This window comes from Etheostoma spectabile, chromosome 11 (genome assembly GCF_008692095.1).
Source record: "Etheostoma spectabile isolate EspeVRDwgs_2016 chromosome 11, UIUC_Espe_1.0, whole genome shotgun sequence".
In the NCBI taxonomy this organism is placed as follows: Eukaryota; Metazoa; Chordata; class Actinopteri; order Perciformes; family Percidae; genus Etheostoma; species Etheostoma spectabile.
Window position 1 is genome coordinate 10,291,456 of NC_045743.1, and position 72,089 is coordinate 10,363,544.

The 72,089-nt window shown below is 39.4% G+C and overlaps 1 protein-coding gene and 2 long non-coding RNA genes across 3 annotated transcripts in view; 1 reads left to right on the top strand and 2 right to left on the bottom strand.

The window, feature by feature from the left end:
• LOC116698189 (uncharacterized) overlaps positions 1 to 2,403 on the bottom strand; it is a 19,223-nt gene extending 16,820 nt beyond the window's left edge. The window contains exon 1 of the long non-coding RNA XR_004334148.1: positions 2,263 to 2,403. This is a non-coding gene — a long non-coding RNA (uncharacterized LOC116698189). The remainder of the gene's footprint in view (positions 1 to 2,262) is intronic.
• A 15,128-nt stretch (positions 2,404 to 17,531) lies between these two features.
• LOC116698188 (uncharacterized) lies at positions 17,532 to 38,117 on the bottom strand. Its single transcript, XR_004334147.1, has 3 exons — positions 38,106 to 38,117; positions 19,926 to 19,929; positions 17,532 to 17,671 (listed from the first exon to the last, which is right to left on the bottom strand). It is a non-coding gene; the product is annotated as an uncharacterized LOC116698188 (long non-coding RNA).
• LOC116698187 (nuclear receptor subfamily 4 group A member 2) lies at positions 20,584 to 25,596 on the top strand. Its single transcript, XM_032529985.1, has 8 exons — positions 20,584 to 20,748; positions 21,212 to 21,313; positions 21,529 to 22,394; positions 22,923 to 23,052; positions 23,234 to 23,397; positions 23,769 to 23,971; positions 24,138 to 24,316; positions 24,436 to 25,596. The coding sequence occupies exons 3-8, from the start codon at positions 21,531 to 21,533 to the stop codon at positions 24,690 to 24,692; spliced, it is 1,797 nt and encodes a 598-aa protein (XP_032385876.1). The 5' UTR covers positions 20,584 to 20,748; positions 21,212 to 21,313; positions 21,529 to 21,530; the 3' UTR covers positions 24,693 to 25,596.
• Positions 38,118 to 72,089: the final 33,972 nt, after the last annotated feature.

The window sequence follows — 72,089 nt, forward strand, 5'->3', positions numbered from 1 at the left end:
TTGGTGTTGATACCACGTATTTTGGCCGAGATATTGCAAAGTACGTTCATGAAAAACACCCTTTTTTGTATTTGTAGCGCCCCCTAGCGGCCAATGTTCGTCAGATTTGGTACAGAGCCTCAGGGGGTCATAGCAAGTAATATTGTAAAGTTTGGCTTTGATAGCATTTATCTTGGCCGAGATATGGCAACGGCAATGTTTTCATAGCTAGCGACAAAACTTTGTTTGCGCGTAACACACGCAATTTTTATCCTATAAAAAATCTTTATGCAAACTTTTGTCAGGTGGGTCTGGAGATGCTATGTGCCAAGTTTCGTGCAGATCCATTGCACGGTCTCGGAGGAGATAGAAAAAGTAGGTTTTTGATAAATCGCGATTTTTCACGCATAAAAGTGTAGGCGGAAATGGGCGTGGCCTATATCACGAGATTCATTAGGATCCAGGGAACGCGTGGATGTAAGGTTTTTTAATATCCGATGTACGGTTTGCGAGTTATAGGGCCAAACGCGTTTTGTCCTGGTATAGCGCCACCTAGTGGTGGAAGTGGGTCAATTTTTTTGCCTGAGGTCTTTGCGGACTTTCGGACCAGTCCTGAAAATGGCGCGTCGCCACCATGTACGGTTTAGGCTGCAGCACCACTTTTATGCGGAGAAGAATAATAAGAAGAAGAAGAAGGAAGAAGGAAACCTAGCGAAAACAATAGGGTTCCACAGCCCTGCTGTGTGAACCGCGTATCGCCTTGCGATACCGCGGTGCACGCATCCTCGGGCTTGGACCCCTAATAACGATGGAAATCAAAGGGGTTCATAAAGTTGCTCTGAGAAATAGGTAGTAGAGGTGTCTCCTGTTTCCAGCACAGCTCCCATACATAATTAAAGCAGGAATTTGTATCTGTCTGCACTCTGTGGCCTCCTGATGAATTAATATCTGGTGGAAGTCCTACACAGCCATCAGATTAGCTCATTTATTTCTGTCAGCTGCTTGCTCTATCAGCTATTTGTAAATCAGACAGGGTGGGTGGATAGGGAGGGTGTTGAGATTGTTGGACGTATATTTATTATCATAAATGGCTGTTATGAATTAGGTCTCATTCAAACATCCAGGCTATAGTGCCGCAAGTGTAAGTGCACAGTGATGACTCTTTTTTTTTTTCCTGGGAGAAATGTTATGTTGACATTGTTGTGCTAGTTATACCTTAGCGTCACAGCTGTTTTCTGCATATACAAACACTGCACTGGAAGTTTGACTGCAGACATGTAAGTCATAGGGCAACTGAGCGATTTCCAATTCAGTTCAAGTTTGAGATTCCATGAAGATTTGCCAAAAAATAAATAAAAAATTAAAATAAAACGTGTTGGACATATCGGTCATGATCAAGTACGTTTACGAAAAAATCAGTGTGATAATCACATGCTATATCCTGGCTGAAGTAGTTGAGTGGATGTCCTCCCCCAAGGGGATGACTTGCTGGCTGTAGGTGTGTTTGAGCATCCTTTCCCAGTAAGAAGATGACGTGACGGATGTTGTCAGGACTGGAGGTGTGTGTGTGTGTGTTATGTGCACGGAAGGGAGCAGGGGTAGGGAGGGGAACAACCAAGAAGACTGCATTAACCTTTGGTCTGCTGGGGAGGGGAGGGCACAAGCGGGCCGGGCTGGTTGAAGGGACACCCCATAATCAGGCTCTTGTCAGCGCTGTTTCCAGGAGATTAATTCAGCTGGTTTCAATTCCAGCCGCTGCTCCCGAAGCCTCAACCCAGGGTGCACATATCGTCCTGTTTAAAACACATGCACGTGGCACTGACTCAATTTAACACAGGCATAGCTGAGGGGGAAGGCTGGGTCACAAGAGTAGCCTTCCTTTTTTGCGAACACAAATAACATGCATCAACAAGAAAGCAGAAATCCCTTCTTTGGCCAAGGCAGAGGAATCCAATCAGAATGGAGTTGCAATCTCCACAAGAGGAAATTGTTTGATCAGACTGGTCCACTAAATTCCACACACAAGATGTAAATCTTCTCTTACAGTTAACAAAATGAGTACATGACACCATGACACTCTCCTCAGTAGTGGTGCTCATTTCTGCTCAGCACCTGCTCTGCGCCATCCATACCAACAGAGCTGCTAGACAGTGCCTGGTTGTTGTGGCCAGAAGCTGCGGAGACTCTACTGGCGCAAGCTAATGAACTGTTGAGATGGCAGCGCTAAGGAGCAGGTGATACAGGGGGACAGTGACAGAGATGTAGGGGCCCACCGTTACTTACCTGTAATAGCCTGGGATGACGATGTGCACCCCAGCACTGGGCTGACAGATGTCGGGGTTCTTCTGATCATCCATTTTCCGCAACGCGTCTGTAAAAGGTCCCGTGGCATTGATAACACATTTGGCTCTGACATCAAATTCCTGCCCTATGAAAGAAAACAGCATCAATCACCAGGGGCTATTCATCTGTGGCTGGTGACAAGCTGGATTATTAATTTATCAGCGAACGCCCCCCTCTCTCCGTAATAGAGTGGCTCGAGTGTGTCCATGGGAGACTTCCCAGGATTGTAATTAATAGGAAACAGACATACCTAATTTCCCTCTTGCCTCTTTGTGTCACAGAGTAGCTCAGTGGCAGTGACTGAGGGAGCCTTTTGAAATTGGGGAAGGGAAATGTTTGTTAATGTGATGCTTGATGTTGACGAGCTACAGTATATAATGGAACGCATATCAAAAGATACCATGAGGATAGCAAATGATCTGTTTTGACAACAAGATGAATGACGGACTACCCTTTCTAATTTGACATGTGATGCTGCCACTGCTAAGAGAGAGGAAGAGGAGAATGGAATGAAGGGGTTCATAAGCCTGAAATTCATTTTTGCAAGGAAGAAGACAAAAGGTTTAGAAAAAAAAGATGACAAAACTGTTTCTATTATCCTTTCAGTCTAAGCCTTCCCTATGTGAGGCCCCCTTATCACATTATTAAAGTGAGACATCTCCTCCAAGAGCACACTTCCATCTTTTAAAACATCAGGGGGTGGTCATGTGTTGAGATCCTCAAATCTTGGTTATTCATGAAATGTTTCAGAATACCATCTTTTACCCTTAACTGCTTTATTCTTCCAAAGCCAGCCCTATGCATGACATTTAAAAGGTAAGTAAGGCCATTTGGAGTACGCTAATTCTATCTTATGTTCCTTCCTACAAGATCTGAAGCAGCCCTCTGTGCCATAAACGCTTTTAAAATATTAAAGACCCTGCATTAGATGTGCAATGACTATGTACAAACTAGCACTGGGTAAGAAGTGATGGGAGGGCCCCTGTTGTGAGGGCTAGAGAGAGTGGGAATAGAGTGAGGCAGGAAGGAAGGATCCGGCTTTTGTTGGATTTACCTGTGATCCCATCCCTGCAGTGCGCTTCACAGACCCTCTCTTTCCCCATCTGAGGGTCTGCCCTCTTCAGTAGGTGCACCACTTCAGTGTAATTGGCTATGGCAGCCCCATACCTGGCAGCAGTGAGGGCAATGGCGAGGTTCATTCGAGCATCGTTGTGTTGTCCTGCAGCGGGGGGACAGGACCAGAGCAGGGGGATGTGAGTCACCCCGAGCCTGTGACTGGTGGTATGGAAGTGTGTCGGAACCGATATGTCACATCTGTCCCTGTCACTTTGCATCAGCGCAATGGCTGCTCTGGCCACACAAGGAGCACACTTAAAGCCACAGTGGCCCTTTGGCCTGAGTGTGGGCCCCCCGACCACCCCTCCCCTCTCCTGCACCGGGAAGGGGAACTGCTCCTTGGGAAAAGGTAGGGAATGCAGGGAGAAGGAATAGACACATCAAAGCCTTAAATACACCAAGAGTGGAGAGGTAGGAGTTGATGACAAAAACTGATGTTTGACAGTGTGTTTTTACCCTACCATAAAATATGGATGGAGGATGCTCAGTTACTATTAATATTTTAATCACAAATTTTTTTCTGTGGGCTTCCACCTACGTGGGCACATAATACTATTTTTTACAAATTCTACAAAGTTAAATAGGGTTAAAAACAATATAGACATTATACATTTTAAAAAGAAAACCACATCAAATGATCACTGCAAACAATCACTTCCGTTTCCTGATCACATTTTTCAATGTGTCAATATGACAATAAACAGCTCTTGACAGTGGCTGATCTTCTTTTCCAGCTGAGGATCCCTTGGCAGAATCCTTTTAATGAACAGAGAAATCTAATATCAAGATTTATGGATTAATCCCTCTTCAGCTCTAAAATACCAGAGATCTATATTCAGAGTCACAAGGTCACAAGTTTTGTAATTTAAATGAAAGGGTCTAAAAGGTGACAAATGAACAAAGCCCGGTTTCATTAGGAAGTGATTCTTATGTACATCTTTAAAGATTTATTGCTGGACAATCCCTTGGTTCAAAAGTAAAGAGAGAACAGAGATGATTAATCACTTTTAATGTTGGTGTCTCGGGTGACTTTCTTTCTATTTGTTATTGCCAGGGAAGTTCAAGTCCTCATTGTTGGCCAGGGAAAATGTTGCTACTTTGCAGGAATGAGCAGGGTCCTTTGTGCCCTGATTTATTTCACGTTTGAGCGACTTGAGGCTAGCTAGCTGGTGGGCTCTGCTTAATGCTACAGCATGCTGGAAGCCATTCTCCCACTACGGGAATTAAATAAATAAATTGAGAGCAAAAAGTACAAAAACAAGAAAACAACAGATTTAAAGGCCACATTTAAAATGAATTACATACAAGAGTATGCACCCTGCCATGATGTATTAGGAAGACCATGGAATCCACTTCTTCATCTCTGTAGGGTGAATGTGACCACTATAGTAGGTGGTTAGCAAACGTATGCCACCGGTGGTGTGTGTGCACAGATTTTAGAGGTGCTCGGCGGCACCAAAAGGCAGTGTCTGATCCTTTGTGATTGCTGAGCCTCCTAATGACCTTTGACCCAGTGATTCACAGCTCTCTGTTGTGAGCCTGTCACAGATTGGCACTGGGCAAAGAACAGGAGCATTAATACTACATTAAATGTCAGGAATTCAAGGATTAGTCAGATCGCGGTGCCTGGATTTATGAATGAACAGCATACAACGGCTATAATAACCTGACACGTTGATGAAGATAACAATAATGATGATGATAATTATCGTCAGCAATTAAAAGCCAAAATGGCCAAATGACAGAGCAGCGCTAAATGAGCATCAAAGCTCCCTGGAAGAACAGAGGCCCCCTCCTCCTCCTAGTCCTCCTCCTCCTCCTCCTCCTCCCATCCCACCCCTACCTCCGCTCAGCTCACACCACCACTCGTTCTACCCTCCTGGAGGTACAAAACTCAGTGGAGTGAGAGGAACTCTGCGGCTGGACAAAAAGCTGCAAAATGACAGAGACAATAATGACAGTGAATGTCATGTCTCCCAGTCATAGAGCCAGAGATGCTTGGCTGGGCTGACTTGTCCAATTAAATTGTTACAGGTACAGTGGGAGATGAAGTTATTATCCCAGATGCTTTTGTCAATTACTCCTCTAGCACAATGAACAAGGGCGCAGTTGAAAGGTATATAAACACACAACAAGAGGCTGTATTTCTTTAAAAGTATAACAGTTTAAATACAGCCCACAAGTGTGGCTTTAAAACATATCTAACACTACAGAATATTTAGACGTTTTTTGCTGTGTGTAAATATTTTGAGTTGATCAGGTCCTTTGTCTGTGTGATTTATGTGTATGGAGTCGGACAGTCTGTTTTCTTACTGCATTTTATGTTTGCAAAGACTACGTTTTCTAAGGCTAACGGATGTCTACACGTTGAAACTATCTGACGATTATGGCTTGAAAAATCCTGAGGAGATGAACCCAAGCAGTCAAAGACTGATCCCCAGTAAAGAAGGTCAGGACAGAAAATGTCACTGCTATAATGTACCCAGTTGCATATGGGAAAAGGGGTGGAAGAGACAGCTTGAGGAAAAATTAAATACACGTAAGCGGTCTTATGATTTGAATTTTTCCTTTGTCCCTTCGGTACTATTATGATTTTAAATTTGCGTTAATATTAAAAAAAAGGACTCAGTTTTTTTATATTTCCTTTTTGAGATTTTACTGCTTTTTTAGAAGTACAAAAGAAAACTGCTCTTATAAAGCAAATATAAATAGCCCATGTAAAATACCCCCCTCTCCTATTTACTTCTGCTAAATGAATAAGGTTGACAGATCACTGCTCAGATAGTGGCCATATTTCCTCAGTAGTATGTTGCCTTTTTGCAGTACATGGGAATCCACATATCCTCAAATGCTAAATGAAGTCTGACAGATAGCCTAGAGAAACAAAGTTGGGAGTTTGCAGCTACAAGGGAGACCTTGAGTGAACAGGACATGCTATGTACACCCTGGCTAACAATCAACATATGCTTTGTTTTTCTGATGCCAACACAAGGCACACATAGCCTGGAGAAAGATGGATCCTGAGACTGGTTGGAACGCAATGCCTACTGGCTATTTTCTATTTAAAAAAATGCTGTTTCTAATTTATTTACGCTTACATAGACAGCAATTACATGGCTGTGTGAAACACAAGATAGTTTACTTAGAAGGAATGATCTTGAATTTAAGATTACTGACAAATTCTAATTAAAAACCTGTTTATTTACATTTTTTCTTCCTGATACATAACAGACTTTGAGCTAGACATGTTGTCTGTGCTGCTCTCATTTTAATAATATAAGGGTTTATGTTCGGGTTATAATTGTAAATGACAACAAAAGAGGCCTTCAAATGGCCATTCAGCTCCATACATGAGTAACATTTGGTGAGACATTCTGAGAAATCTTTTATCACTGCATACCAAATATCTGTTAAGTCAAATCACTAAACTTTTATTACTCACACTTGTTCACGTAAGAGAAGAAAAAAAAACACATTTTGCAATCACACAAAACATATTACAGGACAGATTTAGATTAATACAATTTGCAGTCAGATTGCTGCTACCGGCGTTTCCATAAGTGCAATAATTTTTAACATAGCAGTGAATCATCCACTTCCTGATGTGCATGGCACACTACAGCTACTTCCAGGAATGATGCCATGATTTGAGGCTCTGAGCGTCATAATAATAAACAATGGCTCCTACCAACTTGTCTTTCATGACAATTGAAAAGAGTGAGAATCCGCACCTTGCAATGCCAGGAAAAAGAAGACTTTGCAGGGTTGGTAATATGTGCTGTGGATCACGTTACCACAGAGTCATACTCTTTTATTCCCTATGATACTATCTGCAGCTTCCTTCTCTATGACAGCGTTAGCAGCACTAAGAAGGACTTCATTTTATGATAGGCTTGAACTCTGGTTTGACTGATGATAGTTGGGTCAGATATGGCTTTGTGAGAATGAAGGAGTGTTCTGGAATGGTGACAGGCAGCATGATAAGTTAAGACGCTGCCACGGCCCTGCAACGAGAGAGAAATCAGAAAACCTTATATCCCCATCTCAGTAATGAGCCACACCTGTACACTGCTTTAAATACCAGAGAGAAGCTTTAAATGTCAGGTGCAATTAAAGCTTATGATTCAAGGCTGCACAAATCAAATCAAGGCCCCTGAGTTCACCCAAGTTGGAGAGAGCAAAGGCGAGATGGTGCAGAGATGCCATGGACCACTCTTCCTTTACCTTGCACTTCAATAGGGCTCTCAGCCCAAAGGTGATTGTAAAGTTTACTACCATTCAGGTGAACTTCTCAATCTTCACAACTCCATGCCTTTATCACAGGAAATGTTTGCTGCTCTTTCTAGTATATGAGGTGAAAAATGATCAGAGAATCGTTGAGATGAGACTTCACTTGTACACCTGAAGCGTTATGGATAGGGGTGCTGAGAGACAGGTGTGATAGTCAACCAACTGGGCTAGACATGGACTGAACATTGAGGGAAGAGTCATTTGTCAGGCATAAAACATATTTTAATTAGGGCTGAAGTAATCACTATGCTATTAATTGAATAATTGTTTTCTTGATCAATCTATTAATTGTTTCATGACTGTGAAAAATGTTCATGACAGTTTCCCAGAGTCCAAGGTGACATTTACAAATGCCTTTTTTGTCCAACCAATAGTTCAAAACCTAAACAATTTTACTTAATAAATAATCATAGGAGGTAAAGTAAACCATCAATAATGAACATCTGAGAAGCTTTTTGTACATTTTGCTTTAGAAAATGAATAAATCAACTAATTGTTTCAGCTCAAGTTTTAATTCCAACTTTAATTCAGCCTTTAGATTCCAAAAGCAATAAAATAAACATAATCTATTTGAATGACAGCAATGCCCTGTTACGGTTTACCTTGTCCTGCTGCTATCAGCACATCATATTCCTCTAATAAAGAACCAGAATTTAATTTTTTTGATAGTTATCAGTTGATTTAAAGATCTGAATCAGATTTGAGGGTAATATTATTGTGACTAAGTCCCCGGTCCCAAAAAACTGTTGCTTTAATTTGCCCTCTGTTTCATCCGACACAGCCTACATTTTACTGTCAAGCTGCTGACTAGGCAGTTGCGGTTCCCTGCAATCATACTAATTGGTCTCCTCTGCTGCTCACCTCCAGGACCCTCGTATGTTCCTACAGATAGCAAAATAAGGCTCCTAAAGAAAACACAACCTGAGAATAATGAGATTTTATATATATATATATTATATATATAAAAAAACAGAAAATGGTGACATTTCAGTTTGAACCTGGGTGACTTGTCTTTAACAATTCACAGACAAAGGAGGACACGTAGGCTTTATTCAACCTATTACTGAGAGATAATTTCATGAATTAAGTCACAATATGATAACAACAGAGACTTGCTAAGTTGTAAGAATTCTTTAAAACAACTTCAGAAAATTCCAGGCAGGCAGTCATTCAAGGAAAACATGTCACTGCTTCCGTGAATGAAAAATGAACATGGGAGGTTAAATAAAGCAATATGACCAGAGGGACCAGGAATTCTGCAGATAAGTGTCAGCTGCGGAGAAAAAATGAAGCATTTACCTGTTTGTAATCCAATTTCATGATGGCTTTCTGTAGATATCGGACTCCTCCGTGAATAAGCTTGGTGCTCCGGCTGCTGGTGCCTGATGAGAAATTGTCTCTCTGCACAAGGGCAGTTTTGAGATCTGACAATGGGAGCCAAGGAAACACATCAACATGTGGATACTTATTGTCCCAAATCTTTAGAATGGATCAAGATGCGATTCACATATGCACAACTTTCCACTGTAATATTCATGATGAGAACAATATTGTGAGGCCATACATATTCCATTGGTTAAAAATAACAATCATTTCCACTAGTATGACAGCATGGATCTCAAAAGGGGGCTGCATGTTTTGAAAAAGAAACCATACATAGAAAAGAAATCTAGAAAGTATTGGTTTTCCTTAAAATAATTTTTCTAAATGTATTTACAGGAAATCTTATGACTTTCAAAACCTTTTTAACAATGAAATCACTCTTTACTTTGCCTATTAGAAGCTTCTTTGCTGTTCCGGATTGTCTGTAAATCCCAGTTTTGAAAGGAAGAATAACTGAGGATTAGGAGCATGGGGTTTGAAAACCCCTTCTACATTGACCATTAGAAAACCAGAGTAAATAAAGGGGCAAAAACACATTTAAGAAGCCTCCTACTAGCGGCATAGATAATTGATTTGGTATGTAATGCTCCCCTCATTGGAAGAAAAAAAAAAAATCTTTCCAGTATAACGATGCTGCTGCTTTAGACTTCATACAGACTTGTGAAGCGCCCCATAGAGACGGTTTGGAACAACTCCATCACAATGGCAAGGAGGTTATGCAACATCAGGATGAAGAATGCCCATTTGTGGTTGCATGCCGGGGTTGAACAAGAGTCTGTCTTGAAAAATCATCTAAAAAAACGATGGCACTGGTACTGTAAGAAAAACTGGGATTCATCAGTTTGTTTGCTCATGAAAGCCCAATTTTCAGCGTTTATTTTTGACAGGCCAGATGAAGACATGAAAGGGGAGAGAGAGGGAGAATGACATGCAGCAAAGAGCTGCATGTCAGAGTTTAACCTGGGCCCACTGCATCAAGGGGTAAACCTCTAAATATGGGCGCCGCTCTACCAACTGAGCTATCTAGGCGCCCATGCTAGGATATTTCCCTAAAGTGCCCAAATTATGAAGAAAAACAAATCACTAAATCTGTGATTTAGGGTGTTATTTTGTGTCTCTGGTGCTTCCACACGCATTCAAACTTAGGGAAAAAAAATAGCCACTGTTTTGAGTGAGATACAAGTTTCTCAATGTGTCCTGTCTTCAGTCTCTGGGTGAGCTGGTCAGAATCTGCACGGCTTTCCATGTCACTAGCCGAGATGAGGTGGCTAACCATAGAACATACTAGAACTAGCATGCTAACTCATTGTAAATATGTTGCAGCGGTTCAAGTGGAACCCCAATGATTTTAGATGCAGTTTTGACCACCTTTGTCAGAAAATTAAGGTCATGTGAAGTAGCCCTACCAAACCACACTACAATGTTACCTGTCAATATATTCTCATTTGTACAATGGTAAAAGTTCTATAGAATATTAAGAGACATACCATATTTCTTACATCACCTCAGAAAAAAAAGCCTCTGATTGCCTACTTAATGGCATACATGATATGAAACAACCATGTGAGGGAGTCTGAAATATGGAAGCCTAAGAATTTAAACGTGTTAACAATTTCAACTGGAGAGTTTTTAATATAGACAGATGTATGTGTGAGTTTGTTCTTCCTGAAATCTATGATGACCTTCTTAGTTTTCCCCACATTAAGGGACAGATTATTTCTGTGGCACCATATGATCAAGTTACTCACCTCATCCCTGTAGGCAGTTTCATTCTTGCTGTCAATAAGTCTTATCACAGTAGTATCGTCTGCAAATTTTACGATACTGTTAGTGGGATGTTTTGCCATACAGTCATGGGTGTACAGACTATATAAGAGAGGACTGAGACAGCAGCCTTGAGGTGCTCCGGTGTTTAGCGCTATGGAGGCTGAGCATGTAGTGCCAACTCTAACTGTCTGGGGACGGCCTGTTGGAAAATTCTGTATCCACCTGCAGATGGAATTGCAGAGGCCCAGGTCTAACAGCTTAGGTGTTAAAATAGAAGGTCTGATTGTATGAAAAGGCACTGCTATAATCAACGAAAAGCATCCTGACATACTTATCCTTGCCCTCTTGGTGCTGACACACAGTATGTCAAGCCAAGGATACAGCATCATCCACAGCTCTATTTGATCAGGAATGCAGGAACAACAGGAATGCTGTTGTTGATACATGCCTTCACAAGCCGTTCAAAACACTTCATAATCACAGAAGTCAATGCTACAGGTCTAAAATCATTCACACAGGTGGCAGTCGTTTTCTTAAGCACAGGAACTATACTTGAATTTTTTTAAACAATTTGGAAGCACACAAAGAGAGACTGACAAGTTAAAAATGTAAGTAAAAACAGAGGCAAGTTGGCTATACTGTGTCTTTAAGACTCATGGAGTAATGCCATCAGGCCCAGCAGCCTTCCCTCTTTTCACAGATTTAAAAACTTTACGTGTGTCAATGACTGAGACCTGGTGTGCTGGTCTGCTGAACGGATTCCTAAATGGAGATAATGTGTCAGTGTTTGTGGTCCCAATCGGAGGTACTTTGACATGCACATCCCCAGTTGGAGATAGTCCCTGCGCCAGTGTCTCATCAGCGCCTTCAAAACGAGCATAGAAAATGTTCAAATCATCTGGGAAAGAAACAGAGGTTCTTGTGACGCCACTTATGGCACCATGTAGGCCTCGCCAAACACGCCTAGAGTCCCCTTCAGAACAATATCGCTCTATCTTGTCCCGGACTTGATTGCATTCCTAAGCTTGTATCTCACGTTTTTGTAACAAGCATCGTCCCCAGATTTGACAGCCACTGTCCTCTCATGCAATTTCACCCGTACATCACTGTCGACAAATCACCGTAATGCCAGGAGAAGCTCGCAGACAGTTTTGACTTACATCAGCTGTTTAGATTTAATTACTAACGTTAACTAGCATGTTAGTTAGCAATAATTAGCCTGTATCTATGTTATCAATATCTAACATATTGCTACGCTCTCCGTCGCTGCTGATTGGGAATGATTGAGATTTCTCTTTGCACAACTACCAGAAGACGTACAACTATCAGACACATTGCCAACGTCACAACTACGTCATCAAGCTCAGTTGGAGGCTGGAAAGTAACACTCAGCCATCACCGGAAAAGTGCTTCTATTTTCTTTCACTGTTCTCCGTCCAGAACAACGGGATCTGTTGGGCCACTTCTTTAACTGTCTATGGCTACTGCGCATGTGCGACTCCCAAAAAAAGATAGTAAAGAAGTGAGATGTCTCACTTTGTAGCTAAAACAAGTGAGATGTCTCACTCTGTAGCTAAAACAGAGACCTAAACACACAGAGTGATTGTTGTGTTGCTGATTTGTTGACAATAAGGAAAATACAGAATATCACCAGGGTTGGAGAAACATGTTTGCGTCTATATAGATTAACAATCTCCATACAAGCCGGGAAAATCAATTTACAATCAGTGTTAATCAAAAAAGCCTCAACAGTTAAGGTCCCAGAAACAACTGGTGGACTCAGACTAAATAACCTGCTCCTTGGATGACTAGTACACAACTCCAGCTCTTTATTTACAAACCAGAGGACAAAAGCAACTTACTACCATTGAGTGCATCTAACCTGAGTCAGTGATTCCACCTCCACCAATAGAACCATCAAACTCCTGTGAGACCTTTGTCTCAAGAAAAACTCTGAACTCATCAATGTAGATGTTTTTTTTTTTTTACCTGTTTAGTCGCCTCTACATGTGATACAGGCATACAACATCTATGCAAAAGAAAACCAGTCATTAATTTCATTGTCATGTGACTCCAGGGGACAGTACACATTAATAAATGTGTTTCATTATTATGCATATGTCTTTATATTCCTTATGATGGATTTAGGAAAAAAGAAGCCATGTATTTTCTGTGACAAAGCTGTCAGACACCGTCAAGCAATAAAAGACAATACATCACATGCTTATTTATATTCCACTCCCAATAACATTTCTAAATATTGTCTTTCTAGATTAATCACAAAATCTGCATGTGGCACGCAGACGGATGGCACTGAGACATGTTAATAAGCAAACTGGACTGATTGCATGACGTTTTCTTAGTAAATAAGATGATGGCACAGGGTTATCTAAAATAAGCAAAAGGAAAAAGACAAATGATTCTCATGTTGTTCCTCATATACACATTACAGAGGCACCACACAATCTATCATCTGTTAAAAAGAATAGTGAACAGGATGCAAAGAAACTAAAACGAGTCCCTGTGAATCTCCTTATTACTTATCCCATTTATGATCTGTGATACATAAAATGAGATTGTGTGGCAAGCATCATCTAATATGAGCGCAATTTTCTTTTCTAATTATATTTTTAAGACTTTGTTAACAACAGAGCACACTCAGCATTGCTATGCAACAATTGTGGGAATCTTAGCTGTTTTCTATTGTATTCTACCAGCCGAGTAAGGCTATAAAATGCAAACTAGCCACCTCTAGCACTGAAGCAGTTCCCATTACTGCCTTGTGGAATGCCATGCATCCTCCTGCAAGGCACAGATACAGCTCAGTTGGTGATCAATAGGAAAAAAAAGATGCCAAAGAACAGCAGGGATTGCAGTGTAGGTAATCCATTGCTGAAACAAACTGCATATAGTATAGTAGGCATAGTTAGGCTGCATTCAGAATATGTACAACTTATCTTTTCTTAGTTTGTGGGCCTGTATGAAGGTTACATACAGTACTGTACTTAAGTAGAAATTGATGGCATGTTATGTTACTTTATACTTATACTCTGCTACAACTCAGAGGGAAAGGATGTATTTTTTCACTTCATATTTATTTTGGCGCAATAGTCACTAGTTATTTTTTAGGTTAAGATTTAACAAAACAAGCTGCAACGTATCATCACACACTGGTTCATATCAAACTGTTTTGTTCCTTATGCTACAATTGTTCAGCAACCTGTGGTATCAGTATGTCTGCAAAAGCCTCTGCAGTGCAGAACCGGTTTAGGCAACAAAACTACTTGGTTAGGTTTAGGAAAAGATCGTGGTTTGGGTTAAACAAGTATGTTTGTTATGTAACTTAGATAAGTGGAGTTAGTTAAACACGCAAGTTAAGTAACAAATGTAATTTTGATTTGTGCCTTTATACAGGACAAAGCAGTGGTCTTGAAGCAGTGGGTGAAAGTCCTCGTTAGTTTGACCCATTCCTCTATAGAAGCAGCCCTGCACATCCTGGCTCACGATTACGTGGGTCAAATACAAATTATAGTGACATGAAGTATGAACAGTGTATGGAAACAGCCTGCAACAACATATGATGAGATAATGAAATGTAATGCATTGTTAAAAATTAAACTAGTGGTTCCGAACCTTTTTGACTTGTGACCTGCTTAACAAAAATCTGTGTTGTTCTACCAAAGAGATATTCTCCCTCTTAACTTCTCAATGATTTCATTTAAATAACAGTTTGAGGCACATAAAAGGTCAAACCAATGTCCAGTGTTTCTCCAAAAAAGCAAAGATGAGATAAAATTCCAAAAAAACAAAGAGAAGATTCATTTATGATTTCTTCATTCCCTTTCCATTAATCCCCTCACAACCCCTCAAATGTATCTTGTGACCCTAGGTCGGAAACCACTGGTCTAAACTACTTAAGACTTATAAGTAGTTAAAACTAGCTATTGCCAGCTACAAAAGTATAATGCATCATACATACTGATCTAATAATGTCAATTTAACAGCAGAATGAGAAACTAAATTTCGATTATATTTTTGTATTTTTTTTTAAGTAGGATTTTGAATGCAGGATTTTGAATTGCAATGGAATGTTCATACATTTTTGCATTGGTGCTTTAACTTGAGTAAAGGATATGAATAATTCATCCACCACTGAAATATGACAAGTGCTGTGCACTAGAATGTCTCATTGGTGGAACAACACAAATGTTTTTGTAAGCCGTCACAAGTCAAAAAGGTTGGGAACCACTGGTTCAATCCTTAACAAGACATTACATTTCATTATCTCATCATATGTTGTTGCAGGCTGTTTTTATTCACTGTTCATACTTCATGTCACTATAATTCATATTTAACCCACGTAATCGTGAGCCAAGATGTGCAAAGGCTGCTTCTATGATGTTTCCTTTATTGTGAACAATGTTACTACCTTAATACTGATCCTTCTACTGGTCTAGAACCAGGTCTGCCTCCTAACACCAGTTTGAATAGTGCACTGCACTAAACTGAAGACACGAGGAGAAAAATCCTCCCATCCAGCTACTTAGAAGAGAAAGCCTTGCAGCTTAGGCAAAGCTTTATCCAATTCCCTCATCATCCATTCTAGCACACTTTATTGGGGCCGAAATGCAGTTGCCGCAAATTCCAGTACAAAAAGAGATCTGCCACAGCGAGCCGACTATCAGCGTGTAACCTGGATGAGGAGGCTCTTGTCTGTGCAAGCTGCTAATTCTACTCACACCTCAAACAACTTGGATAAAAAAGCAGAATCTCATTCCTCATGTTACCAAAATAATTTAATAATTTTGGTGTGTTATTTTTGAGGAAAGAATCATTAATGCATTTTACCAGTGATCTTTCTAATGCCCAGTGACAATGACATGGTATATAGGAGTCCTGAAGGCCTGCATTCATAACTATTACAAAGAGATTCACTTTGCACTATTCTCAGAGCCCTTTCAACCTTTTCAGATATAATACATATATCAAACATATATATAATTCAGATATATTATTAATCAAAGAGATTGACAAAGAAACTAATGGTTTGTCTGATTTTTACTGGGGCACAATCCAGCCAGCAATTGATTGTGGCACCAGGAACACCTGCAGATTCAGAATACATTTTCACTTTCAGGAGGAGAGAAAAAAACAGCACCACGAGGAAATATTGCCCCTCCACATGAATATGCAGGGACTTGATACCAGCAGTGTCATTACTAATGTTGCTGCCAATTACAGAGCATGTCATGACACTGTGATTCATGAATATTCATCGTTGACTGATATAGACAGCAGCAGTATGCAGAGGCCTCTATTCCCATTTTACTGTCTCATTGTGAATGGTGAACAGGTACCTCCATCATGCCATGGAGGCGCCTTCCAGCTGCAAGACAAGCTGTTCCATAAGGCATTGCTAGTTAACAGTGTGTTATATAAAGGTGTATAAAAGTGATGAAGTGCTCCCAGGCTCTAAAGAGCAGGCATTAAAGCATATTAAGTAGACATTTAAGCTTGTAAAGTGGGAATCTAGAAATGGAAAGAAGACACTGAGCAAAGGGATGCCTTTAGGGTTGGACTGTTCAATTCTAAGAAAGTTTGATACCTGCTGGTGCTTAGAAATAAAATGAGGTTTGTGTGAGAGAACCGCAGATTTTGCAAACTACCTGGGCTTCAATTTAAGTGTGTGTGTGACTAATTTCCACCGGTTGCAAAACATCTGCGGATCTGCTCCTGATCGGCGGTGGAGTCATTAGGTTTCCATTAACGTCAATATGTGCATTTCCACTGACTGTGGAACTGCTGCGTCCCGAGTCCTTCCCAGCTCCGGCAGTCCACAGCCCTCTGGAGCAGATACGCAGAGCTTCTATTTTAGCCGGACACCAGAGAGCTCCGCAGCAATTCAGCATATGGCAGATAGTGTGGGACAGGAAGTCGAGCACAAAAACAGAATAAAACAATTGGTTTATTTAGTTTTCAAAATAAAAATAGACCATGCTCACGGCCTATCACATTTCCCTGCACTACACCTTGAAAACACAGCACAGGGTTGCTTCCCCTCTACTCTTCTGGATAGAAACAAACTGTTGTTGGTTTTGTGGTTCTATTCTACATAAATGCACGAGATCTCGTGGGTCCTCGTGACTTCAGCTGTCAATCATCGCTGCAGCCGTTCTGCAACAAATCCAGACCTGGTGGGTATTGGCGGACGGCGGAGCCATCGCAGAGCGGAGCGGCAGACGTTCTGCAACCGGTGGAAAATGGGGGTTAGAGGAACAACTCCCTCCTAGTTGTTATCCAGTTTCAGGGATAACTAATCTGAAGTAGTAAGTGGATCAATCAGTGGTTATGAAATTAAAAGAAGTGTAAAGACCATTAGTCAAACACATTTTCTTAATAATTTCCATACTTTTGTTAAGTAATGTGCTTAAATACAATTTTTGAGGAAGTGCTGCTTGTATATAAAATACTGTTCTTACTCTTCAAGTTACTTCACAGGTAAGATATAGCATGTACAACATGTGATGAGCTGCAATACTGCATGTGAATAATTAGATTAAACCAGCAGTATAGAAGCAGTGTGTCTTATTGCACTACCTGGACTAGCAACAACATTAAAGTGCTGCTTATACATTAACAGTGGTGGTGGGGCGGCCTCTAGTTCACCCAGTAAGAGCGTGCGCCCCTTGTAGGCTGAGGCCTTTGCAGTAACACGGGTATGAATCCAACCTGTGGCCCTTTGCTGCATGTCATCCCCCATCTGTCTCCCATCTTTCCTGTCTATCCTCTGTCACTCATAAATAAAAGGGAGAAAAAAAAAATCAAAAGAAAATCTTTCAAAAAACTTACAGTGGTGGAAGATGAGTTAAATCAAAGTAGCAATGTATTAATACCCCATTACTTCTTAAGTAAAAGTACATTATATTTGCAAACAAAATGTATTAAAAAAAGTATGTATTTTGCAGCAGGATGGTTTCTGTTAGAATTATACTATTCTAAACTATGGATAATCATAACTGATGCACAGAAATGATTTGTCTGTAAAATCTAAATCTGAAAAGTAACTAGTACCCATTGAATGTAAAGAAGTAAAAAGGGCATCTAAACTGTAGTGGAGTGAACTTTTAAGGAGCAACATAGAGGAAAAGTACTAAAAAACGTTTAAGTGACTACAGTACTTGAGTAAATATACATTCCATTCCACCGCTTCACGTAAATACTGATACAGATCATTCTGCATGCTAACACCCCATCACCCCAACCGCAAGATCCTGCAGGTAATTGGTTCCAACTAGCTACTGCTCCCAATAAGTGACAACATAACTCCAACATGTTCCTATTTACATGTTGTGATTTCTGAGAATATAGTTCCCAGTTTGTATACAGTTAGAAGATGGCTGGGTCTCGTGTGACCTTTTTATTTGTACACCCTATGACTTTACAAATCTCAACATGTACGGAGATGAGAAGGGTGTGTATGGATTTATCTAACTCTGGGGGATACGGTGAATAGCTAAAGTCCCAATAAGTCGGCGTGTTCCTTTAAGATGATGACAGCTTCTTATCCATCTAATAAGTGCATTTCCTGCAGATTTTCGGATTGTAGGCTACCTGCAGAGAAATTAATAACAGAACTTCTCTCTCTCTCTCTCTCTCTCTCATGCCCACACACTAAAATTATTAATGTCAGTATACATTTCTTCAAACAAAGTTAAAAATATAATCTCAGGAAATAACTTCTGTGTGATTAAAACTAAGTCCTTATTCTAAAATGGCTGTCAATTACTTGTGCATATGAATGAGAAGCTACTTATTCGTCAGTAAAATGGCCAATTAAACTGCTAATTGTGTTTTCATTCCAAATTCTATTTGGAAAATGGATAACAGAAAAACAGTGTGACCATGCAGCGTCCCGTCATGTTTTCAGACTAAATTTGGTCTTAATTTGTTGCGTGCATGGGCCACTTGACATAAATGCATGTGTGGTAAGTAGATTTCAGCTCACAATGAAAGATTTTTGTTTTAACAAACTAGAACCCTCCTGTAAAAAAAACACAAGTGAAAGGTGGCCTAATTAGAAGCTACCATGAAGGCGAGGAGGAGGGAAAAACACCCGCACTTTTACTCTATTAGTTTTCTGAATATTCACAATGCAGTGTGGAGAATTTATAATATACAAACCTGCCATCTAGCCCACCTGAAAACGACTGGGCGTGACCACACAGTCCTAATGGGGTTAGGTTAATTAAAAGGTTAATTGTAAGAAACAGGAGCCACTTGATGTATGGCTGGTGAACAATAGTGTCCTCTAGAGGTGAATGGAACCATGATATACAGTTTCCTTTGCCCCCCTCCTTGCACATTCTGTTCTTGTGTGCACTGAGCACAGGGCACACAAAACAACCGCTCTGAGACTGATGGTTGTTCTGTGGCTCATATAGTAAAGCATCAATCCACTAGAAATAGACATGATGCTGCGTGCTAAGTGATGCTGGCTGCTGTTATGAGCACGTGGAAATACATTTTTACACTCCTTATTGCACCCTATATGTATGCGCCCTCGTCACCATGGCTTACTGTCCAGGCCAATACAAGTGTAAAAAAAGGTAGGCCAACTTGACGGGCTACAAGGTGTTGGTGTAAGATTGCACTGGCATCAGTTATTCCATCACTGCAGAACAATAAAGCCAAAAGATTATTTTGTCGACTGCGTCAACTTGAGCGTTTTTCTGCGTCACTCTCCATTCTGCCGCTCCTATCACATTTCCCTCTCTGGGGACTAAATTGGGTCCCCCATGACAACTGGCTACAGGCCCACTAATTATTCCCCCCCCCCCCCGCCTCCCCTTTTTCCTCCAGCAGCTCACCATACCAGCTATGAATAGGCAGCCCACCCCGCAAACCCCACCCTATCTGGTCTAAATTTGGAACACAATTGAAATGCAGAAATCCTGTCAGAAGATAACGAAGAATAATATTGACCCTTGCTTCATTAAGATCTATTCCATACAAGTGTAGTGAGTCTGGGGTATCAGCCACATTGTGACATAACTGTGCCAATGTAAACTCATCTCAATTTAACACTAAAATAACAACTATCAGGCAGTGAATCCACTCAGTACCAGTCAGTACGTGTGAGCTGTGTGTTTTAATACTGATTTTAAAAAATGCATTTTCACATGTTGGCTTGCTGGAACCTGAAAATTTACCTTTAATGTATCTGCGTTATAATAAATTAAGTGTCTCCATTTTCAAACAATAATAGTCCTGTGTGTTGCTGTGGTGGATAAAACAACAGTGATTACACCATGGCTTGAAGAAAAAACATCAGTACTAAACAAAAGCTAATCAGAAACTGCCAGCTCATTATGACCTGTCTCCTTTGCAGACCTGTGATAATAACAAATATATCACGGATTAATGTGAGCTCAAAACAAGCGTGACTTAAATCCACTGCAAACACAAAAGTGTCTGAACTGAGCACAGAAGGGTTTACCCTCCACTACATCTCTGCTAATGTCCATGAGGGAAGCAACATAGAACACATACCACAAGACAAACACATACTCGCCAGAAAAATTGGGGCTTGAGAAAGTTCCCAAGCGGATTGGTTCATGTCAGTGTCGACGCTGATGACGTCGCGCTGTGAAACACGTGGGCCACGGTACCCAGGGCTCACATAAACAAAGCCACATTGGCCAGACTGGGTAGTCGAAGCTGGTATCGCTGTCAGTGCGCGGAGTCACACGGTCTGTCTGCCTAGCAGTGTTGGGTACCGCCGCTCATGATTTGGAGCTTTTACTGAAATTGATGAATACCCCCTGCATGCTTATCGCATGGATTGAAAGCCACGATCCTGATGTGAAAGAGGTAAGATTCACTCATCTTTTTCTTTGCAACATCATCTGCGCTTAAGTTGCACCGCCGTCTCTCTAACCCTTTTAAAGCTTTTTTTCTTCTTCTTTTAGTCTGTTTTCACTGTTAAACTGAAATGAGTCAAATCTTAGTGGGACTCAGACTGTGATGTTGATATTTCACGTGATTTTATTTGCTGCTTTCTAGAAAAGTTGTCACTAATGTCAAGTGCGCGAAGTTGGTCTGGTCATCACGAACAACCGCACACTTTATAGTAAGAAAAGAAAAAAAAGACGACTCATGCTGTTTCATTTCTATATGCACGTTTATGACACTTTTCAAAACGCTGTGCGTAAGTAGAAAGTGGTTGCAGTTTCTGCGCATATGTTAAACCGGTCTTTATCTGGGATCTCGTGGTCATTTTAGATATTGTTTTATTTTATAATCTAGTAATTATCAAAATGATGTGTTTTATCAGGGGAAGATCCAGAACAGAGCCGCTTTCTTGCATCCTGTCAGCCATACAACTCCTGACAATATCCATTTCAAGTGTCACCGAAAAACGGTCAGAAGACTTGAGGTAGGATATGGAAACTTATTTACAAATAAAAAACACAGATATAATGTTTAAGTATAAAGTTATTTTATTATGAAATTACTCATTAATGTAAAGCACTGTTACTATGGTTTTCTGTTTAGAGATAAATTAAATTAAACATTAAACTGTCAAACTTTCTTCACGGTTCGAACATTTTTCTCAGAAATTCTCTGTGTTTGTACCGGTTTGGTTTACAGCCATGCCCTGCGTTCAGGCTCAGTATGGATCATCACCTCAAGGAGCTAGTCCTGCTTCCCAGAGCTACAGCTACCACACCGCAGGAGAATACAGCTGCGACTTCTTAACACCTGAGTTTGTTAAGTTTAGCATGGACTTGACCAACACTGAAATCACAGCTACTACTTCTCTCCCAAGTTTCAGTACATTCATGGACAACTATAACACTAGTTACGACGTTAAACCGCCCTGTCTGTATCAGATGCCCCACTCTGGAGACCAGTCCTCTATCAAGGTAGAGGACGTCCAGATGCACAACTACCATCAGCAGAGCCACCTGCCACCTCAGTCGGAGGAAATGATGGCTCATTCTGGGCCTATGTACTTCAAACCCTCCTCACCCCATGCCCCGAGTACACCAAACTTCCAGGTTCAGCCTAATCACATGTGGGAGGACCCTGGCTCCCTCCACAGTTTCCACCAGAACTATGTTGCGGCCACGTCTCATATGATGGACCAGCGCAAGAATCCGGTGTCAAGGCTGTCGCTCTTCTCTTTCAAGCAGTCCCCGCCCGGTACTCCTGTTTCCAGCTGTCAGATGCGGTTTGACGGGCCGCTGCACGTCTCCATGAACCACGACAACCCGGGCGTGCACCGCGGCCTGGACGGCCAGAGCTTTGCGGTGCCCATACGGAAACAGGCGGGTCTGGCCTTTCCTCACTCCCTGCAGCTCGGCCACGGGCACCAGCTGGTGGACAGCCAAGTGCCATCGCCCCCGTCCCGAGGATCTCCGTCAAACGAGGGTCTGTGTGCAGTATGTGGGGACAACGCAGCCTGCCAGCATTATGGAGTGAGAACCTGCGAGGGCTGCAAAGGATTTTTCAAGGTGGGCTGACATGACAGCAACCATGAATCAGTGTTACTGTTATTACAGGAAATATATACTGTGTACTCCTTATTATTAACGGCGCCTGTGAGTTGTAATCTGCCCAATTTATTAAAATGATAATAATAATAATAATAATAATAATAATACAACCTAAACATAGGTTACAGCTAATAAAATTACATTTTCAAAGCGGGCTGTACTAAATATTACACGCCTATTTTAACGTGCGTCAAATAACTTTATATGACAAGCATATCTGTACCACACATAGTCAATCTCAAAGGAATGAGTAAAATATGAAAGACCACGAATGTGTATTTGCTGACGGTCTATTCCCTCTTGTTGGTTTATACAGCGCAGTCCCGAACAGGAGATGAAACAGATATTATATCGTTTTCATCTTTTCATTTTTTTTAATGTTATTTCACTTGTGCAGCAATCCACAGTCCGTGTTATACATGTTATATAGCCTTGGAAATAGGCCTGCAGGGTGACATTGTTTTTTTTTTCTTCCTTTCTTTCCAGCGCACCGTTCAGAAAAATGCAAAGTACGTGTGTTTAGCAAATAAAAACTGCCCTGTCGACAAACGCCGAAGAAATCGTTGCCAGTTCTGCCGTTTCCAAAAGTGCATTGTCGTCGGAATGGTGAGAGAAGGTATGTTTAGGCCTTGCATTTAATTATTTTAAACCGGTAGTTTTAATTTCCCCACTGATATACTTGGGGGAACCTGTGCGTAATAGAGTCTTGGAATATTATTTAAGCCATATTTAAGTATTTATGCAACAACATGACTGCGTATTGATGACTTATATGTCATATATTTCTTCCAATGCAGTTGTCCGAACGGATAATCTAAAAGGTCGGAGAGGACGCCTACCATCCAAACCCAAAAGTCCACAGGAGCCCTCCCCACCTTCACCGCCGGTTAGCCTCATAAGCGCACTTGTTCGGACCCATGTGGACTCCAACCCCTCCATGTCTGCTTTGGATTACTCCAGAGTAAGTAAAGTACCACTATCACAGGAATAAAACACAGCACTTAAAAAGAAAAAAAGTTGACAACTCCGGGTGAAAACAAAAGGAACAAGATTGACGGACTTTTTAAATGTAGTCCTGCTTTTGGGTACAATTTACTGTCCTTCAAAGTTTTCTGTAATACATCGCTGAATTCCTAACTTTGTCAGGCTTTTAATGTGGCATGTTTTTTTTCCCCCTAAGTAAATTGCGTTGAAATAGAGAACTTAATAAAAAGAAGACATGGATTTAATAGTGAAAAAGCACCCTCTCCCTCTTGGAAATGGGCATTTGCAATTTCACGGATTATATATTTTAAAGGACCTCATTAAGGCGCTCTTTAAATTAAATTCCAGTTCCAGGCCAACCCTGACTACCAAATGACTGGAGACAACACTCAGCACATCCAGCAGTTCTATGATCTCCTGACGGGCTCCATGGAGATCATCCGGGGCTGGGCGGAGAAGATCCCCGGCTTTTCTGACCTACCGAAGCAAGATCAAGATCTCCTCTTTGAATCCGCCTTCCTTGAACTTTTTGTCTTGCGGCTGGCGTACAGGTAAGCCTCCTAACTAATAAACAAAACAATCCAGGCTTTAGATAATCATCAGCTGCTCCTTCAAGCTTCACTGCTTTGGATTTTATTAGCTGCCCAATAATAAGAAGGCTCTTAAATCTCCATTTATTGCTAAGCGTAATTAATGGCATTTCCCTATTAATTGCAGGTCCAACCCAGTGGAAGGCAAACTTATTTTTTGTAACGGAGTGGTGTTACACAGGCTACAGTGCGTCCGTGGATTTGGAGAGTGGGTGGACGCTATCGTGGACTTTTCTTCCAACTTGCAGAGCATGAACATAGACATCTCAGCGTTCTCCTGTATCGCAGCTCTGGCGATGGTAACAGGTGCGTAAAAAGCGACTCCTCCTTTGGAAACTCTGCATGCGTTACAATTTATGCATAACAGAGAAAGTTAATGCATAGGAAATACTTTATCGGTGTCCTTTTTTTCTTCTGTATTTCAGAGCGACACGGGCTTAAGGAACCCAAGAGAGTCGAGGATCTCCAAAACAAGATCGTGAACTGCCTCAAAGATCAAGTGACATTCAATGGCGGTGGATTGCATCGTCCCAACTACTTGTCAAAACTCTTAGGAAAGCTCCCTGAACTGCGCACACTATGTACCCAAGGTCTGCAGCGTATCTTTTACCTAAAACTAGAAGATCTAGTCCCTCCGCCAGCAATAATTGACAAACTTTTCCTCGACACCTTACCTTTCTGAGTCTGACTCGATGGCGAGACCTCAAAGAACTTCCAAAAGACTGGTTACGAGTCAGACTTGACAGACTTTTAACGTTATTATTTCTGAATATTTGCAAGCTCCGTAGGCTAATAGAACAGTACCCTATTATGAGTAAGGATTCATGAAAAAAAAAAAGAATAACAAGAGGAAGAGACAGAGTGTGATTGCTGTGTAGGCCTTTTAATACTTTGATTGCCAAACGAGTGAATCACGGGGAATTTCTCTCCGGTGGACAAATTGTCAACAAAGTTAATCCAGTTTTACAATCACTTACTGTTTATTTAACATCGGCTCTACTGATTCGGCATACTCATATGTAATATATTCCATTTATACATATGAACACACACAAACACACACAGAGACACACAAACACACACAAACACACTGTATATTATGATAGATTATGTGATGCCTCCAACGCATCGGTTTATAACACGTGTACAAAGTTTGTTATAATGAAAAGATTTAATTTTCTTTTCTGACTCGTGCCTATGTGTTTCTGACAGGATCCCAAAAAGTATCCAGAAAAGACAACGCATGTTCTAGTTTTCTTTTCTTGTTTCCCCCTTTTTCTTTTCTTTTATAGGCACTTGCTGAGGTGATGTCTATATATAATATATACCGGACACTATGTAGTCTGCTAGATTTGATACAGATTCGTAGTTATGGCACTCCTTTTATGTATGACGCATATGTGGAAAAATATCTCATCTGTATAGAAAATGAGGGACCCATGGTGTTTGTAAAACTGTCAGACATTCCTTGTTTGTATGTGCTGTAAGTATTGTTGCTGTTGAATATAAACGTTTCTATATATTTATTTCTATTGCCAAGAGCTACACTAAGCATGGTGCAATTTAAACGATTTCAAACCATCCAAGTTCATGCTGAGCACGTTGTCTATGTTTTATGTCTTATAAACGTCTAAGTAGTTATAATTTAACACGTTTTGGAAATGGAAAAACTCCCATCTTATGTCAAGAGGTTCATGAGTGTGTGATATAGGCCCACATCTTTGACATCATGATGTACTTACAACTTCTGTAACGCATTTGGTGCCGAATTCAACAAAAAAACTTTAGAGAGAAAGAAATATTTAATGTTTACAAATAAAACTTTTAAATCAATTCTTTGCTAAATAATTTCTGAAATTAATCTATTCTTTAAATTAGGACACCTCTGACCAGAAGGAGCTACTTTCCCACAAGAGAGACATATTTTTGGGTTCAAACTTATTATTCTAATTTCCTGAAGTTTTGTGAGCAGCGCTTACAGGCCTATTTGAGCAAAATATATCATTAAATAATATCTAACTTTAACTTAATGTGAAAATGTGTGTACCTGTAGTAAGTTATTGAATTTAAAGACTAAGTCGCAGGCCTTTTAAAATTAAGTTTACATTCTCTATTTTGTTTAGAAACAAATATATGTGCATATATTTATTATTTGACCCTTCTAATTGTTTCATTTAAGCTTAGAGCGAACATTTCAGTCATCCAACTTGCATTTTAAAACACTTCTAATTTAGGGAAAACTAAAGTTTTCTCCTGCATGCGTCTCGATTTAGATGGTAAAAACAAACTAAAACATTAACACAGCCGGCTGTTAAAACCTCTTTTCATTCTCTTATGTCTATTTGTATTTAACAAAGCGAAAAAAGATACAACGGATTAAATATAGGATTATTCATTTTTCGCTTGAATTCCAACTAAAATCCAATTTTCGAGCGAACAATTTCAAAGAGAACATCGGATTTTATAATTCAGTCTGTTTCTCTGGATGCCCTTGCTGGTGCAAAAGTTGATGTAAATAAAAATTTAAGGTTGTCTTTCTGGACTCCTTGTTGCCTATTAGTCAAGGATTAAAAATGTGACCTTTATATTATTTGAATGTTTATACGAGATAATTGTTGCGCTTCATTTGCCTTCACTTTTATCATGTAACGCAGGCTGTTAACCGGTTTTACCTGCCAACGAGTCAGACCAGAACCAGAACTTAGACTAAAGGGTTTGTCACAATAAAAAGCAGACTACCTACAACCAACTTTAACAAAGTATGCACACTCAGTGTGCAGCTGAAAATAACACATTTATTGTGAAATCCTGTTGCGCACAGGGAGCGCTGCTTTATATTGTGCGTCACAGCGCTGCACTTTGCGGTGTCATTTTGGATTCTAAGTGAACAAGAAAGATCCAATGATGATGCCACACACAGGCACATACTTTTCCCTAAGTTAGGTTTTAAAGTTTTTTTTTTTTTACCGGAGCCGGCAAAGTAACCTAGCGTTTTTAATGTAGTTTAATAGTGAACCTGTTACCCTCAACCTCCCACAAACCCCCTGGGAGTCCGGCTATACGCGCCTCTGAATCCAGTCAGGTAAAAAGTCCAACTGTAGGCTATATCCTTTAATACTAAACGCCCTCATACTACCACAATTTAAGCCACTTTGGAGAATTGCGCATTAAATCTGCGACTAAGTGTGTAACTGCAGATATGAAAGTCATTTAGAAATATATATAAAACGCCAGTGATTGGCCTGCACGAGTTGATGCGGTGCCGCTGTCACAAACCCTCTGCTTCAGTCTATCAGAAGAGAGAAGTGACGCCAGGCTCTGAGGCATGTCTGGGACTTATCCTCACTGATTCCACATTTAAGACATGATCAAGATGAAGGGAACATCTTATTTTGAAAGATATTAGCAGCAGGCAATAAATTGTCTAAATAATTAGATTGTCTCTGTAAAGTGCTAATTCCAAGGCAAATTGGGATTACATTCAGAACCAGTTTGCTGACATTTAGCAGATCTGTTGAAAGGGTGTATTACAATGTCACAAGGTCTCTCTATTGACTCAAAGTACAGTTAGCTTTTAAACATGTCTATCTCGACACAATAACACATGACACAAGTAGCTTATACTTCTGTCAGTGTCTGTGCATAATTATATGTGCTGGAGGACTTTGAGTCTAAATTCATTAAGAGGCTAATTTTCTCCCCGCACTTGACATCAGTGGAAGGCTAGACATGATTGTGTCAGCATTAGCCGAGAAAAAAGAAGTAATTCTCCAGTTGTTCTGCTTCGTCTTAAGCTGCCGCAGACAGACCAAAACCAGCAAGTGAAGGTGGAGAAGAGAGGCTGTGTATCCGCTGCCAACCCAAAGTGAAAATCAAATTATAAGACTGAGTCCTAGCTTCTGAAAACGCTGCTTCACATTTACCGTACCACTAATAGATGCTACCACACATGCACAGTGCACACTTATCGTGGATTGTATGGGGCACGCACAGCTGCACATTGCTGCACTTTTGTCTAATTGTGTGATGCAATTTGACAGGTTCATGTATGTGGTGCTGAAAGTGCTGTAGTTCTGCTGTATGTGTGTTTGGTTACATCAGAAACAATTTCCCAACAACAAAACTAAACAAGGATTTCATTTCTTTTGACTAATATGCAATTTGGTCAGTTTTTGCAAAAAAAAAAAAAAAAAAGGTTTGCATTTTGACTGTGATTTGGATTTAGTCCGGAGGTCTAATGTGTAAATTGCCAAGATAAGCCAGACCTTCGCCTCATCTGATCCCTGTGGTAGGAGAGGACTTGACCTTTCCCCGTTGCACTACATGAGAACTTGTTAGACAGACATCCAATGAGGATAACTCACTGTTGCTCAGACTGCTACTAGACTGTGTGCAACTGTTTGTCATGATAAGGAGAATATAGAGAATTATAAAAGATGCACAATCACGCATGCTACACACATCTGTGTGAAACTACATGATTAAATGCAGCCCGCTAATCTTCTCTCAATACAGCATATGAGTTTCAGACACAACATGTAATTTTCTCTGACTTAAATTAGAATTAAACCCAGAGCAAATGAGAATTAAGTGTTATCTTTCTTTACATTTTGTGTAAGTGGCATTAAAAGTTATTTTGAGGTTCAGAGTCAGAATCTTATTAGAACGCTTGCTAATAAGACCTGAAATAGATCTAGATTGCTTTTTGACTAAAACACCATAACATGCTCTTTATTACTCGACTTTCTTTCAAGTGATTAAAGTCGTCTGACTTTTTCAGTATGTCAGCGCACTCTGGTTTTCATGTTGCTATTTCCCAAAGAGGTTATATTCCACCTGTCTCGTCAGCTGTCCTTTTTAATGTGCCACTTTTCAATAATTCTGCTACTCTTTACTTATTCAGCGCCTGCAGTCTACACTCAGAATCACTTCCTTCCATGTTACCTTATCCTCTGTTCAAGCAGGCTGCTGTGCGAGCCTGCAGTAAAACATGTTGATTACACAACTTATGAATCTTATGAGTCCTTCTGACTATAGCTCTAAACAAAATGAATGAATAATGAGTTGAATGATGGCCCTTTGGATACTATCTGCCTATAGTTATATTACTGTGACTGTTTGATTTACCATATTGAAATGCTGATGATTGTCCAATAAATAATGCAAAAAGCTGATTTCCAAGTGGCGAGGCAGGAAAAGAAATCCACCTTGCATATAGATGGAAGTGAGCCGTGTCTGTCCCTCTCAGCCTGTGGCCCAGAGCAGCTTTATCATTCATAGGACTAAACAGACAATCAATTCAGCAGCCATGTATGAAGGATGAAGGGACGCGACAAGCTGTGAATGATGAGGAGCCAAAAATCAAAGGCCTCACTCCTTCTTAGCTCTAATGGCCATTACCAGCCCAGACAGCACCAGTAAAATGAGGTTAATCATTTGCACCGATCCTTTCAAAGAAGATTGACTGGACTTGATGCCTAGTCAGATCGCTCATAAATATTTACTTCATATTAAACAGCTGTGTATGCTCTGTTATTGCACATTGATTTCTGACGGATGCCATCAAATTATTGTTTCAAGTGTGGTCAAGTTAAAACCATTAATGCAATGCTTGTACCAAGACTCAATTATGCCAACCACAAGAAATTAATAATGCAGTGAAATTGGCAGGACATTGTGTTGGAGAGGGGATTCATCAGGTTTCTGCTTCAGATTTGGAGAAGAAAGTAGGGGGATTTATTTATTTATTTTCCACAAATGATAATATAATCACCAGAAACTACAAGATTTTGGATTGTACATTGATAGTTTGATAGCTGATAGACAGTACAACGCAAGTTAAATAACCCTACAGTTTAAGTTTATGGGCATTGCATGTATCAGTATTGAACACACAACCTCAGTCCTTTGACCTTATTGACAAAATGAAATCGGAAATTTCCTTTACAGAAAGAGTTAATGTTTCCTCGGGCAGACATGTTTCCAATTCAATTAGTTTTAATGAAGCCTGTGCTCAGTGGTTACTGAGGTAGAAAAAACAGGCATAAATGCCTGATGGTAATAGAGGACATATTAAGGAGGAAGGGATCAGAAACACGTGTGTGTTTCGCTTCTAAGTAGCGAAAAATGCCTCTATCAGGCTGGTAAGAGCCAGTGGCTTGGGAAGCAGTGAATTGTATGAGCCTCAAATGATGCATTAGGGTCTCTGGGGCGAGGCTGGAGGAGACTGAGGAGAAAACTAAAAACACAGGGGAGAAGAATCTGGTTTTGATGACGCATGTGGGGGTCACCATCACCAAGCAAGATGGAATAATTCATGTTTTTCACAAAAACCACATATCATATCAATTTTATTACAAATCAATTCATCCTTAGATTGAGGTTATTGTAATTTCTAAAGTGTAACAAATTCTGCTCATTAAATTCTTTTTATATTCTCCCCCATTTACAATCCCCACCCCCCTGTCTGATTGTGTAAAATGTCAACATGGTCAGATGCACTGGCTCAGTTCCTGCAAGAATATGCCCTCATCCTGTGTTATGGTTTGTGCCGCTGCTCCATGTGAAGTGAAACATATTAAAGACACACATCATGCACATGTAATCTGTTTATGTCTTAGAGTCAAATCTGTGTGTGAGTGAGTGAGTGAGCGTTCGTTCGTGCGTGCGTGTGGTCTTCTATCATCTGCTAAGTGTTAGGAGTGCTTTTCAGTCTTTTGCATTTAGTCTTATTGAATTAAAGCCATCCAGATTACAGTAAAAAAAAAAAAAAAAAAGTACATGGTTGATCTGGTAGAAAAGGGGTCTAAGGTGCTAACTGTGTAATTGTGACAATCCCTGGTTTGTTGCATGTCATTTATCCAATTCTCTCTCCACAATTTCCTGTTTATCTCTACGCTCTTTCCTCTAATAAAAGTATAACATGTTTCCAAAATACATGGTTTGAAGGTTCAACCAGAAAATTAGTTCTTATGAGCACCACACCTAAGACCCTAGCTGTGTCGCCCCTTGATTAAACAAGCAGACTTGGACAAAGGTTGCTAAGGTTTTGCAGCTACAAAGTCCTCCCCTCTCACTGTATTTTTGTTTCCAAGCTGAATCCCAGTCGAGATCAAATCAAGATGACATAAAAGAAAAAAAACTTCAAATTATTTTACATTGATCTTCCTTGCACTGACTAACAGGAAGTAAACAAGCCTGACATCCACTTACACAGCATCTATCGCAAGGGCATCTTAGGCCTCTGCTGGTTTGCTGCTAGCGTATGCATGGATTTTTGTGTGCTTGAATATATACACTATAGGTGTGTACCCGCAGAGTGACAAATACTGTAGATGCACGTAGTGATGGTTTTACAAAGCTCTTGGAGCACAGATTCCAATAGACAGTAGAGTGGTGGATTCTTGCGGGGTCAAGAGGGGAATATGATGTGCGTGTGTGTTGGACAAAAGGGAAGGGGAGAGGGGGTTGTGGTGTGTGTGTGTGTGTGTGCGCGTGTGTGTGACAACGGACAGAGGAGACCCAGGCCAGGCTCCCACACAGCTTTGTCATATCACTAGGAGATTAGGAACACACACATGTCAAGCTAGGCAGAGCCTGCTGCAATAATGCACCTGCCAGCTCTCAATATCCACTCAACCCATTCAAACCCTTGTTCCTACATGCTGACACAAAGGCACACGCACACGCATCACATTTTTAAATATTGATCCCTTTCCTTATTGCACACATGAAAACTGAAGGATATAACACAAGATCAGTGGAAAACAAATCAATTCATAAATAGCATGACGCACATTACCTTGTCACACAGAAAAGGAGTACTACATCAAATGCAATGTAGCAAATGTAGCTTAACACACAGCCTACAGTGAAAAACCGAAAATATTGAAGACATGAAAAGGTTGGGATCTTAGGAAAGTGGATATTTTTACATGAAAAACCTCAAAGGTGAAGGTCGTTGTCTTTCTTTATGACAGAGTTCCCCAATAAAATGAGAGAGGAGAGGTTGAAAGGGATTCATCTCCAACAAGAGTCAAGGTCATCCAACCTAGTCTTACTAGAAGCACTTGAAAAATATGGAGTGAAGCCTAGAGATATTCTTCCTCCCAAAAAGGAGTGTGTAGGGAAGACTGACTGAAGAGAATCACTGACCTTCAAACAAGCTCTCTATCCATATAGAGTAGGGGAAGACATGCACAATCCATCAAAAATGCACATGAACTTTCCCTCTTCAAATAGTTCCCGCTTGAATAGCAGTCAATGGATCAACTATGAATATTGCATGTACCGAATTGCAAGGGGTTCAGATTGAATTCACTGTGAAAAAAACAAAAACAAATCTGGGATTTTAGAACATCATTTTTTGAGATTAAGTCTCAAAAATTACGTTTTGAGTAAAAACATTTTTCAATGGCAAACAGTGAGTGAACGATGGATTTAAACCCAGTTTTTGTTCAAATTAATTTGTACAATAAAATGAGTGTGTTAACATTTAAATATTCTAAAATGTAAAGAGAAGAAAAGACGTGCCCCATACTATTATAAGTGTAAAAAGAATTCAGAATCCACACTATGGTCATGAAATTGCCTTTTGCCAGAGTCCCTTTTCAAGAATGGAAAGATCAGTGTTAATTTTCAGCCGTTCTTTGATTGGATGAACCTGCCTCCCTCTTGCGCGACATGGCTACCACAGGTCAGTGGCTGGTGCAGTGTAGCATGAAACAAACAAATAGAAAAAGGCACCTTGTGGCACTTGACTCTCGCCAGAATGCAACTGACGGCAAGCCTACCAACGTCCTGTAATAACGACCGGTGCCTCCTAACCAAAGAGGAGAGGAGAGGAGAGAGCTGGAAAAAGGGGAAAACATGGATTTAGAGCTGGAGATATGGATGAAAATGATTGAGAAAGAAGGTAACATGTTAGTGTTCTAAAAGCCAGAAAGAGGCAACACCTGAGCAGAACCAGCTGCAGTGAAAAATAGATTTAAACCAAACACAAAGCAAAATTTGACTTAGAGTTACTCGCACAAGTTTGACCCCAGGATCACTTGTTTTTATTCGCCTTACTCACATAAGTTGAGCTGGACAGGAGGAGTGGCTACATGTAGATACCAATGTTCCTTTATCCTTTATTAAACATGGCTGAAATAACCACCAGTACTGTGCAAGAACGCGCTAAAAGAGCAATTTTGGTAAACTGAACATATAAGTTTGCAACTAATAAATATAAACGTGAGGGTTATTAACGCCTACGTTCTACTGAAAAAGAACAGCTCGGACCAGCTCGTTTAAAAAAAAAAAAAAAGAAACAGAAGAAATTAAACGTGAACTACCTCCTTTTTTGGGACCGTAAACTTGGTTCAATATTCCAAATTGTGAACTATAATGGTAAAATAGTTCATTTTAGGTACATTTTTAGTGTAGTAGTAGAAATACAAAAATAAATAAAAAGAAACATACTGCTAATCAAAGAGAATTCCACAGATTTTACATATTTGTTTACAGGTCTTGAGGAGTGCTACTGCATTCATGAAAAATTTGTATAAAGCTTTTTGTAGCTGCAAAGAGAGCTGCACGATGTCCCTTAAGACAGCACTGGGGCTGAAGACTACAAGTTGAAAAATTAAAAAACAATCTGTGGGTGTGGGTTAGGATTGGCGAGCTTACCAGACCTTTATAGCCAGCTCCCCATCTCTGCTTGAGGCCGGAGGCTCGAGGCTACATTAGCCAGTACTAGCATGATATAACTGAATCGCTGATGGAATTGTTGGCTGTCAAGTTGCATTGTGAGCAATGTAGGCACCAAGTTTTGACAAGCAAGAAGAATGCAGAGAATAAAAAGGACTATAACTCTTGTTTTGCTTTGTTGATTTTGATCCTATAAAAAAAGAAAAGAAAGCTTCTGTCTATTATGAGTCCGATGATGCTATAAAGTGCTATGCTAAACCAGCAGAATACTTATTTAAGGACTTTTTTTTAATCAAATACACCAGTCATGCATAAAATAGAAGGTACTTTACTCTTTTACCATATCTAAACAGAATGTAAACCCAATGTGTTTTAAGACAGCCTTCTTAAACAGTCCATGCTAAATTAAAAAATATAGGTTGGACAGGACAAGGAAAAGTGTGTAGGAGAAGAAGACAGTGGAAATGGGAATGGAGAACAGGAGAGCCAGGCTGATCATACTGTGATAAGACAAGGAAAATAAGTCTGATTATCACAGAGGCGGGAGCATTAGACAGACAGTTGGAAGTCATCTCAAAACTCAGGAGGGAAGAGACAAGACAAGAGGTCACAATTACACCCCGCTAGCTGCACTCCCCTCCTCCTCATGAAGTCTTCTAATATATTCGGTTAGTTCCTGTATGAAGCGGAGGGGAAATTCTAATTAAAGGGTGGGGGGAATTTTGACACATGTGAGGCAGAGATCAATATTTAGCACCATAATCAGCCATTCCTGATGGCTCGAAGGTGTCACTGCGAGCAGACTGCAGCTCTCCATTAGAGTGCTTGGGAAGGAGCAGACGGGCTGGCGAGCAGGCAGGCTGCAGAGAACTGCCAAACTCCCAGTCATCATGAATCAAAGCATGTGATGCCTCTTGTGCTCCATTTCGCTTAGCTTTTTATCTTCACTCATCCTTTTAAAAGGAGAAAAGTGAACTCTGTCAGACTGGTTTGTGATAGGGGTGCAGGGTAAGTGGAAAAGAAAGAAAGAAAAATGCCATACGGTAGATCAGGAGGAAGAGCACCTGTCAGGACTTTGGATTGTGAGATTGTAACATACACAAATGGTCTGTCTATTGAGCAATTTCTCTCTTTTGTTTGACAAATGTTTCATTTTAATATCCAAGTGGTGGAGGAAGTATTTGAATCTTTTACTTAAGTACCAGTAGCAATGCCACACTGTGAACATGCAAAAGTTCCAAAAGTCTACTAGCAAAATGTACCTTTGTACCTAAAGTACTTTTGTACCTAAAGTTTAAAGTAAAAGTATTCATAAAGCAGAAATATGGCCCATATGAGTGTTACATCATTATATTATTATTACTGATGCATTTTACTGTTGGTGGAGGTGGAGCTCATTTAACTTTAAACTATAACATGGTATCATTTTTTTATGAGCTGATTCTATGTTTTGTGTGTAAAGTCTGCAAAGTGACTAGTAACTAAAGGAGAACTATTCCCACCTAACTGTAGTGGAGTATAGGTATGTAAAACAGCATGCAATGGAAACACTCAAGTGAAGCACAAGAACCTCAGTTTTGTATTCAAGTGCAGTGCGTGAGTAAATGTAAGTTACAATCCAATACTGACATTGACTAAAAGTTTTTAAAAAAACGAGACATTTACAAAAGGGCAACTTATTTCATCTCCGTAACCACAATTACTATAATAATTTTCCAAACAGATAGGCATACATGCACACACTCACAACATTTGTGGCACGTGAACAAGGCTGTTCAGCTGACATGGACAGCGACCACTGACTCAGTATCAGGAACATGGTGTTGTTTCCTGAAGGCAAGGAGAGAGGGCGAGGGGCAAAGGAGGGGGCACTTGAAGGTGTGTGTATGTATGTGTGTGTGTGTCTGTTGTGTGTGTGGTGTGTGTGTGTGTGGGTGTGTGGGGGGGGGGGGGGGGGGGGGCAGTCCGCCTAGGGTGTCCCCTGTCTCCATGTGTCAGCCCATCTCCTTGTTCTTGCATGTCACTGACACACACATGGGTACTTACCAACCCAAGTTGCTCCAATTAATGGCTGTCCCACTGCGCTGTCCGTTGTACGGTGTGCTACCCTGGGTGACAAGATGTGGTCTGGGATCTGTCTCTCCAGTGACATAAGCGAGGAATTTTAAGAGGGAAAAGTGATGCAAAAACACACCGCCTCATGCTGCGCCTAGATAGGTAGATAACAAAGACTCTTGTAAATGAGTGGCAGCGAGGAAGGCATAGAGGATTCTCTAATTACTTGCTGCAATCTATCTAAGTCACTGGCCTTCTAATTTGATTTATCAGAATGCATGAAATCCCTTGGAATAATGCCCTTATTAGAAGGACAGAATTGACGGGGGGACAAGAGGTCTGCCGAGAGGAGGTGGAGAGCGGAGATTTAAGCATCAATTACAGTCAAAAGGAGAATTAATAGTTATTAATCCACAAACATAGCCATCGTTCTCTCTGCTGCTGCTTCTCTGCCACTTGGAGACAATCCTCTTCACACTTGCCCTGCCACACACACAGTCATTCACACTTACATGCATGCACAGGCATACACATACCAGCATAAAGAATAAACAGAGGCATGTAAACAAGCACATGCACGCATACAAACACACAGATACAAACTAACATGCAAAAAGACACACACTCATATATTCATGAGTCAAATACTGAAACAGTCATGCGTACTGCCGAACTAGCATGATATAACTGAATAACGTGTATAAGCACAACAAAAACAAAATATCTTTTACTGTGGATGGTTCGTATCATTTTGCCCACCGGTAGATCAAAGGTCTTTAACTCTTTAACTAAATTCTTGGCTGACAAATTCAATTGCTGTCAGTCTTCCAGGACCCTCAATGTAATATGTGCATTTTGATTCAATTTGCCTGGCAAATACATACATATACATATTGTTTATCTGGTTATGGGCACAACAAAATCAATACTTAAATCTGTGCTTTGTCATTCTTAAATGCATCATGAAATAGCAAGATATCCCTCTAATTGAATCCAACAAAACCACATAGATTGTTAATTTTGTGCCATTAAGCTTTGGCAACATTTACAATGTCTTCTTTTTGCCTGTTGATGATTCTTGTTTGTCCCCTTGAATAGGACAAGAATATTTTATATATCTAACAATTGAATTTAGAAAGGTCAATCTCTAACCAAATAACAATATATTAAAGATGAAGCTAACTTGTATCATTTCTGAGAGGGATTCAAAGCACACAGAAACAGTTTCAATAAGATGAAATCATTAGAAACAGAAATAATACTGTATAACTATCTGAAGGGTAAGTATTTTGTAATTGCACATTATCCTGATTATTCAAATCATCCTAATAAATTCATGTTACAACAACATTTTTTTTTTTTTTTTTAAACCCACAAGGTCATATCCCATACACAAGAATAACAACAAAAGGACAGCTTGTCATGTTAAATAATTTAAAAAGCAGTGATGGCAGCAGTGCTGCATTACACTCTGGTCCGATTTTTATGTTAAATCCTGTGCTTTTTTGTTAAAGGGTTGCTGAGTGGCTGAAAGGAGAATGCCAGCGTGCTGTTGCTTTGCTGTCAGTCATACAGAGGCAGTATTTAGACAGGGAGCTGAGAGGTCTGCTCCGCTGCCAGCTCCTGCCTTTTAAACAGCCCTTTCCTCAGAGAGACAGCTTAGCACTGAGTGCCAGTCAACCTTTCCTGCCCCCCCCCCAATACACATACAAATGCACACTTTGATAGCCTCTTTGCTAAAGAACAATTTTGCAGAATGGAAGAAATGATCATGTATGGTTCGACCTAAAGGTACATTGTAATGGGTCTATCTCCCTGTTTCAACAAAGTGGAGCAAAAGGCATCTGGACAGCAGATTCATCAGCATTACTTGAATGGAGGAACAAGCTCATACAGCATTACGTGGCTGACAAGGAAGATGAATCTAGGCAACTTGGCGCATCGGGGATCCTCATAGACCTTCAGTCATTGCCTGTGGTAAAGACTGAAGGATGGGAGAGAGGTTGTGGAGATAACACATCACGCCCTGTCTACATCCCATATTATGATGCTGTCCTGTAGAGTGTCTGGGACAATACTGTGTTAGCTGCCAGAGTGCTGTTGACATCATTGACAAACCTCTATGGTGTCAGGCAGTCAGTCACACTTCTACTGGGTGTCTGTCATCATGCTCAAACGGTCAGGCACTGACACCTTTTCACGTGAATGAAGATTCTCCAGTGACTGACAAAAAATAGTGGATGGCCTTTAAGGAGGGGAAAAAACACAGCAAGAATAGCACCTCTCCTCAAAAGGAGAGACTTATAATTTGCAATAATGGCACACCAGTAGCTCTCAGAGAGAAAATTACAGGAAAAAGCCGACGTGAAATATCCTTTTAACTGGCAGAAACACATCCATTGTAGACAGAAGTCTTGTTTACTTGGTAAAATGGCATCAATTAGGAGCGGATGGCAAAATTAGCATATTCTCTTAATGGACTGGCCTTTCTTGTGCGGCGCTCTCACACTGATTGTATGGAAGGGACATGTTAAGGGAGACTGAGAAAAGGTCAGGTGTCTGCACCATTCAGGTGATCATATTTTTCACCAAACAGTTGTGCATTCTCCATGGCTATTGTCATGTTACACTGCAGCTGAGAGCAACATTCCAGTATGCGGGGAAATTGGCTTTTAAATCGTTGCGGAAAACAAGTCACTCATTCTGACACTTTCAGGATTCTGGACATGTAGCCCTTGAACATTTCTGTTGTGTTTCAAATATTTCATACGGTTGTGTTTTGTTATAGAATTATTTGAATAAACATCTTATTATCAAAGCACCAATACATTTAGGTCCTTCAGAAAAATCATTAATGCAAGTCAAAATGCTACTAAAAAAAAGTTGTAAAATTAACTTACAAAAAAATACATCTCCACAATACATATATGGAAGGCACGTAGTCAAAGACTTGCAGATCAAAAGTTAGTAACAATCAGATGTACTGTGTGTGTTTTCTTTCTTGATTGATCAACAGCAGCACACTATTGGGATTTAAGTGAAAATCTGAGAATAAATATAGCCGGAAATTACCAGACAATTTAGCGTTCAATATGCTATTACTAGTACTGAGCTAATCAATTTGAATGATCTGCCAGTTTATTTCCATTATTAACAGCCCTGCAACACTTTGGAGGCTAATTAATTTTAAAAATGATATTTCACCATCAATGCTGCGGTATGTATCTCAAGAAGCACTCAGCTCCTCCCAGCCAGACCAAAGCTGCAGACTGCAAATTCTGGTCCTCCACCCCCTCCTCCCTTGTGCCTCTGCTCCCACCACCCCAAATTGACTGGTCTTGCACAGTTGCAGCCGAACAAGAAAGGAATTGCTAGTGTCAAGACACAGTTTACAAATATGACATCTCCTCTGCCATGCTGGAAATATGAAATATTGATTTATGTGCAGTAAAAGGTCTTATAAAAATGATCACATACACATGAGGGATTAATGTGCAGAAGATCAATAGAAATTTCATTCTTGACACTAGACTGTCACCTATGGTGAAATGCTAAAATAAAGAAATCAATATTATCTATGAAATGTCAAATTTATTATAATTATGTGGATGAAAGCTGGCCAAGTGGCTCCCAGGGGGCTGAGAGCGATAGGGTACTGCTCTCAAGCATCCCTCATGTCCCTCCTTCTCATGCTGCCAATTTTGAGAGCAATATTGGTGTAAAGGGTTTTCACCCGTTATGTATGGCCTTGTTGTAACAAATTCCTCCTGGAATATTTAACTGTGGAAAGACTGACAATGGACAGAGATGCAGTTCATAGCCTGCAGGTTGTGTAGTTAACAGCTGTTAGCTTTGGCACATATTGCATGACTCTGCCCTCTCAATTGAAACCTATTTGGCAGCTGCTGCTGACATGGACAAGACACAGGCCACTAAAGTACAACACCTCAGCATGCATCCTGGTTCAAAGAAGACAGATTCAATCTGGTTATGTATTGGTCTTAAGCCATGAATGTAGTGAGTATTCATGCCTATTTGTTTTGCTTTGGACATGAACTGTTTAATAAGAAAATTATTTACACAAAGCCATTAAACAATCATATTAATTGAGAAAAATGATTTGAACTGCTTTTTTAATCCACACAGGGAAGGTTTCCCCATTTTCAAATGATATCAAGAGACTTCAACTCTGTGTGTTTGTCATTGGGCTTTCTCAAATCCCCCTCAATGTTTTATTTGCATTTAAACTAAGAGCTATTTGTGTTCATTCACTTGTTTTCCATGTCTAATTAATATCCTTTGAATGTGTGGGGATCAATTTATTTAATCAATGTTGGGTAGTGCCTCTGGCCTTCTAAAGGTCACTTAGATATGGAATGGGAAATCATCAGAGTCGGATCACAAAGGGGCGAGCAGGTAATTTGAATGTGACAGGCAAACTTTGCATGTATGATCACACATTTCTGAAAAACTACAGAAAATTATTTTCCTTTCTGTCTTCCCATTTCAGGCAATAGTCTTTTTTCCACCGGAGGCCCACTGTACACACTAGAGTGTGGCAGCTGTGTAATCCCTTTAACAACCGACGGGGCTATTAAATGAGCTGGTGGTGCAGCTGCAAATAGCCAATAAAGCCAGCACAATATCATCCCTATTAAACAGTAATCTCGGCAGGTTTAAGAAGTTCTCTGAAAAATGGGAGGAAAACCATAACAAAATGTAATCAAGCAAAACATGGGGATTTTCCTCAACAAAATAAGCCAAGCAATTTTCACAGTGGCTTACATGAAAGGTGTTGAGCAAAAGCACTCGAGCCTCAGAGAACTTCTCAGCCCCTTCAGGTGACCACGGTTTGCTGCCTTATCGCAAATACAGAAGCACACAACAAAAAAATGAGCCTGTCAATCGAAGCAATTTATCGCCACAGATATTAACAGAGAAAGGGAAACAGGGGGAAATAACAAATTGTGCAGTTACATTTTAAAAGTGACCCAATCGAATTCATAAGATCACAATTTGAGAGATAGAACCCAGTTTATTTTTCCTCCCTTTCACCGGCTTATGTGCTCTGTCAGATGAAAGCTGAGCAGAGAGCCACTGTTGATGGAGCCTTTGAGCCTGGGAGAGGAGGCAATGCAGCCTCTTGAAGGGGTGCCGGGGACAGCGATAACCAGGGAGGCCGCGGGAGCTCCCTCCGCTGCCGGGGGAAGGTGTTCCAACTTATCAGAGTCTGCACGCGGGGAATGATTACCCCTCTGCCGGGCCGATTACTGCTAGCACTCCGGGTCAAAAGCAGGCCAGGATGAAAGAGAGAACTGAAGCCTCCTATCCTGCCTCCAATCATCCATTAGCACTCAGAGCGAGGGGTTTGTCTACCCCTCCACCCCCTTAACACCCCCTCTCCGACAAGGGCTTGTCAGTCTAGTGCATAAGAAGAAGAGCGACGTAATCACAGGCGTGACTCTCACTCACACCAATATCATGGAGGAAAGTGTAGGGGCCTGCAGAGGTAATTTATGGATCTGAGTATAAGCACTTCCTCGACATATTATTTATTCATTTGAGTTTGTTTAAGAACTATCCTCGTCATCTGTAGTCTGAGGCAAAGTGTGTTTACACTATTGACAGATGGTATGTATGCTGATCAACCTACATGAATAACAATGTAAAATACGCCAGAAAGCACAAAACAACAGACACATCAAACAACAATAACTGATTGGTACACACACACACACCATTTAAGTGTTTTTGCTTTTTGTTTGCAGTATAATAATATTGTAAGAAATGCACTCTAACTGGTCTTTCAGCATGCTTGCTGCCTGTGCAATATCTCCTCTGTATTTGTTTTACACCATTTTCAAGCATGTTCATTGAAAACAAATGGGACATTGTATTCTCTGTGAAATATCACTAAGTACTTGAACCAACCACATCAGCCTGAAACTGTTCTCCCAAGTGAGACACCACACTTAGAGTATCTACATTTAATGCTTCACTTTGTATGCATTCCTCAGCCGCCGTCATACTATGGATGGACAATGACCTGGTGTAGCACAGCTGACCGGACTCACCTCTGCGTATAACAGCACAATCCTTCAGATTAAGGTCAGTGCTTCAGTCAGCTACCTATGTTCTCTTTAATACCAGAAAGGAACAGAAAAAAATTCCAAGCCAATGGCTTGTAGCATCGTTGATGAACAGTGTAAAAATCTGTCCTCCTATGCTTCCATGCACAGGTCAGTGTAGGGGTCTTTACAACACAACAGAGTGATGCCTTGCTTGGAAACCTCAATTGTGCAATTCCAGTGACCAATCTATTCGGTGGTACGGAGAGCTGGTTCCTAGGGGAGTGGGTTCTGCTGTGTGAATTTGGGACAGATGTGTGTGAAAGCTGTGCTGTCTGTCCCACAGGTAAGCAAAAGAAAGACTGCAGTCTGTCCTGTCCTGAGAAAGGAAGAGTGTACGCTGCCATTTACAGGCTGCAGTCACACCGACATGGTGCCACCACACACAACACCTGGGCTACCGCTCAGTTTCAAGTTTTAGGACAATGTAGACTAGAACTCCATAATGTGCACAAAAAAAGGAAACAGGAACATTTCCATTTCCACGACAACTGGGCAAACTCAACCTGCTGAGGAAGATACAAGTGAAAGCTCCAGAAAAGCTACAACTGGACATTATAGTGAGATTATTTTTCAGCCATGCCAGCATCATGTAGAGGTCTGTGGGTGTGGGACCCCTTTGGCCTAGACTAAAATCTCTCAACTATTACAAGGATTGACATGGAATTTATAATTTAATTAATTAAATTAATTCATTCATTTAAATATAGACATTTGTGTTCCCCAGAGGATGAATCCTACTGACTTTGGTGTTGCCCTGACTTTTCCTCTAGCACCACCATGAGGTTGGCATTTGTGGATTTAAGTGAGAGGTCTACTCCAACTATTGAATAGATGTGATATTTGGAACAAACATTCATTTTAATTTGTTTGATATATATTTTATGAAATACCTGCAAAACTAATGTTATTCCGATAAGTCTCACCTGTACTTTGTGCTAAGTAGCAAAAAAAAATAATTAAAAAAAATTGCACATTTAAAAAAATACAACCTCACATTGAAATCTCGGTTTTACAAGGACTCTGAAACTCTGTCCGTTATTAAAGTTTTCAAAACGGGTCTGATTTTCCGTTTTTTGCCTCTGCAAAATTAAAACCCTATGACCACTCAGAGCCACCGTAAGTGCAAAACGTCATCATCCAAAATGGCATCTGATAAGCTGATTCAAGTCTCCAAGCACAACGCACTTTACAACAAACAAGTACAGAATGCAGAGATGCGGAATTAGATTGTGGCAGGTGATTGGAAAACAGCTTGATATCAAGGATGATATTGATCACAAAAAAAGATTGTACGAAAGATTTGACGGTGATTGCAGCTCACCAATTGCTTCTTGCTAATGTCAGGCGTTAATTAGCCTTGTTTGGGACTAGCGCTATCCATTGCACCCACGTTATTAATTCAGTTGCTAGCAGGCTTTGACTTTTAGAAGAACAAAACCACAAAATCATCCTCACTGTTTGACAACGACATTCTGTTTTGTATTGCAAATTTTCACAACAAACAGAATGATAAAACACATCGGACTCAGTGTGCAAGGTTTTTGTGGGTAACAAATTTTATCAGATGACGGAATAACAAAATTTCACTTGGTGTGCAAAGGCCTTCAGTCGGCTTCTTGGAAGATAAAAAGAAATAAGAGACATCAGATACGATAAAGGCAACACCGTATAAACATAACAGTGCACATTTCCTGACATGGAATCAATCAGATAAACCCATATGATTGATACATTCTAATTCAGAGTGACCAACTTCATACTGTGATGCATAACTTGTTTGAAAGAAATTATCTTTTAAGCTAAACCTATTAGTAGTAATCAATTGAATAGAGCAATAATTTTACCTACATGTCAAGTAGTCTGTATAACAAGATGTGATTACTGTTCTCCATTTCGGAGATACTGTAATGGAATAATGGAAATAGCATGCCAAATGATTCAAAATCAGAGTATTAAGAAGTGACCTTGGCCTTCTGAAGATGAGTGGACATAGAGTATGTCAGAAATAGAAACCCACACCTCTCCAGTGATTCTATTCCTGAGTAAAATCCTAATGCTGTTGTTCCTTCTATTTTGACCATCCCCAGTGTAATTAAAAGTATTTGTTTTATTGAATTATCCTTTCAAATCAATCAAATCAGAAAATAAAATGCATAAGAATAAAACTGAAAGGAAAGTGCAAGTTGAAGGAGGTAACACATTTCTGAAGCCAGCACAAACAAAGTGGTAATCTCACTACATGGAAAGACCTGTGGAAATGTTGTTTTCAATGATCCAAAGAATCTTGTCTTGTCCTTTTCACATGCTTCCAATGAATTATGTATTTGCAGTGATTTATGGTGCGCCATGCTCAACCTTCTTCCTCTCCCTCAACGTGGAATCCTACATGGATTTTTCACAGGGCACCAACTGGGAAAACCAAAATTGCTCAATTTAAGGAAGTAATTAAAACTGTCCGCAATCAATATTTATCTTTAGACGGACCCTGGTGGGGGTTTAGTGTCTTTAGTGGCTTACCATCCCCCCATCTTGCCCCACGTCTAGCCCTATGTCCCCCTGCTCTTCTCATTGACAGCTGTTCAGCTCCTTCAAATAAACCAGAAACAGGAGCAAGCTGCTCCCATTCAGGACTAAAATGACTTGTTGTGAATAATCAAATGGCCGTGTCAATGAGCCAGCACAAAACATGTTTGAGGAGTTGACCAAGATAAAGATCAATGTGCTATCTATAAAGAAATAGCTTGCCCTTAATCGTGTATCTAGTTCAATAATTAACTGTAATTCTAAAACAGTCAATCTATCATATTCTCACAAACTAACACATTTAGATATTATGAAACTTTTAAAACTCATGAATAATCAAAAGCAGAGCACTCTCACATTCTGACACCCTGCAGTCAGATAATTAGTTTGACATTATCTTTTCACCTGTGCACAAGTGGAAGAAGTATCAACACAGATTCCTAAAATGATATTTAGATATTTATATAAAAAAGTAAAAATCTACATTTACACAAAATAGAAAACTGACATTCTAGATACAAATCATTTTAAAAGCGCTGGAATGAATTTGTAACATAATGCATTTCGGTAAACCACACCAGTTACAGATGCTTCATAGGAGACGTTTGACATACATAAACATTTAAAAATGCCCCGTTTCAAGAATCAGTCAACATATGCTGTAAAAACTGCAATCCCCTCTAGACTGTTGAACTCTTTTAAACAGGCTAAAAATACACACTAGTTCAATAGAAATCCCTCACATTAACCTAACCATGATGGAGGGTCACGAAAGGACAACTTACATCAAAAGAAAGTAACCTAAAGTCCCCAGACTGATATATCACACTTTAATTCAATAGAAAGTATTTACTTGCGATCAATTTAGTAAGGTGAAACAGTCATGTAAAACAGAATAGCGCTGGCATGACAGTTTGGTTAGACTGTCTTCAGAGACCTCTTGCTGCAGGCAGAAATCATGTCTCTGTCATTCTATATCATCAATTTTAATTATCCTCACAAGTGCTCATTCTGCTTCAGGCAGCAGTGGGAAAGGCAGGATCTGGGAGAAAAAATTATTTTAATCTATTTGGGACATGAAGTGTGAGGTGAGACCTCTGTCTGTCACAACCCCCCCCTCCCCCTCCCCTCCTTCCCCAACACCACACCACTTTGCCCCAAAAATGCAGGCAAGCACGCAGGCGAACACACACACACACACACACACACACACACACACACACACACACACAGCCCTTGTGCCTGAGATGCACATATGTACGGTATCAAATCTATCCATAAATCCCACAAAAATGCACGTATACTAAGTGAACAAACCAGTCACTTTGAATAATTTATTTTGCCGTTTTCTCTCTTTTCCTATGGAACGTTGTTTTTTGTGTTGTTGGTGCACCCCGCTGGGAGTCAACCAGTAGGTCAATATAGCAAAGGTCATACACCTCCTTGCCAATCTCCTGCTGTAACTGTACACCACACACATTTAGTGATCATAATGATAGCCCCAGTTCCTTCTGTCCTCAACAACTTGGCAGGGGTCTCACTTGCCACTGCCCCCCTGCTGTGATAGACCACCTTCTCTAACAACAAATCATACAGACTGCACAGTCACTGTTTGTGGGGTTTTCTAATTGGGATGGATTATTGGTTTGACAAAGATGCAGGGACACCAAACTTTGGTTTGGAAGAGACAGAGTGTTGCTGTTGGTTTGAGATGAGATCACTGGATTTAATCCTAAACATTATGATTTTTTTTGGGTTTCTCAGTGACGTGGTAGATTAATTAACCCTTGTTTTTACTGCCAACTTTTAGTTGTTAAACAATTAGGATTATAAAAGTTAGATGTCCTTATAACTAATAGAGGGTTATACGTATTTGTTTGGGAGACCATCCTGTAAAAGGTCCTAGATGCTTGTGAAAAAACTAGCAATACCCACAGTTTTACGCCAGAAGAAAACCAGACACACTTTGGACACAGAACACACATCCTAAAGGATGTCAATATTGGATGAATTTATTTCCATCCAGTAACAACTTCAAAATGATCTCTTCCTACAATATCTGTGAATCGCAGCTACTGTACTTTGGGAAAATATTGTGGGTATGGCAAATTATCTATGGTTCAGGTGACTAAAACCCTTAAAGAAAGATTGTGAATACAGTTAATACGAAGGCAAATGTTAACTGCAGTGTTAGAAAAGCTCCACTTCCTTAATTTCCGTCTTGTATGGAATCGTCCAATATGGACATACTGTAATAGCACGGACACTGGGCTGAGAAGATTGGAGAGCAGGTGAGTACATACTTCACATATCTTACGTTGCGCTGAAAATATTAATATTAAGGGTTGATATTAGCCTTCAGAGATTTCTATGACCAAAGATAATAATTGTCTGTAGCGTGACACTTAGCAGAACTCGAAAGGACAGAAAAGTTTAGCTGAAGTTCAACAAGGCTAAAAGCTTCGGTTACTTACAGCTTCATCTTTATGACATATTAAACCCAGAACAGCTGTGGTATTTCCTGGCTGTTGATGACATTATTTACCATACAATGTCTAACGCTCAATCACACCTTCAGAGATTGGAAATCTGTGGCATATAAGTACAATATGGTTAAATCCAATTGAGGAAAATTGCATGCATTTTTAGGGATCATTAAGTTATTAGCATCACTAGAGGGGGCAGAAAAACACTTCACCAATCTCTCTGCTAATTGCAATCAATTTTTTCCTTTCAGAAAAACTTGTGATGCCTTCCGGGATTCTGCTCTTTATGGATTTGACGTAGCGCTTTGGGGATCTTATCCTAACAACAGCAACATAGTTGTTGGCACTGACAACGGATCTGTTAAAACATGTCTGAGAGAATATTGTAGTTTACTGCAATAGCTAATACGGTACTGGTCTGCATATAGCCTTAGTCATAAAGTGCAGGCAGGAAGGACCCATAAAAAGACCTAATTAATAGGAAATGGGTAGCCTGTGATTGGCAACCGCTGAAAGTGAAACAGACAGAACTAGGAACTGATAATGAGTTCTGGCATTGGTGAATATTTCCTCTTGCTCCGGGGTGAAGAAGAAAGGTACCTTCCCCTCCATAAAAAGAAAGGATAAAAGAAATAAGTTGGAGAAAATCACTGGCCAGCTTCCCTCCGTCAGCTGAGTGTCAGGGATTTGCTGTCATAAAGATAGTGAAAGCTCAAGAGCTGGTGCTTACCAAGAATTAATCAGTTTAGGTTTTGGTCCTGAACATAAAATGTCAGACATTGCCTCTCACTCTTGTAGGTGATTTCTTTGAGCCGAACAACACAATAATCCCACACTCACTTCTATTGAAGGTCAAAGTTGGTCAGTGAGCCAAGAAATACCATATAAGAGCTTCCTTCCTCCTCAATTGCCGCAAGTATAAATTATGGAATTAGTGTATTGATTGCCGACGATGGCTTCAAGCAATCACTTTTACAGCCATGACAAGATTATTTTATCCTACTTTTCCTGTATTATTATAGGTTGTGTTTGAGTTATTCTACCAGCATAGGAAGTGACAGCTTGAATTTATTCAATAAAGCGGGGCAGTTAGGGGAGCCAGTGAGGCAAAAAACAGAAGACATGGCATGAAGGAGAGAGACAGCATTCCTGCCTGCAAGCCTGCCATCCTAAATAAAGATAGATATCTGCCCAAATGGAGCGCTGATCAATACATTCATACAAACACAAGCACATCATTTGTTAACTCTTTGGTGAGTGTTGCACAGGGGAAACTGCAGGAGTGAGAGAAAAAAAGACATCGTAAATTACAGATAATAGAGTTTGATGATTTGTAATACTGCACATAAATGGTATATGCCTTGTTGTGTTTGATTTCATATTTGTTAGCAAACTACAATGCGCCGAAATAGACAACAAAGTGATATCATTTTTCAAATTATTCAACTGTGTCATTACACTTAAATATTTTTTTACATGGATCAGATTGGAGATAAAGGCAACCTGTGGAGGTCTTGACTACTACTGTTTTTTAGAGAGCGGAAATAGCTGAATGGGTCCTCATATTGTTTGTATTATGTCTTTTAACAGCAGGCACACAAGGACTCACATGCACCAGCATAGAAGTGACAGGACACATTTCAGTTGCCTGAAGAAGGCTGTAAGCTTTGTTTGTCAGAAAAACATTAATTGTGTTTGTTAAGCCTTAATGATAAAAAAAACAGCTTTGGTGAGAAACACTGACTGTAAACAAAATTGCATTTTCAACAGAGATGGGAAGTAACGAAGTACAAATACTTTTGTGCACTGTACTTAAATAGATTTTTCAGCTATTTTCACTTTACTTTTAGTTTCTGTTCCGGCTTTTTACTTTTACTCCTTACGTTTGAACACGAATATCAGTAGTTTCTACTCCTTATATTTTACAAAATTGGCTTGTTACTTTAGTTTCAAATAATTTTACTGGATTTACCGTTATTATTTCTTAAATCATCAATCCCAAATTAAATCTAATTGGATGGGAATATATACGTTGCACTTGACGCACCACTACAAGGCGACTCGACAGATTCGGCAGCCTTCATTCGTGGCAAATCATTGCGGCTTGAAGGCGGTAACGTTAGCACATAGTATGGATGGCGACATGATTCAAAATGAAGAAAACAGAGATCCCAATAATGCGGCAGACAAGCAGCAAGACATTCCCAATCATCCTCAACCTTATCTGAGAGAGATGTTTGAGATAGTAGGCATAAAGAATGACTCCTGGCCAGTGTGCTGCGTAACTCTAAAAGTATGTGGAACTTCTTAATTATTGTCTGTTTAGTAATTCATATGTTATCCTTTATTTTTTTTCCAGAAGCCACATTTGAGTTCACAAACAAACATGTAGATTCCTTTAAATGTGAAGGGGAAGATTAAAAAAAGAGAGACTGGATCTGTGAATTCTCACAGAATCTTATTAACCTGGAGTCCCAGTCTTTGTCACAATAATCATATATGGGATGTTTTAAGCCTATAGGAAGACATCCATTTAAAATGTAGGCAATGGCACATAAAGAGCCTTCTATCCAGGTCCACTATAGTTTTTCAGCTTGCACTCTAGTAACTGTGTTGTCCAGGTAGCTTTGCATAAAAAATGTTTTTCATGGTACACAGTACATTGCCAAGCCTGTACTTTGTTACTTTTACTTGAGTAAAGAAGTTAAATCGGTACTTCTATTTTTACCAGAGTATTTTTTAACACAAGTATCTGTACTTCTATTTGAGTACGGGAAGTGCGTACTTCTGCCATCTCTGGTTTTCAAAACAATGAACTCTACAGGACACCATTAAATGTGTCTAGGAAAATGTCTCAAAGATCTAAAACTTTCTTTTTCCACAGGTCATAAAAACATCGTACTCTCCAAAGTTAATCACCAAGATATGGGAATGCAGTGGCATCGCTACAGTGACTGGCATGAAATGAGCAGTCAAATATGTAATTTAAAGTGCACTCGATTTGTCTGTAATAATCACTCAAGAAAACTCTGTGCACAACTATGAATTGTGCAAGATGTCAACGTTGAACAAGTGATTCTGTCTGTAAACTGTGATCGATGTTTACAATGGTTGGTTCATAATGTTACCGTTCACCTTTGTTCTGTTTTCCATAGTGAACTAATCTAGAGGTTTGTTTAAAACCTGTACGATTATCTGACAGCTCATGTTTTACCATTCTTTTAGCAAAGCCACGTTTTCAGTGAACTTGGTGTGTTAAATGCAGGTTAAGGGCATGTAACTGACTGTGTGGATGATGCTGAATCATGCTTACTCAGTGGCTTGCATGCACACACGAGCACATGGAATACAAACTACAAAAACCCTTGCACAAATACATTTGGCACACATAAAAATGTATCAAAGACACACAAAATAAATACAAAACTTAACATGTAATGAAAACAGTTTTGGGCCTCTGTTTATGACCAACTGAAGATTCTTGCTCTTTTGTGCTGCAGCAGCTGGTCGAGTGAAAAAGCAATAATACACGTGTGCTGTGATTGATGTACCTTCCCATTCATAATCAAATTTGTATTGATTTTCACTTATTCCCAAAGTGCCTCAAAAGAATGAAATGTAAAGTATAACAATGAGACATACTGTATAAACATGGAAAACTACAGGCATTAAGCAAAGGTCTATTCTATTTTTTTAAATAAATTACACACTTATTATATATATTACCACAGATTTAAAATATTAAGCACAACCCTTTACATAAGATAGTGTTGGGGCTTTGTAACGTGGTTAATTTTTGAAAACAATCATTTTTAGAGTCCTAGTGATCAGAGGAGCGAGCCGATTCAGTTTCCTCAGTGACCAATTAGAGAATAGCATGATGTTACATTAGACTATCTACAGCTGTCTTTGATTAAGTTGTTAAGATGAATATCTAGAAACTAATCTGTGAAAATAGCATTAAAGACTGAGACAATTCCTCAGTCATGTACATGACAAACACGCGTCTCCGGCTTGTATAGCATCAAAATGACAGGACCCAACACAAGTAATCTGACACATCTTGATCACAGCACAGTCCTGATCTTTCTGTCACACTGGGGATTAAAACAGAAACACAGGGCTAACAAGGGTCAGATATGAAATTTCAAGGAAGTGACACATGACAGGACAAACAATTAAGTGTCAGTATGCTGACCTTGGGGCAACAGTTTTACACCATGACCCTCTATGGAGTCATTCCACCCGCAGCATGAAGGGAGGAAAGAGGAGCCTCACTGCTCTTGTTCATCCAATGCCACAAGCCCAGTGTTGTTCATTGTTTAGTCGTTGATGATTAAAAGATGTACAGCACTATGGAAATTGGAGAGCTTGTGATTTGTCTTTGTCCGGTCAGCCTCCTACAGTATTCTGTGTGAGTTGCAGAGGTACAGCTCAAGGTAGTTGTGTCTTTATAAAGTTACACAGAAGCATGGATCACAAAATACATGAACACATGCAGAAGTCATTACATTCAAAAGTAGAAACATAATATAAATGAAGATTCCTCCTTACTGGCTTTTGGTGCTTGGTTCACTATCAAAAGGTGCACCTAGTAAATATTTGGTGATTTAAAAAACCACATTCTTTTAATCAATCTTTGGCTTTTTCTACTGTGGAAGCTATACAACTGCACCTCAGAAATCAAGGATGCAATTACTCATGCAGAAAGCACAACATGAAGGAGAAAAAGCCATGTTCTGCTGAGTATTACTTTTACAGGAGTCAACCAGACAAGCAATGGTGGCGCTGTAATCAGTCAAACCCTATGGCTAATTTGTCAAGTGGGGAGGACTGCAGCATTTTTACCTCAGAAGTATCAATGTCCTGTTTTTGAATATATAAATAATAGTGCTGTCAGTTAAACACGTTAACGCAAGCCCATTTTAACGGCATCCATTTTTTTATTGTGAGATTAACCTTCTTTTTGTTTGTTTTTTTACACATGATGTTGCAACAACCAGTAATGTTTGAAAATCTATAACACCACATCGGACGTAACTAGACCGAAAATGAAACACCAGGCACGCAACACACACTTTTTTGGGTTTGTGAGCCGGCCAAAAAGTAGTAATGTAACGTTTTGAGTGGATGGTGAGCGCGAGACGCCAAAATGGATGCCAATAAGATTCTGAATGGAAAGCTTACTTTTTAAAAGTTGACAAATGGTTCCATTGACAAGACCAAAGTGATCTGTGTGTTTTGTCAATGTGAACTGAGCTATGATCGCAGCTCGTCCAGTCTGAAATACCACTTGATGGCCAAGCACACAGCTGATGCAAATTCTCCCCCCCCCCCCCAGTATTATTTTCACCCTTTTATGTATGGACAGTGTTACATTGTGTGAGAGATTATTTGCTCCAAATGTGAATGAATGCTCCAAGTGACAATGTTACGTGTGAAATTGAACACTATAGTAGGCTACATGCCAATGTTGTTTTCAAAAAGCGATCAAGGGACATTTAGAATAGATAAAAATGTGCGCTTAATTGAAAGATAACTATGACATTAATGTGATTAATCACAATTAAATATTTTAATCGATTGACAGCACTATGAAATACTTATATTTTTTACAAACTACAGGACAGCTTCCATTTCATATCTTTTAACCCTACTTTTAACCCAGAAGACAGCTTCACTGTTACATATACGTTTTGATGTTTCAGTTTTCCGTTTTTTTCTTCCACCTGTTGAACAAATTTGAATGACATTACAATGTTTTGTCTTAATAAACACTAATTAACAACCTTATTCAAAATGACACGTTAGGGAAATAACAATGACCGGAACTACCACAGCCATGCAAATAAACAAATATCAGCAAATTAATTATTAATTTCTAAAGTTTTTTAATCATCGTAGACGTTGGCCAGCATGGTCTCATTTCTCTGTGACAGCTGGTGATGCTTTCCTGTGATTCACAGTAATCCACTTTTTATTATGAAGAAAATACTGGTATTTTTTTATACAGCGGGGAATGAGTATAATATTGTATGTGGTAGGGACATATGGTCTAAACAGAACAGAAATGACTAGCCAAATTTTAGGAACAAAATTTATCACCTACTACTCACTCACTGTACTATCTAGGAATAATTAAACTGTTTTGGTTGTGTTAACTTAAAGATTCATAATATTACAAATTGTAGGAATGTTTATTTAAAGCTGTCTAACTCTGTTATAAACCCAAAGATTTGTTTCCTAAAGAAGTAAGCAAGCACTATTGTAAGTTTGTTATTTAAATACACAGGGTTTTATTTTATTATTACTGGTGGCCGATTTGAGTATGCAACAAAACCACATCCAGACCAATAAATGTACTTAAACTCTCTGGACATCTAATAATAAAAAAAAAACTGGGCAAAGTCTGTATTAAACAAATTAACCAAGCCTAACTGCCACAGTTGAGTTTTACATCGTGTTATATCCTATCTTAGCAGGCAGAGCAGCAAACAATATTTAATAATACAGAATCCCATACACATCAACTTTTCATGTAATAAGGTAACACACCAATGATTAAGTGTAGGCACTTTGCCTCATACTGTAGTTTACCTGCTTTGATAATGCATACTATTATGTAAATGAACATGACCCAAATCTGCTCTGCGTAAATTAATGTTTTTTACCTTTAAGATAAGCTGTTGCATATCCACCAAGCTAATGTTAACAGGAAGGAATAACAGAGATTTAGTAGCTAAAAAGTGGCATACATTACAATAAGATGAAGCTGCTGAGCAACTCTCCACTAAATGATTTGCATACAAAGCATTAATATTATTTTATTAGTAATCATAGTATTTTCAAGGTGCAAAACAAATGGCATTACTCATCTGTGGTCTCTATGCTGAAGCTGGCTGAACCACTGTAGAAACCTGTTCAGTAATTTAATTATGGGCCAGTCAGACCTCAATAAAGTTGACACTGGTGTTTTCTTCAGGTACAAAGCTACAATGCACTATAAGGGATGTTTATAGTTTATAAAACAAACTTTTAATCTGTGGTACAAACAGTTTTCAAATGTAAATTGTATTAAGTGATTAAGATCAAGCCTTCAAAATATAAGAAGAAAGTTTTCTTTTCCTTTTCTTCAAATTTGACAGAATAACTTCACGTTGCACAGGCAGAATGCACTACAGTACTTACTTATTTCAACATTCCTTTCTTCAGCATAATCTGGAGGGCAAAACTTACAAAGAATAAATAAAGAAAGACAAAAGAGAAAAATCCTGACAAATGTAAGCCTGAATTAAAACCATACAAAGAAATGATACCAGGCTTTGCAAATGAAAACAAACACACACAAGTTTAAGAAGCAGATAAGTGGGGTTATGACCGCTACAATATGAAGCAGGGAGGTTGACTGGATGGAAACAGAGGGCTGGGGACACCTTTTTTACTACTTCTCCTGCAAACAGCATTATCTTGATTGAAGTTTAATTAAGGATCACATTTGGCTGTGCCTTTCATAGCGATCTACATGAGCAGATTTCCTAGGGCTTAACTCTATCGCTGGGAAAATCCTCCTTTATTACTTTCAACCTGTTGTAAAAGCTGTTGGCACGGAGGGACGGCTGCCTCATTCACTGGCCTTGTTTGCTGCTGGAAAAATCCTGAGTCTCAGGAGATCTCCCCACAGTGGCTCAATTTAATATCTGTCCTATCACTACAAGGCTCGGGCTCATTATTAATGATACTATTCATTAATTTCTTGTTGGGCTGATGTTATTTATTAAAATATTAAAGAAAGCTCCTGAGACACTCTCACATAATGAGGGATGTGTCCTCCTTCCACATACCCCCTCCTCTCTCCCTCCAACCCCCCTCTGCTGGATGGATGGTGGGTGGAATTACCCCACTCGGACGCTGCTAGCCTGCGCACCCTCATTAGTCGTTCTCCAGGGCTGAGTGACACCATAAATCCATTCTACACGTCCACCACAGCCAGCCATATACAAACGCACACCGCTTGCCTCGCCCCGTTAATGAGCCATTCCCATGCACAGGGAATTGACTAGTGTCCATCCACCATAACTGGACAGTATTTTTTGGAAGAGCTAAATTGCAGCCTTGGTATAGATTTAGGGTGTTGGAAAACAGTTTCACTTCTCATTAATAAACTTATCATGGTATAAACTTGAAATTGAACCGATTGGCTATGTCTGCAGTAGTAAACAGAGGGGTGCCGATTGTTAAAGCAGCACTGCTATAACGTCTGTAGATGTACAGTAATAAGCAGAGAAAACTATTTTTTCACTGAATTTATGGCAGTAAACGTAAATTGCATAAATATTTAATTGCGAAATAGGAACAATCACTTCTCTGAAGTAATGAAGTACCAGGTTAACAAATCTATAATGCAAGCCAACTAAATAAAAACACAGACTTAAGATAACGCCTCTGATGAAAACGTTGTAGTGAGTGGTTTAAGAGGCTTAGACATATATTTTCTCTGGCACCTTAAATTTGTGTATGTTGTCTGTTTCAAACCCCTAGTATTAATGGTTGCTCACAAAAACCCAAGAATCCATTAATCATAATAATTTATCTGATCCAATTATATTGCAAAGAATATAACAAATTGCAGGGAAAAATAATGATCTATCACTGCCATGTCATCGGGATATGGGACTAAAGCCGTAATTAGACAGAGGGATTTTAAACAGTACACAGCGAGCGAGCAGCTGATGGCTCTACTGTTTGAATCTGATGATGTAATTAGAGACAAAGTTGAACACAGTATTTTGCTGGTTCAACTAATGAAGGCCTAGGTAGAGGTTTAGCCAGCTTTTTAGAAGCAAGATGAACAAGTAATTAATGTTTTTTTGCAGCTGTAAGTGAAGAAATGCAGTTGTGTTTTGGGGCGAGATTTGGACTTTGGGTAGGGAGCGTACCTTTTTTACGTAATTATACAGGATTCCTGCAAAGTCAAAGAATAAAAACTTTTAATTTGAATGATTATAAAATACTGCATACCGTTTTCACTCTGAATGTTGCGTTTATTTAGATTGCTGAGAGCTCATGAATGGGAAAATATGTGTGGTGTGTGTTAGGAATGCAACAAGAGGCTTCAGACTATGAAGATTTTGATCTCAGTGTTGAAGATGTCAGACGCTCACAGCGGCTCAAGAGCGTCAGCACAACAAGACCTCCGTGATGCTCTGAAACATGTAAGACGCAATAATTGTCACAGAGCAGGTAAATCCTCAGACATGAAGCACATCCGATATACAGCAAATCCTCTGTTTGTTACTAGATAAAACACCATGTACAAACCATCTCAGCACATACAGCACTACTCTGCACATTCTCACCTAATCCCAAGTAAGCTAATAAAAGGACAATACAACTGGACATGAAAATAAACCGCAAAGAAAGTAAAGAGACAGAGTTCTCTACAAAAAGCCCTTTAGAAATCCTCTGCTCCTTGTTGTGGAATTGTTGGTGTCTCGCGAGTACAGAATTAATCACCTGCCGGCCTTCCTGATCTCTGTGCTAGGACAGAGGTAATAAGACAAGCCCTTCAGGGACGCACCGCAGAGTATAAATATCAGCTGCTGTGCATATGTAAATCACTCCCATTTTTTTTATTTTTTTATTTCTTCTTAAAGGCTCAAGTGTGCTAATATGAAATAGCAAGCTTTTAGGGAGTGTTTAATGGCTGTTGGTGGGTGGTAGGGGAGCGGCGGACTCTGCAGCGCACGCCAGTTCATGAGTAATTAAGGGGTGTTTTGCCAGGCATAAATAATGCTGTTTGTATTGGCCCTACGCAGGAGTGGAGCGCAGAGAGAAGAGAGGAGGAGGCTTGGGTGGTGGTGGAGGTGAGGTTGGTGGTGGGGGTTGGTGTTGGACAGACAGGAACAGCAGGGGTTAAAACCCCTTAACACACACCTCTCCTCACCACTCTGCACCTCTTATCGCAGGCATGGAGAGGCTCATTTGTTAGTTCTATACCACTCAGCATTACTTAAAGAAAATTATTGTTCATGAGGATCACTGTGACGTGGAGAGAATTACTGTGTTTCTTTTCACTAACCACCCTAATCGTTCTTTGATGAAATAAATGTCATAACTGCAATGCATACTCAGCACTGAGAACTAAAACACTAAAAAAGGTAGACCATTTTTTATTATAATCAATGAATGATGACATCTAATATACCTAAAATGAATTGTACAAATGTAAAAAAAAAAAAAAAAGAGGATGCTATGCATATATAATTTACTTTACCGTCATTGTTATTGTTTTACTTATTTATCTGAACACACCTACTGTACACTGGTTATGCATTTGGGAGTGTTTAAGATTTTGCTAAAGGTAAATGTGTCTTTGAATTCAAGTCCTTAAGGTTTTAGACAAACCGTCTGAGGACATCAGACGAGCCAGATGTTACATCTCTCTTATTTTAAATTTATGCTTGGAACTAATATTTTTATCTAATATTATCGTCCTTTCATGTTTTTTTTGATTTTTTTTTTTTTAGGATTTTCCCTTTATTTGATAGTTGATAGACAGGAAAGGGGCATAAAGAGAGGGAATGACACACAGATAAGGACCGCAGGTTGGACTCGAACCCGGGCCGGTGCAAAGGACTCAGCCTACAAGGGACGCGCATTCTTACCGGTTGACCTAGAGGCCGCCCCCTTTTATGCTTGTTTTTATTTATCTCATTGCCATTGATCGCCATACAGCACTTTGTAACATTGTTTTGAGTGTTTTATGAAAACTATAAAAGTCCATTATTTTAATTAACCTTGGCACATCATCATTAAATGTTTTTTCCGTGGGTATGACTTCATAAACATATAACACCATGTTACCATAACAGTATCATCATGAGGCTTTTGTAACAAATACAGCATTAGAAAAAGGTATTCTGACCAGTGTGTACTGTGAGTCAAGCCCGAGCAGATGATTTTCACTAGGATACAAAATAGAGTTATTTCATCACACATTAGTAGAGGAGTTGACAAGCCATAGAATGTACTGCACTTGAGCGCACTAATGGTCAGCGAGTGACCCCTCCTCCCCGACACCACCACTGCAGACACCGAAGGAGAAAAGTCATTTATAGATCCTTTCCTTCAACATTTTCACCTGCACTTCAAAATGCTTAGATATGTACAGCTTACCAAAGATATAACTCCATGGTGAGTTTTTTCACAAAAAATAGCACAAAACATTGTTACTTACAATTTGAAATACATAGTATAAATTAGAGCAAGTTTGTTCATAATTGCGACACGATCTGAGCTTTATTTTCTACAACACAAAATGTACACTGTATCATGCACATGAAATATGTTTCTTGTTAATATGATCAAAACACAGCAAGTGCAGTAGATTTGTCATGAGAGAAAAACAAAGCTCCAGAGGAAATAAGTGATTCTAAACGGTGCTCTACTTTATGAAACTGTGATCCAATATTGCCTGTAACAAAGAGGGAATACATACCCTGCCCTCCTCCTCCTCACAGTTTTAGGTGCCACAAAGGACTATGTTCGTGAAGAGAAACAGACTCACAATGTGGGCTTACAAGTTCCTCTGGGTACAATTATACCATATCTGTCTAGTAACAAGTGGCTTAGGTAAGGGGGACAAGAGGACAACCTCTTGAGTAAAACAATTTAGCTGTCATGACTGTGTGGCAGGACCCAGTCCTGTTTGGGAATCAGTCTAATCCCCAGAGTCAGAGGATAATCGTGTCCAGCCCAAAGAACCAATAAATCAATCTGGTTTAACATCCACGTTTCACAGACCTCTTGTTTCACTCTATCAACAAAAAAAGAAACATTGGTCCTTTATAAACAAGCCTCCATTATTTTTCACCATTGAATTGACAATCATAAACACCAGTTCACATCAACAGGAAACACATCTAATCTGATTATTTCTCTGAAACTTTTCTCTGTCTTTAAACTAATTAAAAATGAAAAATGTGTCATTGCCGGTGATGCCACAGAACTGTTATTGCTGCTTGATGAAAAATTATCAAAGACAGCTGAGAGAATATAAGTTTATTGCACTCCATGGTCCTGCAACAAAAGACTTGTTTATTCATTGGACTTTTAATAAGCTGAGGTATCAGAGCAGACACATGCTGGGGTTGTTTGTGACTCACCAGGAGGTACTGTACAGCTAACAGGGACTGGCAGCACCTGTGCCCCCACGTTCCAGCTGCCAGCACTGTGCTGCGGGGCCCAGGAGAGGCACATTAGCCGGGGCCGCGACTAGAGCTCCACTACCCTGGTCATGCTGGGGAAATGTCAGCCGCGAAACCAGCCAGGTCCACTGAGCCCTGAGCCTGGCTCTGGCGCACAGCATGACTCTGACATGATCATGGACGGCGGTTGTGACACATGTAAGCAATGACTCCACACAGCTATCTGATCAGCATTACGCCACTGTCAGAAGGCTCTGACTACAGCAGCGTGATAAGAGCTATGATAGGGCTCCCTCTCTCATATGGGTCAGAGATGGAGGTGGCTGGTCCACCTCCCTGAAAGGACGCAGTACAACACACACTATCTTCTCAGTATTAACAGCATTTGATGTGTATAAAAAGACTTAGCCAAAAAGTATTTCAAGTCAAAAATCGTTTTAGTATTTCAGTCATTCATTTATTTCCATTTATCTATTTATTTTATTGTTTCTCACTTGATGAATTAATTTTTAAGGAACACAAAAGCAGGATTTAAAATACACCAGGAGCAAAACAAGCATTGTTTTTCATAAGCCTGCGTGTGCATCAACCATCAATCATTGGCATCAAAATTGCCACAGTCTGCTGTCAGGCCCTATTAACGTTGAATTCATTTCCCTCAATTAATTCAAAAATCTAACCCCTTGACAGCCACCAATGTATGTTTTTTATATCCACCCGCCCACCTATTTGTCAAAATGGACTCCTGTGACAGTACAGTAATGCATTTATTATTAAACGAGAAATAATAGTGCAGACATATCATTAATTAACTCAACATTTAGAAAGGACAAATATACAGCAACAGCCTTTCTGCAAATACTCTTGTTGGCACTCAAGTCAACATTTTAAACTACATGCTTGGATATTGCCAGAATAAATCCATTGTTAATATTATTTCTATTTTATCAGAGAAGAGTTGCCATCTGATAATGTTTGCTGACCCCACTCATCTTTGATAAAACTATTTTTTTCTGATGACAATGAACTTACAAAGCCAAAGCCCACACACGGGATCCAATCAGTTAAGTTTGAAAAGACAAGGAAATGTCATCAGCAGTGCATTACTGTCTGACCATTTGTCTTATCTAAATCCCCCCCCCTCACACACACATAGTCATGGAGATAAACAACAAAATAAAAAGAGTATATAATTAATGAACAGCACAAAGCACAACTATCCTTATCAAAGAGTATACTGTATCCTATTAAACAACAGTTTTGTCTTGAGGAGGACAAGAAGACTTCCACGCCTAAAATGTAGTGTTGAAATTAATTAAGTGTGAGCAAGATTTAACTTCATCATTTGAAACTATAATTGCCCAGAGGGATTAAAATGAACTTGGTAGGCTGTAGTGTCACCCCACTGAGCTCCCCATGTTGGGAAATGTCCAGTTTTAAAGATTAATTTACATCTTTGAGGAGAAATCTCAATCTTTCTCAAACGTTAAAAGAAGAAAAAGAAAAAGAATTGGCAATCAGATGCCACTTGACTAAAATGTTCACCATGCAGAATCCACAATTACATTTTTCCTGTGCATGATTCCAATCACGTTAGTGGCTGTGCAGGGAGCATTTCACGTGTATATTAATTACACAGGGGCTTTGTCATGTGAGGGTCACAGCAGCCTTGCTAGCTAAGCTGGGTCATTTAAACTGGGAGTGCAGCTTTGTGAGCCTGCTGTGCACATCACGGCCTCAGTCAAAAGGCAAAGAGCTGCAGAGATAGGTTGCTGGTGTGATTATCAGTTCAGTAATAAATACCAATTTCTCACCGGCACCTGCAGAACTCATGCGTCTAAGCAGCTCACAATAGGATTAAAATATGCCTATTAGACTGTGTTTATTACAGATTAGAAAGTTAGGACAGCCAATTTGTATGCCCACCTAAAGTACAAATCTATCAATTCCAGATTAAGTGAAGTAACGCTTGAATACAATGGTTTTCACACCAGTAAGAGAATGAAAATTCTTATAACTTATGCTTTTCAGACCTTAACTACAGTTAATTTAACACCATATGTTTCACTATTCTCCATTTGTGTAACTCTGAAACCTGTTTTTTAAATACATAGATCAATGTGGGGAAAACTTGATACAGCATAGTATCGTGGTATTTTCAGTGGCAATACTGTGTCAACACACAGGCGCCAAGTATGGATCTTTTATTATATATGTGTTGGTCAGTTTGTCAGCTTGACAATCCCATTTTGCAGCAATAAAATCGAATGAACAAACCGAGAACTGTATCTTTTTAGATAAAACAGATGTTGCCAGAGTTTTCTTTTGGGGACATCATATGAAATTGGAAAAATTTGAAGTTGGAAAAAAGGTTTTAAATTGCAATATATTTCAAAATATTGCAATAAGTTTAAAATCGTAATAATATTGTTTCATGGTATAAGTATCGAGATGATGATCATGATGATCATCGTATCGGGAGGCGTCTGGTGATTCCCACCCCTAGCGTAAACTAAACTGTTTTATTTGTGTTTTATTAGTGTTGGTTGACATGAGCTTCTGTGACACTTAAGGAAAAGGAATGGGCATGAGTTGTCGATGGTTAGCCTTCCAGCAATGACTCAGCTTGGTGATGTGTGGGACATTTCTCACATCTCTTTAGGCAAACACAGCAAATAGCTCCAAATAGCTCCCAACAACTCCCGGACCAGAAGAAAAGGGATGCTCTTCCTGATAATTCCAAGGAGCATTTTTAACATGAAATGTTATGCTTTTCATACCCTGTTTTGAAAAACGTGCATGTTTTGGAAAAATAATACATACCAAGAATTTGAAAAATTATTGGGATTCTTGACAAACTTCTACAAGTACATTTATAAGAATCCAAATTATTTGGTGTTAAAGTGACAGTAAAGTGTTGTTCATTCATTATTCAGCATAGCACTGTAACTAACATCATTACTCTCTGTATTTAGGAGTGAAATCTCACTAAAATGTAACCAAACACAAAGCGATCTGCACAGGGTTGGTTGGTCATGTCATGTGATGTAAATGTGTCTATATGTAAAGAAGTGAGGATCATTGATTTAGATTGTATACTAGTGTATGAAGAAAAATAAGGGGCTCAAAGTATACAGCATACTGTAAATTATATTTTCTGCAATATCAGAATGCAACACCTACAACTCTATGTCCTTGAAATAATTACACTTGTTCTGTCATGGAGGTCATGATTCATCCTCATTGCCATGAACTTTCCTGTATGAAAGAAAAATCTCAACAAACTCATGCTAATGTCTGTAAAGCAGTTGTTGTTCAGTGAGAAGCACGAATTAGGCCCCACTCAGTATGTAGCAGTGATATCCAAATCCTGTGACGTGTCCTTCTGAGGCACACCTAACAAGTTTCATTTCTGATTAGCTCAGCAGAAACCGTGTGATAGTTTACCTTGATAAATTAGAGGAGGCAACATTTAATGAATGGAACATGGGGGTCACCTTTGTTTCTTGGGGTGATACAATAAGAAAAAAACAAACAGATTTTTCTTACTGCCACATGCCTCTCCTTAATAATCAGATTTCTCATCCTCCTCGTAATAGAGGGTGCAAAGAATCTCATTACCTCCTCTAGCTGAGGGAAGAGAGGCAACACTTCTTCTTTGACTTCTTCTGTAAACCGTGGAGGGGGAGGGAGAGGATGAGGTGGTGTGGAGAAAGCATGGGACACAGAGTTCTGCTTATTTGCACATACATCGACATCCCCTTACAGATATGTAAATGACTCAGGCAAGACCCAAATGCTACAGTCTACACCATTAGTTTTCCACTTCATAATCTCCACATGGGGCCGTTAGAGGGATAATGTACCATACAATACATGGTTTACTTTTAATTAATAGGAAAAACGTATTTTGAAACAAATATTAAATCTAGATTAATGTGAAAAACCTCCCAGATCTTTGTAAGGCTCTGCTCATTTCAAAGAAAGAGAGAACACAGCAAAAGGAATCGTAATTCAAGCGGCGTGTTAATTGTTAAATAGAACAATGGGAGATCCCGAGTTTATTTTTGTGCAAAATAAAAAGTGATGGTGTGGTCATCTTGTTACCAGAGAACAGATGAAGTCATGCAGCGATTTTTTTTCAAACTGACAATATAAACTTTTTTATATTGGTTGAGCTGCTGTAGATATTGTTTTTAAAGGTGAAACAATTAATAGATTAAGTCATTAGTTTATCAACTAACTCTCAACAATTTTGATGATAGAATTAATGTGTCCCATATAATTATACAGGCCAGATTTTTTTTTTTTTTTTTTTTTTTATTGCTTGACATAGTGCCAGATTTCCATTGTGTTTCCCCTATATTCATTCTGCAGCTGCGCATGCCATGAACTGCAGTGACGCACTGCTGGGAGTCCACATCTGTAACAGCAGGACGTCGAGTGTGTTATCTAAACTGCTAAAGTCAGTTGAACAGGTGAAGTGAAGATAACGTTGACGGTAACATTAGTCTACCAGTAGTCTTGCACTGCCAGACTTATCTCCACAGCGCTGACGGATTCAGTGTTTTTAGCTGAGCTAGACCAGAGAATATGTGGTCAAAAAAGATCAGTGATGCGGTTTTGCCCTTGTTGTTTTCCGTGAAGTTTGCTGGATGTGATGTATTGATGTATTGTAGCATTTTATGTAGAGTGGAGAACTGCGGGGGATTCCATTGAAAAAAACAGCCTTTTAAATGCTGCATTGCTGTAAGGGAATGACAGGAGTTACAGGTGAACAAGCTAAGTCATATATTCATGCCAATGTGAAGCCTTAAAAAAGAAACTTGTAAGTGTTAAGTTAAGAATGGAATTTGATGTGGGGGTAGCACACAAAAATGTAAGAATCATCAAAGTCTGTATGATTCAACCTCTGGAGAAATCTCTTCACTTAATTTCCTGTCAATTCATTCAAATAGTTGTTGAGATACAATCTAAAGCGAAGTGGTGGATCAACCATCATTGACTTTTCACTTCTATCTTTTATATCATTTTAAATTGAATATGTTTGTGTTTTGGACTGTTGGTTGCGCTAGTTGACAGTACCTTGAACACTCATAACACTCAAGGGTTTTTCACTACTTTCTTCAATTTTCACAATTATTTACACCCAAAACGATTAAAACTGAAAAAATACACTACAGATTAATCAAGAATGAAAAGCATCATAAGTTACAGCCCAAACTGGTTTAATATCCTAAAAACACTAGATTCTAAATGCTCATTTGCACATTACATCAGTGCAACTAAGAGACATCAGTGTCAGTTTACTATTTAAGATATTTCAAACTGAAAAACCGTCTATATATAAAACTTCCATTCTAAACTCCTACTGATAAAGGCCTGCAGTGATATAGATTTGGGACATTAGTCTTCTGAGGTTTTAAAAAACATCTGTTTGATCGGCTTTGATCATCCTTCCATCTGACAGAACACAAAGTGAAAGGAAAAGGTACAGCTCCTCACCACCCAAAGTGGAACAGTGCAGTATTACCCTCTGCATGCTCTGCTCTCTCCAAATGCCAGACTTTATTGCCTGGTTGAGCCCTGGTTAAACCAATCTGCACGTCTTGAATCCCAGGTCCCCACATCCTTTGTCATAAATCCATCTTTCCAACATCACAAACTCTGTTGATCGAAACACTGCTCCGTTCCTTCTTCAATTCAGCATACATGTTAGTCAAGCCTTACAGCTGAAGATGTGTCTGTTTACATATCTGTCACCGATGTACACTGCACAAGTGGCTCTTCGTTTCTGAGCGCATGGGGTGTTCCTACTCCCTTAAGCAAGAGGTGACAAAGCATTAGTAGCCTCCTCTGCAGTAAGTGAGACATTTGGCTTCAGTTTGCATTAAGCACAACAATTAATGCATGTTAATACTTAATTATGCTAATTTCATTTGAAACGGGATGTGAGGTTCTAACAGGGTGGCTGGGTGAGAAAGGATGCTTTGGCAACACGGGCTTGTTGTTTTCTCTGGTAATGCTCCTAGCACATTCACATGTCCTCTGGTGTTAGGGACCCTTAATGAGGATGGAAGTTCAAACATGACATGCTCTCAAGCTTATACAATTAATTGGGCTGTTTTTTTTTATCTGCCAAAAGAAATCGGAAAACTATGTAATTTGTTTGCATGAATCCCTGCTTACAAGAGCACCGTAAAACACCAGTGGTTTTACGTATAAAAGACCGCGCAGCCTTTATACCAGAAGATGGCGTACGGCCAAAACTTGAAAAGTTCCTACGCACAGAAATATTCACATGTATAAAACTGGGCGTACGCCAGGTCCTGCGCAACTTTCCTTTATAAAATCACAATCAACGTGAAAATGAGCGCACGTGAACGAGCCACTTACCCCACCTTGCCTCCTCCCATATATTAATATGGAAATTACTATGAATTTGGTCCCGACGTGTCTCTTTGTCCAAACACAACAGGTTATTCCGCTGCAGACGAAAAAAAAAACTTCTTGGCGTAGGTGATGATTGCCGAGGTGGATGCGAGAAAAAATGTTCTGTTTGGAAGTATGTCGTCTCCATTAAAGCCATTAAAAAAAAAAAGCCCAGATTGGCAAATGGCGAACGGGCAGTTAATGCACCGAACCATGGCAGAAATTAAAAAAAAAGATACAGATACAGAACATGCATCTCAGTGTCAGTCCAAATTACGCCCAATAAGCAGTTTGAACTCACTGATGTAATGACATTTATTTTAATATGTGTTAGTAGGCTCAGTGAAACTGAGTCCAGCGTGTGGGATACCCGACTCAGAGGATGAGTTAGTGAGGCTAGCGTCTCCACAGCAGGTGACAGTGCACATGGATCCACTGTGCCATGCATGGATGAAATAAATAAAAAAAAAATGTGTAAATAGGACTGCACTAACAGAGATATGTGTAGAATCAAGACAGTTAAGACGACCCAGTGTTAGGTGGCACGGGTACACTTTGTTCACTTACATAGCCTACAAACCATCCACGGGATCAATTACACATCCAATGAATTTGCCTACCCGACACAGGGTTTGTTCCTGGGGAGATCCGTGCGTCCCGTCTCCTGTACGCCTGAGCCTCAGCAACTACAGACTCACAGACACTATTGCATTTTTTCGTGCCAATCTTATTGCAAAGTGAGTAAGATATTTCATCCATGGGAAAAACAGAGGATGATAGGAACATATTTTCTACATGGATTTTCATTCATATCCAGTCCTCACAGAGGTTAAGTAGGCTGCAAATGAAACAGTTATTAGTGTGAAAGATGTGAACTATTATCCACATAAATGATCAAACTGTTTGAATATCAGTGGATATAATTATGTTTTGTCATAGAAAATGTCACAGACACATCCCAGTAAGTGAAGTGGAAACGTTATTTTGTAAGGTTTGGTGATTTTTGGCACTTTTCAGTTAGATTTTGCCACGTTACAGAGCCAGAAAAGACTTTGCGGACAGTGTGCACATTCTCACGACTGCTCAACAGTTTGCGTGACGGCCCACACATTCTCACGTCAAGTTAATTTTTTTTACATTATTAAGTGTCTGTGAAAACCAGCGAACACAAGTTTTTCGTGCATTTGAAATTTTTATACATGAGGCCCGAGGGGTCTCATTTATAAACCTGGTGTACGCACAATATGGGGCCCAAAATGTGCGTACGCCACTTCCCACGCAAAGGTTGGGATTTATAAAAAAAAAAAACTTGATGAGAAAATGTGCGTTCCTTCATACAAACTCTGACCCATGCGTACATACATTTTGGAGACAATGGGAATTGGTGATGCAGATGGTGAACTGAAGTCTGACTGCAGAATGTAAATGTGGAAATAAGGATAACTCGTTATAGTTTTACACGTTAAGTATTGATGCCTCACACACACTTTTTTGCTCCACATTTTTCCACGTTGTCATGAAGATGAAATCCAGCAGTGTTATTTGCGCTTGTACTGAGTGATAATTGATCCATAAACACCTTGTAAAATCCAACTCAAATCTTAAATAAAAATGTGTTAATAATATAATAATTTAATATCTTAATATTAAAGCGGTGCTGTCTCACCGAGTCGGAGGAGGAGATGGCCCAACTGCATGGAATACAGGATAGCATCAACTACCCTAGCATTAAATAACGGCAGTTATTATACACAGTGTAAATAATTAAATATATGTCTTTAATACTGTGCATATACCATCACATATCAAAAGTCTGGAAATCCAGACGTTAAGCTCTTGCGCAATAGTTACTCTTTATGACCTTGTCGATGGTCCGAACTTTAATACTGTTTGTAACAAAATTCCCGAGCATCTGAGTAGTTTTTTTTGCTTTTTTACTGACAGTCGTCATAACTCGGTGTTCCGAAAAAACAACTGCCAGGGTAATTTACTGTATATACTGATCAGCATTCATAAGGTGCTTTGCATTAACTATATATGGTTCTATATAAAATAGGTGTGTCAAAAGAGGCTGATTCATGTACACATACTTGTGGGTAATCTGTGATTTATAAAGGGAACATGGCTTACAGGTATGTGTATGCACAGTTTTATAAATCTGATTTTCTTTTTTGCCGTACGCCATTTTTGGCTTTTGGGCGTACGTACACTTTAAGTAAGGATCCTACGAACATTTTTCTAAATAAGACCCCCTGGACTGTGTTTTTAACACAATATATGGTGCAACCAGGACACTCTGAAGGTCTTTCAACACCTATTTATGTTGTAAGAAAAATAAACAAACTACTCAGCGTTAAGAGTATGCAAATGTAAGGTACTTGTACTTTCCTTGAGGCTTTTCTTTTCATGCCACGCTAGATTTCAGAAAGAAATATTGTATTTTTTACTCTACATTAATCCGACAGCTTTAGTTATTAGTTACTTCACAAATTAAGATGTATGTGCACAAAACACATGTAGTTTATAAAAACATTATGTTTTATCATAAATTAACCTACCCAAAAATATAACGGCCTACAAGTCCAACTGTAATGATTAGCCGATTAAATGCAGAACTGTTTGGATCCATACTTTTACTTTTAATACTTTGGGTAGATTTTCTTGATTTAACTTGCATACTTTAAATTAAGTAAAAAATTTTAATGCAGGACTTTTACTTGTAACAAAGTATTTTTACAGAGGGGTATTGGTACTTTTACTTCGGTGGGCAAATTAAACTTTTAGGAAACTGTACTACGTCTTTAGGATTTGGGTTTATATATCTTAAATACACTGAACCACATGAAAACCAAATGTTTTAAAGAAAGAGCAGTTCAAATGTTCTGTCTGTAATAGTTAATAAACTTTAGATTAACAATACAATAAATCTCAGAGACATCTCGGGTTGACCGTTTTGGGTCTGCAATTGTTTTAGGGTTTAGCCCTGCGCCTGGTCATAGCATCACACTCATAATTCCCCTGAGGAACACAACAAAGCCATCTGTCTGGTGGGTAATGTACTGTACACATGTGCTGTAATGAGATACAATTAATTCAAACCAAATTGTGTGGACAACTAAGTGTATCTAATTTTCTAATCTTTTTGCCGTAAGCAATGTTTAAGCAGATTTTATCAGATGTTTGTGTCAGAATAAATGTGTCGGTTTCTTAAAAGTGTGCCATCTTATTAGCGTAATTCCCCAACCAGAAACCTGCAAAATGTGCACTTCTGATTTTACAGTTCCATAAAATGTCTCTAATTCTCTTTATTCCCCTGTGTTTAGGGTATTCCAGAAAAATGAACAAGGCATGGTTCGCACTGTTAAAGACTGTGGCAGTTGGAATATTTCACCTGACACGGGCTGTGCAAGTCGCATGGCACAACCAACCACAACTGGGCCATTAAATATATGTAAATGAAGAGAAACACAAGAGAGCCGGGTATAATAGCAAGCACAAGGGAGAAATGGATCCTGGGTAGTGATTAATTTATTTGATGATGCCTCTAGTGAGGAATTTTAGGTCACAAATGAAGTGACAGGATGACAAATTACCATTTTAAGGAATTTACTGGGAATCATTAATGAACAATTGTCAAGTAGTTTACAGCAAGCAGAGGATATGGAATAAATGTAGATCTCTTTCCTTATCAAGGATTTTATTCTTTTTTTAGCACATCCTTTGTCTATTGTATAAAATGCAGCAAGCAATTCTAAATGGATAGCAAAGTTATAGAAAACCACAATTAATAGCTGTTTGATGGAAGGTAGGAAGTGTAGTTTGATGTAGATAAGGAGAAGTCGTCTTGTTTGCTTGTTTATCTGGATAAACTCAGCTGTGATTGCACATTAAAGTTTCTTATCTACAATGGAATTGAGAGCCATGCTCTTATCATACTGCAACTTTGTAATATGACTTGGTCTTCACATGCATAGCATGAAGCATCAAACGTCTATTATTACAGCTCTGTCACCTCTTCAAGCCACATACGTAGAGCAGACATCATCATTTAGCCCTGTGTATCACAATCATACCATGTTGTTTCTAACTAGTTAAAAGTAATTCAGATTCCACTGTAGATTAACACCTATAATGATGCTTTATGATTTCAAGCCCAGTCTAATTAAGAAAAGGATTATACAGAGTGATTAAAAGTAGTGCTGCACAATATGAGGAAAATATGCAATAGGGTTGTTGAATATCGAGATAACGATATGTCTTGCAATAAAAAAAACAGGTATTAAAGTTTACTCAGTTGTGCATTTCAGGAGTTTTGGGGACTTAAAAAAAAAGACTTGACCCTCCCTTTAGCAATAATACATTTTTCTATGACCCTCCAAAATGATTGGGAAAAAGGCACGACCCTCTCTAACGATTTATTGATGTTCTGGTTTGCGCTTGGCAAAGATGTACAGATAGCCATGACCTACATGACTAACCTCTGCCTTCTCATCTTACACATCACACTTCACTGTTATTGTGGCCATTTCCGTAGATTTACTCACTAACATTGTTGCGGAAACACTAAGTATGGAAACTAAATGCACACTTCCTGCATTACTTCAAATACTACTTTTTTAGATGTTTTTCAACTAAACAGTACGGCAATCATGTTAATGAACAAAATTATTTATTATAATACGATAGAACTAGCAAAGCAGTTATGTGTTTATATGTGCGGGTGGGATTTATTCAGTTTGGGAAATTGCCTCTACAAAACTACAGCTGAAATTGTCTGGCTGACTAAACAGGGAGGGACCCATCTGCTAGCAATGGGGGCCGAAACAGAGAGCTCTATGGAAAAATATGCACCAAATAAGCCACTTTGAAATTTAGCTGTTTACATGAATACAAAAGTTAGGTGACCCTGCACCCTGGACTAAAAACAATTAGATGACCCTGCCCTTAACAAAGAATAAAAAGACATAACCTTCCCCTATGTTCCACCGGTTGTTTATTCCATAAATACCGAACAGTCCCTTACTGATATTTTCTTTCAACTAACACCAAAAAGGTGTCTATCGCAATATGTCGCAGCCTTTTGCAAAATGTATAATGCAACAGTTGATATTTTGATTAAAAAAACTATATAGTGTGCAGCCCTAATGTAAAGCATGGCATATTTCTTATAGGAAGAAATAGATATATTGCTTCTGGCATCTTTTAAACAGTTTGGCTTTGTCACTGACAGAATAAATCAATTCATTAATTAAAATGAAGCTCATGCGTAAAACATGGTATCATAGTTTATTTAAGTGTTAAAGGAGACAGATGCTCTTTCAAGAGTCGCTGTCAAGCTTGTCTGTCCTGTTCACTTTGTTGCCTTTAAATGGCTTTTAAAAGCCAGTGGTAAAATAGAGCTGAGATGACAGGAGGAATCTTTACTTCGTTTATTAATTCGACAGATTTCTTGATTCCCCTCCTGGGCCCCTCTGGAGGACCCAATGCTTCAGTGACTCGATGGTGCATTATAGTAGGTGTGACAAATATCTTTGGTTTAGAAGGGCTAGTGGTATGTTCACAGATGTCATGTCACTGGGATATCTTACAACACTCATAATTGCACTTTCCAAAAGGAAAACAGTGTCCCAATTTGGTCCATGCTGCAATAATGTGTTCCAGAGATAAGGCTACTCTGTGTCTGATATCGTTAAAATTGTTTTATGTGGGGCATCATACTAGAGAAGCAGATTTCACTTTGATTAAAGAAATTGAAATAGAGCATTGCATTTTAAATAGCAGTGATGTAGTAATACAAAACGTGCTGAAATTGCAAATGCCAGTAAGAGCAATTTGCTCTATAGTATGCATACATTTAGACAACAATGTGGACTATTTGTCAGCTTATTCCTGAATGCATTAAGTCAAACCTTTATTTGTAATACAGGAAAGAAATCAGTATATTTAACCTTGGTGTTTGTTTTGACTTTAGTACCTATTTGGTCAAAACTGAAATTGCCAAAAAGAATAGATTTAAATTGGATTTTTTTTTTTTTTTTTTGCTGTGACAGCATCTCCTACATTAGTGTTCTCAGCCGGGTCAGTCTTTCGTTCAGCCTGAGATCTCTACTGAATTGTGATTGGTGCTGTATGGGAGGGAACTTTAAAAGGTTTCGTTGTTGTTAGCCATTGCATCTGTACTCCTTGACTCTATACATTACTCCGTAAATTACTCTATACAGTGCTTTTACTTTACAGGTAGACCGGTAACACACTTACTGGCAAAATGTACATGTTAAACCTGCACAAAGAAACCTTGTAATTCTCAAAGCACCTGCAAAGAGGGACCTGCACCCCTAACTGTGCTGCCAAGCAAATAGCATCGCTGTGGTCCTGTCTATTTGCAGGTATTTAAATTAGGTAACATGCATGCATTTGGCGCAAAATTGGCCCCTTTCAATGCAAATCAGCCTCATTAGAAGAAGGAAAAAAAAACAGTCCATTTTACAAATATGAGCGCTAATAGCCACATGCAGTTCCAGTGAAATTATAAACATCTTCAGAGAATTGGTGGTAA

Coding starts and splice junctions, on each gene's coding strand:
- LOC116698187 (XM_032529985.1), top strand. CDS start 21,531: ATGCCCTGCGTTCAGGCTCAGTATGGATCATCACCTCAAGGAGCTAGT. Junction 23,053..23,233: donor CGTCGGAATGGTGAGAGAAG/GTATGTTTAGGC, acceptor CTTCCAATGCAG/TTGTCCGAACGGATAATCTA. Junction 24,317..24,435: donor AGCTCTGGCGATGGTAACAG/GTGCGTAAAAAG, acceptor TCTGTATTTCAG/AGCGACACGGGCTTAAGGAA.